This window comes from Spinacia oleracea, chromosome 5, assembly GCF_020520425.1.
Source record: "Spinacia oleracea cultivar Varoflay chromosome 5, BTI_SOV_V1, whole genome shotgun sequence".
Lineage (NCBI taxonomy): Eukaryota > Viridiplantae > Streptophyta > Magnoliopsida > Caryophyllales > Amaranthaceae > Spinacia > Spinacia oleracea.
Genome location: NC_079491.1, coordinates 3,332,426 through 3,404,514, shown reverse-complemented (window position 1 = coordinate 3,404,514; position 72,089 = coordinate 3,332,426). Strand labels below are relative to the sequence as shown.

Here is a 72,089-nt window from a genome sequence, read left to right as displayed (position 1 = left end):
TTGTTTACTATGTAGTAGAAAATTTCTGCACTATCATTACCATTAGATGATCCTTTTTGCCATTTCGGTTACACTTGTTGCAGAGAAAGCTGATACTCACGGTTGCCTCTATTGTTGTTCTCGCGATATTCACCATCCTGCTGACATCTGTAGCTTCCGAAGTGGCGGGGAACCTCATTTTGATACCTTGTGTTCCAAACTCAAGGAGTTCAATAAGTACTTGGAGAAGGGTATACTGAGGTGGTTGTTTTCTTTATTGTTAACCAATTCTTTGGTATTACTGTACTAATTATCTTGCATTTTTTTTACTGATCTTCCTTACTAGCTTCATATAGCTCTATCATTTGTGTTCTGAATGTTATATTATGGTTGTCCATAATCTGACTTGATTTAGTCAAACAGTTAGATACGGATAGGATTATCTTAGTTGAAATTCACTACTCAACTAGTCTACAAGGAAGTGGATATAAACTATTTTTAAGCTAATTATTTTGTGAAATGTTATTGGCATGAATATGTCCTGATTGAATGTCGTTTTTTCAATTGCTAAAAAGAAAACGCAAAGACAAAGAAGACCTCTCTCTTAGGTTCCCGGATCTCGGACTCGAGTACAGGGGCAACAACACTTGTACGGACATGATAGCTAGAAATGCATCTGTAGCCTTGCGCTTGTTCAATGGAGAGAAGGTGTGGTTTTCTTCTCCTGAAAATAGTTCAGTTCCCATTTGTTGTATTGCCTTGTTTTTTCGTGGGTCCACGTAATTATATTATTATATTATTAATATATACCTGGCTTATGAATGAACTTTTCAGGGTTCAAACTTTGAGCTTGTGAAGATTGGCCGGTTTGAAATAGTAGTGTTGGGGTTTGGGTTCCTCCAGCATATGAACTTTGAGGCAAAGAACAAAGACGATCCTGATGCTGAGGTGATGACTTTTTTTGCGGAAGTGATCAGAAGGGCCAGATATTTCTTCGTTGACTTTTGCCAATGCTTGGGCCCATCTTTTCTCCTACCAGGTATATATATATATATATACTTGAGTGGATGGTTATGTCATTAATATCTCGACTGTAATCTTATAGTACATGATTGATTATCTTTCAGATGAAGCTGAACTTAAAGGTTGCTGTTACTGTAAATGTATTCATCATCCTCCTGGTCCCGGGTACCTCATTGGCCGGGAATTAGACTGATGAAACATTAGCTGGGTGTTGTAGGTCACAATGGAGACTGAAACGAGATCAAGATAGATGTGTGAATCTATCTAATTATGTCAGTGAAGATGAAACATTAGCTGGGTTTTGTGTATGTGGTTGACTTGTGAGCTATGAGTATTGTGTCTGTTTGCCGTTTCTTTAATATTGTTTTGATGACAGAGTTAATGTTTACGTAAGATGGTAAAGGTAATACTATCACTTGATTATTTATGCTCTTCTAGTCTTCTTTGTCCCATATTGTGAGATCCAACCTCATTGTAACTTTGTGTAGTTATCTTTATACTTGGTAATACAGGAACATTCACTGCAGTTTCCTTGTTGCTTGCTTTGAAGGTTTACAGCAACTGTCAACCTTTGTGTTGTTCATAATATACTCCCTGTAAATATGGCGATGATGGTAACACATCATGCTTCATTGAAGGTGAAGGTTCTTGATAATTTCCTGAATCGTTCATTATTCTTCTGATTTTCACCTGCTGATTTAATTATAATTTATTTCGCCGTTTTTTTAGTTATTAATTAAGCAGTTTAATGTTGTTATAGTTTGATCATGTTGAGTATATTTGACTATGTCAGGAATAAAATAGTGGTATCATACAACTGCAGGTGGAGAAGTGATGGTTTCCCGCTTCTGGAAGAAAAAGAAAACATTTCCAGTACTTCAATATATCTTCTACTTGGATAGATGTTTTATTTATTTTATTTTCGGATTTATTTTATTTTATTTTATTTTAGTTTATGTTTTATTTTATGTTTTATTTTGTTGTTCCTGGTGAGAAAGGTGATTCAAAATATTGTGTAAAGAGCTGTTACCGCGTTTAAAGTTGGCAAATGGAACTGATTATGAAGGAGTTGTTCCTTAAGAGAAATGTTTTGCATTGGATTGTAACTTGCATGACAATTGACAAGTGGAAAACGAAAAATGATAGGTTAATGTCCTACTTATTGTACTTCATAAAATAACTTACTTCCTATTGGGCTTGGTCTCGTTTTTTTTGAAAAAACACGACAAGAAACGGAACCACCTGACTCAGTACGACGAAGCACGTTAATTGGCTAAATTAAGCTTAGGCACAAAAGCCCAGCCCGATACAAGGGCGCGTGGCCTTGGGTCGTGTCTGAGCCTTCTTCCTTAAATTATTGGCCCGGACAGGCATGAATGAACTGAGCTTGGCACCACCCGGTCTGACACGACAAAGCATGTTAAATTGACTAAAATTTGGCTTATGCACAAAGGTCTAGCCCGGCACGAGAGCACGTGGACTTGAACTGTGTTTGGACCTCCGTTTGAAAATTTTGGCATGAATCAAGCGAGGTTGGCCTGGGTCGGGCCCGTACAAACCGAATTTTTTTTTTCTTTTTCTAAAAAGGAAAAGTAAATAGAAATTAGGATAATCTTCTCTCAAAACTGTATCCTAATTTGGGGTGTCGCCTATATTAACCAGGCTCTGGTTGTATTAGGATCGGATTTTTTTATTTTTTTAATTTATTTTATGTAGATATACCTTTAAACTTTTTTTTTATTATTATTCTGCTACGACGGGTGGACTAATCTCCCGTGTGAGTTTGTATGGGTAGCTCGATGGGCAGTATCTCTCCTATTTGAGGTTTTTTCCATTCTCAAGGCTCAAACCCGAGATCTTGGTTAAAGAGGAAGAGAGCCTTAACTTATTTTAACTAGTGTGCTTTCGATGCAATATTTTAACTAGTGTATGGCCGTGCATTAGCACGGGATATATAAAATAAAGATTGTTACTCCGTAATTAACTTAATCTTATGAGAAAGGGATGGATTAATAAGAACAATTTGCTTCTATTAAAAGTAATTATGTTTAATCTATGAAGTACTTTTTGCTAGTAGTCTTGATGATCAGCTTTTTTTTTTAACTTACTAACTCTTCATGTAACAAAAAAAAATGTGTCTTTATCGGAGAATGGTGTTTAGAATACTCCCTCCGTATTTATTTAAGAGATACACTTGGTCGGACACGGGTATTAAGAAAAAGAATTGAATGAAATAAAGTAATAAAACAAGTGGGGTTGGGTAGATATTTTAATAAGTAAAACAAGTGGGACCATGTCATTTTAGGGGATGGGGGGTGGGGATGGGGTGTAAATAGATTATTTAATTAGATGGTGGGGTTGATAAATTACTAAAAATTTCAAGTGTATCTTTTAAATAAATACGGCCGGAAAAGACAAGTGTATCCCTTAAATAAATACAGAGGGAGTACTTGTAATAGGTGTACAAATCCCCTATCAATTTATCATTGTTGGAATCTACAAATTCTTAAAAGTGAGAAAAAGTTACAAAGATGAATATAGATGAGAGCCTTGTCATATCATTGAGAGTCATATCCTAGTACAATAGTTTTAATCAAAATAATGGTATGCATTAATATTAAATAAATAATCGAAGAAAAGCCCTGATACAAAATGCCACAAAAATGTGTCAAAATAAACTCTACAATGGGTATATATTAGATATTCGCACGTACAATATCCAATGGCACCAATAAAATTACTTTTTAGTAGTTGGTGTGAGCATTTGTGTCTTCACAAATTAAGTAGCAAATGTCAAATCTTCATACCCTTAAACATTTAACTGCAACCCTAAATCAATGAAAAAGGCCATATAAGATAAACATAAGCAATTTGATAAATGTTTTATACTTCAAGTTGAGTACTTAAATTTTCATAAGTCAAGCGCGCAATTACCGCCTAAGTTGAGCTATTGTTAAAAATCAGAACACACAATAGAGAAAGAGTGAATAAACATGAAAATGATAACCCAACTCAAGAATAACTTAACTGTCTCCTTTGATATATATACCTAAGCATATTTCATCGAGTGACTAAACATGATATAATAAAAGATCAAATAAACACTTTTAAGGTAAAGGTATACTCCCTCCGTCCCGGAATACTCGCATTGTTTTGACTTTTTTACTATTCACATAATTTATTTTGACCATATTTTATTTCTAGTATATGAAAATTAAACAAATGTTAGTATATAATATATTGTTGGCTTCATCTTAATTAATGTTTTCAAAATATTAATATTTCATAAGATTATATAATATGTAGTTCAAGATATTGGTGGTCAAAGTTGTTCATTAACAAGCGTGTCCAGTTAAAATGGCGCAAGTATTCCGGGACGGAGGGAAGATAAATCATGTTCTCCATAATAATTAGATATCATGGCCAAATCCTTATGTTTTCAAGTTGAATATAAGCATCTCATGACAATCCTCTCAATAATGGCAACCTTTCCATTTCATATGTCTAGTATGCAAGAGGCACACAATAACCATGCAATATTGAAGGAAAACTACCCCCGAAAACTGACGCCCAACTTTTTTTCATGTGGGTCATCACGTAGTAAAGTTTTTATCAGATAATAGTAGTCCATATTAAAGAATCTGAAAGATTGAATCAAGATTAAGAAGTACATAGTATGATTCTTAAATAATGTGAAGAAAATAAAGAAACATAGAAAATAATACAATTAGATTTCATATACAACATAAACATATAAACATAAACAAAAGAAATAAACATTTGATCTCTTGTTGTTTGCTTATATTGAAGACGTGAAGCACTCCCTTCTACAGGGTCCTAATTCAAATAAAAAAAATAGACATAGAGCACACCAAACATATAAACATAAACAAAAGAAATAAACATTCGATCTCATTTTCCCAATATCAGAATTTTGATAAAAGTGAAAACATTATAAATAAACGTAATTTGCCTGATTTTAAAAAAAAATAGAGGAATTTCAATGTACATTAATTAGTCGTTAAAACGCATGCAAAATACCAAACGTAAAGAACAAAAAGAGACGGAGATAATATATTGAGGAAGGATTTGAGAGAAGAGTAGAACCACTTGTGCGCTTGTATGGAAGATGGAAGGCAACCATCAACTAAATACAACCAAACCTTGAAACAAAACCAACAAATATAACTTATTAAGCAAATAACTTTTTTTTGAAAAAATAAAAAAGTAAAAAAGTAAAAAAATAAAAATAAAAAAGTTAGATAAAAGTAAAACAATAGACAAAAATGCAATGTTGAGGTTGTGCTTGAATGAAAGTGATTGGCTATTTCAAGTGATAAGACCAAGGCGGTGGTCGGAAATGAGTGCATGTCATGGGCTCATGGCATTCAATGTTTCTAGGTATGACAGAGAAGTTGGTTTTCCAATTTTGGTATGAGAGAGCAAGAGAAAACAGTTTTTTGTTTTGTTTCTTTGAGCGATTTCCTTCAATATTGTTTAAAGAACGTCAAATTCCCAAAATGCGCAACTTTTTAACTTAATTCCCACCATATCGTCCAGGTCAGCATTAAAACCGGTCTCTTTTTTTTTAACGAATCGACACTAAACCGCTATCTCAGATAGCTGTTGACTTAAGTCAACCGCTATCTGAGATAGCGGTTTATAATCACGTAGGTAGTACTATTTATAAATGGTTAAAAAAAAAACTGCATCAGCTAGGGGTCGAACCCACGAACTTTTTGGTTAGGAAATAAACACTCTATCCGCTGAGCTACAGACACTAATGTTGATAAGTTAAATTTAGAAATGTTTATAATTAATATTAATAAATGGTTAAAAAGAAATAAACACATCAGGTAGGATTTGAACCCACGACCTCCTGCGTTGAAACAACACACTCTATCCACTGAGGTACAGACACAATTGATGTCATAAGAGGTTACTTCTAAATTATATTTCTATTTAAACTGTAATTCATGTTAAAAATAATTTACAATTAAGTAAACCGCCATCTGAGATAGCGGTTTTGTTTTAATACAAACCGCTATCTGAGATAGCGGTTTATAACATTGAACCGCCATCTGAGATGGCGGTTTGCTTTAAAACGAAACCGCTATCTCATATAGCGGTTCAATGCTGAACCGGAAAAAAAAATTACTTCTCTTTCTCCCTTGCTTACGTGGACGGTATGGTGGGAAATAACTTAAAAAGTAACGTATTTAGGGAATTGTTGGATCTTTATGCAATATTGAAGGAAATCGCTCTGTTTCTTTACATGGAAATTGATCGTGTTATATGGAGTAGTTCAATGATCAATTATAATAAAAGTGTTTTGAATTTGAAATCTAGGGTGTAAATGGGTTTTTTGGAGGGAGTGAATGAGAATACTTAGATGAGGATTTGGAGGCCTCTCATTTAAATTGATATTCTTATTACGAAGTATTATATAAGAATAGTTGGTAGATAAACATTGTAAAGGATTACATAATTAATTTTATACATTATTAGAAAATTTGAAGAAATAATATTTATTAAAATGAAATTTTTTATCACTAAAGAATAGATAACTTTTACATATAGAAAGGTAACTTTTAAACATTTTGAGTTAACTTTTACTCTGGTATACAATATTTATTGTACACCACTTGTAAATAAGAATTTGTGATGTTACATTATGGTTGTCCATAATCTGACTTGACGTAGTCAAACAGTTAGATACGGAGTAGGATTATCTTAGTTGAAATGCACTACTCAACTAGTCTACGTCTACACAGGGCCGGTCCTGACATTTTAGGGGCCCATGGCGAATCACGATAAGGGGGTCTCAAGGGGGCCCTTATATATGGTGTGAGGTCTTAAAATATTCACTGTATGTACATATTACATATGGCATTTCGAGTATATTTATTTCTCCTTTAAATATTTGAACCATATTTAACAACACATATGAATATACAATGCCATATTTTACGTATTTCTTAATGACACAATGTTTAAAAATTTGCACGTACTACGTATTTCTTAATGACACAATATTTTATAAAATTTGCACATAAATATTTTGTTTATAGAACCCATAAAAATAAGTCCATTTAAAGAAGAAGAGGATTAATATCAAAATAAACAGAGAAAATCAAAACCTCCAAAAAATGTTAACAAAATTTCAGCTATTGGGTTTCGTACCCCTGTTGTTTGAGAGATATTTAATAGGATTCAACCAACTAGCCACTAGCATTCTATGATTAATATTTGTGTTTATAATTTATTTAACGTATAATACAGTTGTATATTTTGGGGCCCTTTGTCCTCGGGGGCCCTGGGCGGCCGCCCCTCAATTCAACCCCCACGGACGGGCCTGAGTCTACAAGGAAGTAGATATAAACTATTTTTAAGCTAATTATTTTGTGAAGTGTTATTGGCATGCATATGTCCTGATTGATTTTCGTTTTTTCAATTGTTAAAAAGAAAACGCAAAGAGAAAGAAGACCCCTCGTTTTTTCAATTACTAATATCTCGATGTAATCTTATACTACATGATTGATTATCTTTCAGATGATCATGAAGTTGAAGCTGAACTTCAAGGCTACTGTTATTGTAAATGTATTCATCATCCTCCTAGTCCAGGGTACCTCATTGGACGGGAATTAGACTGATGAAACATTAGCTATGAGTCCTTGTTCTTTTGAACGTAATTGCAGTTCTATTTAGTTCAGTTCAGCTCCATTTAGTTCAGCCAAATAAAGCCCAGAATACAATTAATATTTATATTAATTGTAAATATTAGAGTTTAAAAATCATTTTATTTATTATATATATGTAGTTATACTCGTCACATTATGCTATCAAGGGAATTAATTAATAGTTTGAATTATGTGATGTTTTCATGTCATGTTATATTGGAAATGCCGATATAAAGTACGTACCAAAATCATGTTAAATCAATTTTGATGTCTTTTCTTCTATTTTGTACAATACATGTATATAGTAGATATAATTTTTGTAAGTATATATATTTTACGTACATTTGTTTATATACTTTAGTGGGTTTTTCACAAACTTACAAATCTTGAAGAAAAAAATCTAGTATCGAATCATTTCTTTAATACTGATAAGGAACTGATCTTTCGATCTCATCTCAAGATCATTCCTGCAACTTACGACTTGAATCGTCAACTAGTTAATCCACTATTTGACGCTACCTTGATATTTCTCCTCATAACAAGAATGTTTTGTGGAGCTACTATTCTACCCGTCATTTTAATTGTATAACAAATGTCAAATCGCCGTTGGTAATGTACTCATGTGTTTTTTTTTATTTGCGCATTACATACATAAAACCCTACATTAGAAATATGTGATGATATACTCAATTAAAGTTAACAAAATATGTGATTGACCCATAACGGACCTACATCTTGGCCGTCTGACCTAAGGCAAAGGGTAATGGTGTTGGTTGGGGCCTGGAGGGGTTAATTAGAGGGTCATTTAGTGTAATTATTTGGATTGATTAGGGATTTAATTAGGTTAGTTATGGTTAAATGGCTAAAGGTGTTAGACTTTGGATAGTAGTACTCTAATGAAGGTATTATGTTGTATTTGTGAAAAAATCGGGGCATTTGTTGAATTTTCAAACTTTAAAAGACGTTTCATGTATACATTGAAAATTATCTGTTATATTTTATACTATGTATTCTAACCTAGACTAAAATGTATATGATAAATATAACAATAAAGATGAATTATGTGGAATCTAACATACAACACGAGTTTTAACATATACTCAAATTATATTTTAGTACAACATATGTTCTAAGCTATATTCCGTATCAATGTATCTTACATTCTTACTCGAACTCTAATTTAAAATTTCTAAAATAAAAAGAGTCAAAGTTTAATAAAAAAATTACTTCTATTTTAACCGCTACCAATTTAGAGAAATCAAGTAACACTTACTTTTAAAAAAAATTGATTTATTTTTCTTAAATATAAATTCTCTTCAATTTTTCCTCAAAGTAAATGAAAATAAGGTTTGAATTTGTCCTTTACATAAGCAATATAGCACCATACTTAATTGACCGACTTTTTCAAAATTTTACTCATCGTTATTTTTAATTTGTACCTCATGTTTTCTCAAACACACGTAACATATCCAAATAAATTTTATTTCATTAAAAATATTTCTTATTTGTAAATTATTATTTACTAATAATTAATAATGCTCCGTAAACAAATTTCATTTCTATTCTACATTGCATGAGCCCCTAAGCTATGCCTAACGCAATACATTTTTTATATTCGTTGCATAGTCATGACAACAAAGACGTTGCTTCAATTTCAGATTAACTTAATGGCAGACAAAGCTGAAATTGAAGTACCGGAATTATCTTTGGAGTTTATGATATGAGTTTTCACCGACTTATCCAACTCAAGACTGTAGTTGCATTCCTGAGTTGGATAAAAGTCAATAGTGTCGTGCCGGTTCAACACTACGATGCTGACGAGAAATATGTTACTGAGGTATGTATATAAACAAGAAAATTTAATTATTACGTATTTAATTTTATTTATTTTTATTTACAAACTGTAATATTTTTTATGTTTATTATAATAATATAAAACAGGGTGCGTAACGGATTTACTTAGACCGAGAGTACGGGTTTGATCACACCATCGACGAATTTGGGTGGTTGTACTTCGCTACGAAGGTGTTCTGTGCGAGCTGAAGTTTACGAACGAATTTTTTGAAAACTCGGGAAAGCTAGTTTACGAGGCTTTAGGTTCATCAGAGCACTATGGAAAGCTCGTGGTTGCTCACTGCGTCCCTATTTTCGGTTGGTCAACAAATAAGAAAAACGTAGGGATAGTTTGAATTTCTTAATTCTCATGGCCCATAATATGGAATTTACATAGGGAACACTTAAAGGGTTTTGGGAAAACAGTAACGGAAACAATGTTAAATGTTTTTGTCCCTCAAGTTCGAAAATGGTGGTGAGATGATAGATTAGAGTATAGTTAGTGATTTGATTGTAAATGACTTATTGTTTGTAATTAATGTTTGTAAACACTCATTTTGTTTGTATCAGTTTCGATTTTGATATTATTAGTAAGCTGGTTTTGGAATTCCACATAATATTTGTCATTTTCAATTGTTTTCTCTTTGTGGTTTTAAATTTCTTATACAAAATATAAATTGTGCTTTAATCAAACTATGTGCCAAATAGACGATGATTTTATAGTGCCTCGATTATGTTTTGTGGATTGTAAAACGTTAGAATCAAAATTTATCATTTACGTAAACAATATAACACCATACTTAATTGGCTAACCTTTTCAAAATTTTACTACATCGTTATTTTTAATTTGTACTTGATGTTTTCTCAAACAAACATATAACATACCGAAATAAATTTTATTTCATTAAAAATATTTTTTATTTGTAAATTATTATTGCGAGTAATTAATAATGCTCCGTAAACAAATTTCATTTCTTATCTACGTTGCATGGACCTTAAGCTAAATGTCTAACACAATATATTTTTTTATTCGTTGCATAGTCATGGCAACAAAGACGTTGCTTCAATTTCAGATTAATTTAATGGCAGAAACAACTGAAATCGAAGCACTTGCATTCTATAAATTTTATGATATGGGTTTTCAACAAGGGGATACATAGCACTTACATTCAAAAACTTAACTTATTTTTTTAAAATATAATTTCTCTTCATGTTTTCCCCAAAGTAAATTGAAAATAACAAGGTTTAAATTTGTCACACTGACCAACTTTTTCAAAATTTTACCACGTCGTTGTTTTTAGGATGGTGATACGGTTAGAGAGTACTAGCTTATGACTAATGCAACGCATGATGAAATTAAATTTTTTAAGGAATATTATTAATTACTCGTAAATAACAATATACAAATATGAAATATTTTCAATGAAATAAAATTTATTTGTATTTGTTATGTGTGTTTGAGAAAACATGAGATACAAATTAAAAATAACGACGTAATAAAATTTTGAATTTGTGTAAAACATAATTAGTTCAAAACTTCCAATTAAGCACGGTGTTATAATGCGTACGTAAAACACAAATTTAAACATTGTTATTTTCAACTTATTTTTCAACTTTTTCGGGGAAATATTGAAAATATATTACATTTAAGAAAATTAAGTTACTTTACTTGATTTCTCAAAACTTTTAGGGTTAATATTAACACTGTATTTCAGTTAGGTGACGGTGTGATTGTATGTTTGACAACATTAATACGGAGTAATAGATGATTGAAAACTTGATAATGTTATTTCAAAATAGAGAAATATATTAGTCATGGAAACAAAGACGTTGCTTCAATTTCAGATTAATGTAATGGCAGAAAAAGCTGAAATTGTAGCACCGAAATTATCTCTCGATTTTATGATGTGAGTTTTCACCAAAGTGATACAACCAAAGACTCTGGCTGCATTCTTGAGTTGGATAAAACTCAATTGTGTCGTGCCGGTTCAACATTATAATCCTAAAAGAAAATCTGTTATTGAGGTATACAAACAAGAAATTGAATTATTACATGTTTAATTTTATTTACTTTTATTTTCAAACTGTAATATTTTTTATGTTTATTATAATAACATAAAGCAGGGTGCGCAACAGATTTACTTAGATTGAGAATGATGTACTTCATTACGGAAGTATTCTATGCGAGCTGGAGTTAACCGGTGACTTTTTGCAAAAATCAGGAAAGCGGGTTTATGAAGCTTTAAATTTATCATAACTCCATGAGAGGCTCGTGGTCACCCACCACTTCTCAATTTTCTGTTGGTCAAACAACAACAAGAAATGTAGAGATGAATTTGAGTTCATTAACTCTCATGACCCAAAATATGGAATTAAGATAGGGACAATAAACGGTTATGGAAAAATAGTAACTCAAGCAATGTTAAATATTTATGTCCTTCAAGTTTAAAAATGGTGGTGAGATGATAAATTAAAGTATAATTTATTTGTAGTTTAATTGTAAATGACTTATTTTTGGTAACTCGTGTTTGTAAACACCCATCTTGTTAGTATCAACTTTTATGTTTCCATTTTGTTATTAGTGGGCTGGTTTTGGAATTCCACAAGTCATTTTCAATTGCCAACTTAAACGAAGTAAGATTTTTCAATTGTTTTCTTCTTGTCATTTTAAATTTCTCATACATAATAGAAAATATGCTTAATTAAACAACTATAAGGCCAACTACGTGTCAAATAGACGATGATCTTATAGTGTCTCGATCACAATTTGTTATGTAACCGCTTATAATTTTGTGTTGTGGATTGTAAAACTTTATAAACAAAATTTACAACTACAGGGTATGTATTAAAAGTTACACTTACATTATGATGTCAATGTATCAAACACCCTCCAAAGTTTGAAAATTCTAATTCGTTAAAATTAATTTTAGTTAAATAGAAAAGTTTAGTTTCTTGTGGGGCCTCTTTAAGACAACGGGGTAATGATTTAGATGATTTAGAATTAGAAAAGTTTAGTAAGAAAATATTTACGGAAAATAATTTCTTAATGAGCCATTTTTCAAGTTATGCATGAAACACCCTCAAAAGTTTGAAAAATCACCAAATTTCTCCGAGATTTTCAAAAATATAACATAGTTTCAAGAAACTAGTTGAGGATTCAAATCATAAATTTCAGGAATGATCATGAAATGAGATCGAAAGATCAATTACTTTTCAATTTTTTATTTAATATACTATTTGATACTAGATCTTTTTTTCACAATTTGTAGGTTTGTGAAAAACTCACGAAAGCAATGAAACATGTCATTTTAACAAGAACTAATTCCCTTTCATAATAAGAACATGCAACTTTTCATAGTTATCCTCAAATTTTAATTCTTATCTTCTAGATTTTTGACAAAGGGACACTAACTAATCCTTAAACTCCTTCCATTCTTTCCATCAATTAGCTATTTTAAATCTCCAAACTAATCATAAATAATACAACGAAAAAAAATCATTGGCCCAATTTCTCGATTCTTCCAAGCACTAAATTAGACTGGATAACATGAAGAACATAAACCGACCTACCAAACTAAATAGAAATGACAAAAAAAAGCCAATTAAACAAGATTGATGAAAACTTGACCATGTTAATGATATACCATTCACTTACAAATCTCATAAACCATTCTATCTTCAACACTGCTACCAGCTTCGGGCTCTCTATCAATTAGGTTGAATTCTGTCTCTTAATAGCTCAGACCCTCTGACATTAGTGATTTCATAGCTCAAATTCAACTCAAGGAGCAACCCTAATTAATTACAAAGCAACATTTCAAACCTAGAATTCCTATTCGAAAGACCCAGGAAATTATCCGACCCACCTCCTTCCTTCTCAACTTTCCCTCTCTACAGGCAATCCGGGCAGACCCAAATGGGCGCAAACACTTCTCCTTGGAAAATTCCCAACATTTCTCCTCCGACCCTTGAAGGCAAGAAGACATTTCTCTTTCAAAACTTGATTTTCCCGAAAGGGTCTTCCACCATAGAGGTTTACAGTTGTTTGATGCGGTTATCGAGCAACCGATTCGTACCCCGGATTCGCACTGTTCCAGAAGCTTCGACTCGCAAACTTTGAGGGAAGAGAAGAAGGATTGTAGGTATGGGAATGCTAGAACGTACGAGTTGAGGTTCAGATTGTCGGTTGGGCCGACGGGAATTGAGCGGCAGAGGAGTGGGATTGGCGCTCAAAGTGCATGAAGGTTGTTGAGGCTGAGTAATCTTCTTCGTTGGTGGTGGGATTTGGTGATAGCATTCGCCATTAATTTTGGAGATGAGAAACGGAGTTTTTTTATGCAAGTTTGGAACGATATATTAAAAGTTCAAAAGTTTAAAAACATACAAGATTATATGTGGAGGTATATCCTCCAATAATACATTCGCAATACCAATTGCCTGTTGGTTCAGTGGTGATTGAGGCTGAATTTGGTAGGGAGAACCCCGTGTTCGATCCCCCACGACAACAATTGGGAGGGGACTGGAACCTATCCACTCAGAACTCGCCCCGAATCCGGATTAGCCCTAAGGGTGGACCGGGTGGTACACCAAAAAAAAAAAAAAAAAAATACATTCGCAATAACTCCCGAAGGGAGATCGAAAGTAAGAAATTCATAGCTATCTATTACATTAGCTCTACACAATTTAGCTAATTTGTCAGCTACATGATTAGTGCTCTGAGATCCATATTCCAGCTTAACCCCACTCTTCCCCATTAAGAGGTCTTTGTAATCAGTTGTAATCACAAGATTAACATCAGAAACATTTCCTTCGATGACATGTACAACCTGCTTTGCATCCATGTTAATAATGGCATGCTGCCATCCTTTTTGTTCAATGATCCGCAAACCCGTTCTTATGGCAAGAAGCTCATAATGACCGACTGAACCTTGCACTTTTGAGTAAAACCATATATCCAATCCCCTGTATGGTTACGAAATACTCCAGCTATACTAGCATCATCACCCAATTTCACAAAAGAGGAATCACAATTTAATTTCAAAGTATGATGGGGTGACCAAGAAACATAAGGCAAAAGGGATGAAGGGGTGGATAAGTTGCAACTTCTTGAAGAGTGGAATACCCAGAATACACTTTTTTTATAGTAGTTTGGAATTGATTGAAGATAAGGTTATTAGGTATCTTCCAAATGGACCAAAGGAGAGAAGGAATAAAGTCTTCCAAGAGAGGGAGATTTGTTGTTGGCTCGGCAGAATGTGGGTCAAATTGGCATGAAGCCATTGTTGTAATGGAACAGAAAAGAAAGGTGTGGTCACACACTTCTTTAGCACGAGGGCAGTCCCTCAACACATGAATGGTGGTTTCCGAGGCACCTAGCTTGAAAGCTAATACAAACATCGGAAGAAGCCATGCATATTTCTCACAAAAAGAGTGATTTTGCGGGGGGGAGTATATCTTGGAAAGCTAGCCAAATAAAAAATCTAATTTTCAGAATTGAATCACATTTCCAAATCCAACTCCAAGAGATGGGTTGTGGAGGATCATTTTTCTTGTATATTTTCAAAACCTTTTAATAATCAAATCTCCCATTTAAAGTAAGGTTAGAAAACATTAAATCTTCGAAGTGAACCAGTTGGCTAGACAAAGGGACAACATAACACTTGTTGACAACAACCCGAGGAAGCTCAAAAGAAATGGAAGAGAAATCCCGGTCAACTTCCATTGTTCAACACATTCCCAACAAGAAGATTATCCTCCCCAACAGTTAACGGGCCAATAATAAGATCCCTAGGAGAATATACGCTCTATTTAAGGATTTAAGACAACGAATTCCCAAACCCCCTTCTTCTTTGGTACTAGAAATGACATCTCAACTAAGAAGATGGATGCCCCTTTGATCCGACCCTTTCCCCCACAAAAACTTGGTCACACTACTATTAATACTTCTAAAAGATGATTCGGGAAGAAAAAGACATTGGAGATAGTAGCTATGCATTGTATTGAGGACCTAGGAAATTAGACAAAGCCTACCCAACTATCAAATCTCTCCCTGCCAGTAAGTCATATAAAACTCTCTCCATAAAAGAAGAACACGAAGAATTCAAATCGACGTGTCGTTCCATTCTAGAAGATCAATATTGGACGAGATCAAGCCCGGAGGCCCTTACTCAAGAAGATCAAATCCGTTCGTGAGTAACACCAAATCGACATCAAACCATCCCGATGGAAGAAGAACAACAAGCATACAAAACTGACGTGCCGATCTATTTTACATCAACATCCTTGAACGAGATCAAGCCCGAAGACCCTCATTCAAGAACCAAATCAAATTAGTCCTCGAACCACATTAAACAAGTCCGTGAACCAACTCAAATTAAAATTTGAGATCGAATCATAGGAGAAAATGTTAGAGATTGTACCCAAAATTACACAAATTAATAAAATATATTTTGTTCACATTATTTTGAGTTTATTATTTTTGCAGATTTGAAATTTGTGTTACAAACATACTCACATAAATGTGGTTAATATACATTTACACAATAAAACTAGAACTTATTAGCATTTTAAACATACAAATTTGTTCAAATTAGGATGAGTTTGGTGGGTTGGGTTCGTGTGTTGGGTGGGTTCGGTTCGTATGTTTGGTTGGGTTGGGTGGGTCGAAATGGGTTGTGTTGAAAAAATCCGACCCACAACACATAAAAAAAATGCCCGTGTCGCACTAGTGGAAAAAGGGTCATTTGCATCGCACTTTTAAGCACATTTGCGTCGCACATCGTGCGTGGCAAAAGCTCTCGACGCAAATGACTAAAAGTCATTTGCGTCGCACATTTGTGCGACGCAAATGAACCTTATTTGCGTCGCACATTTAGCTAATGTGCGACGCAAATAACTTTTCAGGCATGGTGCTGAAAAGTCATTTGCAACGCACATTAGCTAAATGTGCGACGCAAATAAGGTTCATTTGCAACGCACATTTAGCTAATGTGCGTTGCAAATGACTTTTCAGCACCATGCCTGAAAAGTTATTTGCGTCGCACATTAGCTAAATGTGCGACGCAAATAGCTTTTTAGGCATGGTGCTGAAAAGTCATTTGCAACGCACATTAGCTAAATGTGCGTTGCAAATGACAATTTTAGCGCCAAAAAATTAAGTCATTTGCCTCGCACATTGAGCTAACGTGCGTTGCAAATGACTTATTTTTTTTAAAAAAATATTCGTTTTTTAATATTTTAGTTGGAAATTCCGACATGATCGTCTTTGAAATTAGACGCTTCATTCCCAATACCGGGAATACATTTATAATTAATACCTGTCACTAAAGTTTACAACGTAATTAACGTTCCCAATAAAAGGCAATTAAATTCGTCATAGATCGATCAACCAACATGTTACAACAAACATAAAATTATTACAACAAAGGTACGTAGCTAGCTAGAGATCAAGTTCATATTACAAATTAAGCTAAAAATTCGACATTGTTCATGAAGTAATCTGCCCAAAAATCTTTCACCTCATTAATCTCCTCCGGTGAATAGGGCAATGTTCTTGAAAAATCCTAAAAAAGTGTAAATAATTCAATTTATCAACGATTGATCAATATAATAGTTTTGTGTACTTCAATTTATTATATAAAGTACGTAGTTTATGAGAACATACCTTAGTAAGATCTTGACTATTACCATGATTCATTATTATGTCGTACATAAAACGCATGACGTAGTAGCCACAATCTAGTGATCCCGGTTGTTGAGCACACTAAATGCATTAAAATAAATAACACAAGTAAAATTTCTATCACATTGTATGTTATAATTTTGAAAAACTTATTTCTTAGGTAAATAATAAACTAATTATATATATATATACCTGTGCTGGAATCCATGTTAATTTAGTTCCCTTAGATTGTCCACCTAGTCTCTTGTAACTCCGAAAAGCACTACACATTCGATAAAATATGCAATTATATATACTTTGTTTACACATGTAAATGCAAAGAATATTTTACATGTAAGTGCAATTATATACTTTATTTACACATGTAAATACAATTATATACGTAGTAGTCACATTTAAGGCTAATTGGGTCGTTCTAGGTCATTTTTAGGCAAAAATGATGTTTTCGAACCCAACTTTGAACCAAAGAACCTAAGGAATGTTTTCAAACTTATTACACGTCTCATATGCATAGTTATAACTTTCTAAGGCCCTTTACAATCTATTATTTCACATTTAAGGCTATTTGGGTCGTCCTAGGTCATTTTTAGGCAAAAATGATGTTTTCGAACCCAACTTTGAACCAAAGAACCTAAGGAATGTTTTCAAACTTATTACACGTCTCATATGCATAGTTATAACTTTCTAAGTCCCTTTACAATCTATTATTTCACATTTAAGGCTAATTGGGTCGTCCTAGGTCATTTTTAGGCAAAAATGATGTTTTCGAACCCAACTTTGAACCAAAGAACCTAAGGAATGTTTTCAAACTTATTACACGTCTCATATGCATAGTTATAACTTTCTAAGGCCCTTTACAATCTATTATTTCACATTTAAGGCTATTTGGGTCGTCCTAGGTCATTTTTAGGCAAAAATGATGTTTTCGAACCCAACTTTGAACCAAAGAACCTAAGGAATGTTTTCAAACTTATTACACGTCTCATATGCATAGTTATAACTTTCTAAGTCCCTTTACAATCTATTATTTCACATTTAAGGCTATTTGGGTCGTCCTAGGTCATTTTTAGGCAAAAATGATGTTTTCGAACCCAACTTTGAACCAAAGAACCTAAGGAATGTTTTCAAACTTATTACACGTCTCATATGCATAGTTATAACTTTCTAAGTCCCTTTACAATCTATTATTTCACATTTAAGGCTATTTGGGTCGTCCTAGGTCATTTTTAGGCAAAAATGATGTTTTCGAACCCAACTTTGAACTAAAGAACCTAAGGCAAAAATTTTGGCAAAAATGGCATTTTCATATGCATACTTTACTTACTTGTTTAGTGGCTCCTTAATCATCAAATTTCTCTTCTTCTGTTGAGAATCAAATATGTAGACCTCACGTTTAGACAAGCAAAGAACTAAAAGCATCCAGTGACTCCTACATACAAACAATAAACGTATGTAGTTAGAAAAAAAAAAGTTAAATTTATAACAATCAATTAAAAACGAAGTTCAAAGTAATTTTCATACTTTTCGTAGTATGGACATAAGATGAATGTCTTAGAACTAAGTGCACTCATGGACCTCGTGATGTACAATAGAATTCGATCTGCATCGGACTTTAACATGGTGGCCGAGATCATCTCCGGGCACATGAATCCAATACTATTGGGGTGACAATCATCGTGAAAACACAACTCACTCAAAGCCCTATAATATAGAGTGTAAGAACGTTAAGACAATCATAAAAATCAAATTTAGGGGCAAAATATGAATTTAGGTAACTCACGTAGCAAAAACTTGTATTATTGATATATTGAGCCATGCTCCCGAGAGAAGTTGATCGGTGTCTTCAACGGTGACACTAATTTCAAAGTCCTTTTCCATATTGAATGTCCTTTTAGTGCAATGTACCTTAACGTGCTCCCCTTCTTTTAATCCCAACATCATAGTTTTCATCACATTGCACTTACCACTCAAATTTTGCACTTTATAATTTTCAAGGAAATAGGTTTTTGATTTAGTGTTGGACGCTTTTGTTCCACTTCCCCCAACCACTATCTCTTTCCCTTTGTTCCCTTTCCCTTTAGGCTCTTTACTTGTAGGCTTGTTTACCTGAGGTATGATTTTCAAATAACGATATACATATTAGTGAGCATACATGGTATAATAGTTCTACTTCAAATTATCATGCATATGTTAGTTACCTCCTCATTCGTAAGCGACACCAAATGTTTTGGCCACTGAGTGAAGGTACCATGAGCTTGAGCAAGTTTCTTAATATATTGAGAAGGCACGGGGACGGGAGCTTCTTTGTACGCGGGCTCAAAATCATCAACGCTCACTTTCACGTTATCGGACGTGACGTCGTTGTGGTGATCAAGGAGCAACTCTGGACATATGGTACCATAGGCAACAAAGACTTTCTCCGAGCCTATGTTCAGGTATAGATGGCACGGGACAGGTTCCTTATTATTTATTTTGAACAATAACGCAAATACAATGTAACATGTTAGAAAAGTTCAATAGAATTAACTAGAAACAAAGTACTTGAAAAACACAAATTATCATACCGTAATGTCGGCAAATGGATCTAAACCCCCGGAACGACAACTACTATGAACATTTGCGTCTATCCTCATATGGCTTGGTATTTGGACACCAAGTTCTTTAGCAAATGTGATAAATTTCTCCATGACCATGGCATCCATCTTGGAGTTCATCTCTTGTATTGTCTCATCTTTGACCCTTTTGGTCACTCTTGCTTCCATTTCCTCCATCTCCGCATCTCCATACCGTCGAAAGCTACGCCGCTCTCCGGTCCCCCACACAGCTTTGATGCCTACTCCACCACCAAATGTTAGTGGTCTCCCTTCTTTAGTCTTACCAAGTGCACGAGATAAGACATCATCTCGTGCACTTTTGGGAACAAATTCCCCTTCATCTTGTTTCCTTTTCCATTCATCCTACATGAAATCAAATGGTTTTGAGAAAAGTTCAACACTTGGTTTCATATTTAAGAACATATATGAAATTAGAGGAATCACAACATTACGCAAAATTGTTAAATGAACTTACAATATTTTCTTTGACCTTTTGTGTGCCCTCATCCGGCAAGTAAGGATTTCCTTTCTCATCTGGTTTCGATCTTGCAAGAAGCCATAAACATGTCCTACTCGGCAAACTTGAAGAAATTGTAGACGCAGAGGAACCTTCAGATGACGAAGAAACTGAGGGAATGTACCCTTTTCTCTGCCATTCACTTGTCATTTCAGCATATGATTTCTGTCCCATATGATGAGGATATATGTTGAAAGATTGACTTTGTCTTGCTTTCTCACTTATTTCCTAATTTTAGGGGGGTAAAAGAAATTATTACAACAAAATAAAACTTAGATTATAACAAGACTTTAAATAAGAATAATTTTTATACCTCAGCTTCTTCGGAGGTACGTATCTTCACAAATTCCTTCCATATATCCTTAGTTATATAACTATACAAATCATATGGCATCTTTTCATCTTTTGGCCTTTTCCTTGTACCCCGAATCCAACCAGTCGCCAATCTTGATTTGAATTCCCTCCAACGCTTATCACAACTCTTTAAGACAACTTCTTTCTTAGTTTCATCTGTGATATGAAATTCTCTCTAAATGAAAGAAAAAGAAAAGGAACAAGAAAGTCTTTTAGCACATGAAAAAGACACGTAGATATGTACAACTGAATTTCCAAAATAAAACCGGTTACCTTGACGTCTTCCCACAAAGTGTCTTTTATTCCTTGTGAAACATCTTCCCAGGTTCTGATCAATATTGAAACCTTTGCGCGACTTATCTCGCCAATGTGATTCTTGTAATCCGTTGCCCATTTCCCTGTGGGTCGGTCCAAGTGATCCCATTCAATTTTTCTTGGAACCCCGGGCATGGATTTTATTCCTTTTGTAGGGCCTCTTGGCTTCTTTTTTTGCTTTTGGGGCACTTGATTTGGTGATTTGTTAGAAGGACCTGAATTTGCGTGTTGATCTTCATCCATGCCTGACGCTACTGCATTGGAAAATCATTAAAATTACATACCTTCAAAAGCAGGATTTTAAAATAAAAATAAAGTTCTGATCAGTTCTGTGCACTGATCTGCACAGCTCAGATCAGAACTGTGCAGATCAGTGCACAGAACTGGTCAGAACTGATCAGTTCTGTGCACTGATCTGCACAGCTCAGATCAGAACTGTGCAGATCAGTGCACAGAACTGATCAGAGCTGACCAGTTCTGTGCACTGATCTGCACAGCTCAGATCAGAACTGTGCAGATCAGTGCACAGAACTGATCAGAGCTGACCAGTTCTGTGCACTGATCTGCACAGCTCAGATCAGAACTGTGCAGATCAGTGCACAGAACTGATCAGAGCTGATCAGTTCTGTGCACTGATCTGCACAGCTCAGATCAGAACTGTGCAGATCAGTGCACAGAACTGGTCAGTTCTGATCAGTTCTGTGCACTGATCTGCACAGTTCTGATCTGAGCTGTGCAGATCAGTGCACAGAACTGATCAGAGCTGACCAGTTCTGTGCACTGATCTGCACAGCTCAGATCAGAACTATGCAGATCAGTGCACAGAACTGATCAGTTCTGACCAGTTCTGTGCACTGATCTGCACAGTTCTGATCTGAGCTGTGCAGATCAGTGCATAGAACTGGTCAGTTCTGATCAGTTCTGTACAAATGCTGGGGAATGAATTTGAATATGCAAAATTTTGGTCCACAAACCCACCCAAAAACAGACTGTTCTTTAAAGATTAAGCAACAAAGAAAGCACAACCAAGCTCCTGAAATGACGTTTTCGAACCCAACTTTGAACCAAAGAACCTAAGGAATGTTTTCAAACTTATTACATGTCTCATATGCATAGTTATAACTTTCTAAGCCTCGTAATAATCTATTATTCCACATTTAAGGGTAATTGGGTCGTTATAGTACATATTTAGGCAAAAATGACATTTTCGAACCCAACTTTGAACCAAAGAACCTAAGGAATGTTTTCAAACTTATTACATGTCTCATATGCATAGTTATAACTTTCTAAGCCTCGTACTAATCTATTATTCCACATTTAAGGGTAATTGGGTCGTTATAGTACATATTTAGGCAAAAATGACATTTTCGAACCCAACTTTGAACCAAAGAACCTAAGGAATGTTTTCAAACTTATTACATGTCTCATATGCATAGTTATAACTTTCTAAGCCTCGTACTAATCTATTATTCCACATTTAAGGGTAATTGGGTCGTTATAGTACATATTTAGGCAAAAATGACATTTTCGAACCCAACTTTTAACCAAAGAACCTAAGGAATGTTTTCAAACTTATTACATGTCTCATATGCATAGTTATAACTTTCTAAGCCTCGTAATAATCTATTATTCCACATTTAAGGGTAATTGGGTCGTTATAGTACATATTTAGGCAAAAATGACGTTTTCGAACCCAACTTTGAACCAAAGAACCTAAGGAATGTTTTCAAACTTATTACATGTCTCATATGCATAGTTATAACTTTCTAAGCCTCGTAATAATCTATTATTCCACATTTAAGGGTAATTGGGTCGTTATAGTACATATTTAGGCAAAAATGACATTTTCGAACCCAACTTTGAACCAAAGAACCTAAGGAATGTTTTCAAACTTATTACATGTCTCATATGCATAGTTATAACTTTCTAAGCCTCGTACTAATCTATTATTCCACATTTAAGGGTAATTGGGTCGTTATAGTACATATTTAGGCAAAAATGACATTTTCGAACCCAACTTTTAACCAAAGAACCTAAGGAATGTTTTCAAACTTATTACATGTCTCATATGCATAGTTATAACTTTCTAAGCCTCGTAATAATCTATTATTCCACATTTAAGGGTAATTGGGTCGTTATAGTACATATTTAGGCAAAAATGACGTTTTCGAACCCAACTTTGAACCAAAGAACCTAAGGAATGTTTTCAAACTTATTACATGTCTCATATGCATAGTTATAACTTTCTAAGCCTCGTAATAATCTATTATTCCACATTTAAGGGTAATTGGGTCGTTATAGTACATATTTAGGCAAAAATGACATTTTCGAACCCAACTTTGAACCAAAGAACCTAAGGAATGTTTTCAAACTTATTACATGTCTCATATGCATAGTTATAACTTTCTAAGCCTCGTACTAATCTATTATTCCACATTTAAGGGTAATTGGGTCGTTATAGTACATATTTAGGCAAAAATGACATTTTCGAACCCAACTTTGAACCAAAGAACCTAAGGAATGTTTTCAAACTTATTACATGTCTCATATGCATAGTTATAACTTTCTAAGCCTCGTAATAATCTATTATTCCACATTTAAGGGTAATTGGGTCGTTATAGTACATATTTAGGCAAAAATGACATTTTCGAACCCAACTTTGAACCAAAGAACCTAAGGAATGTTTTCAAACTTATTACATGTCTCATATGCATAGTTATAACTTTCTAAGCCTCGTAATAATCTATTATTCCACATTTAAGGGTAATTGGGTCGTTATAGTACATATTTAGGCAAAAATGACATTTTCGAACCCAACTTTTAACTAATCTACAAATTAACTTGGTGAAAAAATAGTTGCCAAAATAGTACCTATCTCACTATTTCTCTTTTTCAACATAAAATCCTTCATCATGATCTCGGCGTGTATAACTCATGTCAACATCGTCAATCATTTGAGGGATATGCCAGGAGGAAGGTGGAATCTCATTAAACTGCTCATCATACTCTTCTTCATCATCTACATCCTCAACGCCAAGTATTCTTCTTTTGCCTTCCAGAACAACTGACCAACTACGATCGGCAGGGTCAACCATGTAAAAGATTTGTTTTGCCTGTGATGCTAATATGAAAGGATCTGCAAGATGCCCAACTCGACTAAAGTTTACAAGTGTCAGGTACCCATGTTCATCCTTTTTGACACCGCGACTAATATCAACCCACTTGCACCGGAATAGAGGAATCTTAAAATACTTATATTCCAACTCTAATATTTCTTCAATGACTCCATAGTAAGAGTTCGTCTTATCTACAAGTGTTCTATCTTTTACACTAGCATACTCTGAAGACAAACATATTGCCGTAACACCACTATTTTGCATCGTCGTTTTGTCATCTTGTCGCTTCGTGTAAAAAGAATAGCCATTGATGTCGTACCCCTCATAAGATATGACTTGACATTTAGGACCATATGCCAACCATCTCACCATGTCAGATACCTCATTAGGCGTGTCGGAAAATTGATCCATCACTCGACGCTTGAACCATGTGAGGAATGAACGATTATGCTCTTTTATCAGTTGAGGACCATTTTTTGAAGGATATTGCTCTCTAAGAAAGTTCATGTGCTCAGCCACGTATGGATGGACTTCACTAAGACTTTGCACCACAAACAGCTCAACCTTACACATCATTTCAGAACTGATTGATATCCTTTTCTTGCCAATTGTACCTTGACCCCCAAGTCTCCCATCATGTCTAGACTTTGGTACTCCGACTTCTTTCAAACGTGCCATATATTGAGAAACCCATGCAGCAACTTCCTCCGCGACGGTTCGTTGGACAATACTAGCTTCAGGTTTGGCCGGATTCATCACTCTATTTTTCAAGGTACCCATTTCCCGTTCAAAGGGATACATGTACCTCATACAAACTGGCCCACAAAGCTTAATTTCACGAACAAGATGAATAATCAAATGAGGCATCATGTCAAAGAATGATGGCGGAAAATACTTTTCAAACCGACACATGGTCTCAAGTACATCAGCCTGCAAATCATCCAGTATTGTTGGATTGATCACCTTGCTACAAATTGTGTTGAAAAAGAAACACAATCTTGTAATGGTATACCTCACTTGTGGCGGCAATATCCCTCGAATTGCAACCGGCAGCAATTGTTGCATCAACACGTGACAATCATGAGATTTCATTCCAACTAATTTCAAGTCAGACATGGACACAAGTCTACGAAAATTTGAAGAGTAACCGGCAGGGACCTTTAAGCCATGCAAAGACTCACAAAAGCTAACTTTCTCCTTTTTAGACAAGGTGAAACAAGCTGGGGGAAGGTACCAGCGTTTTCCCCTTTCTTGAGGTGCCAACTCGGAGCGACCCATAGCAGCCATATCTTGTCTAACTTTAGGCCCATCCTTCGTTTTCCCTTGCATATTCAACAATGTCCCAACAATGGCATCACAAACATTTTTCTCAATATGCATTACATCCAAACAATGCCTAACTTCCAAATCTCTCCAATATGGGAGATCCCAAAAGATAGACCTCTTCTTGTAACCACCACTTGGCTGACCTTTATAAGGCTTACCAAACTCTGTCTCAATGTCTTTAACCCGTTCATAAACCTCACACGCACATAAGGGGGCAGGAGCTTCTCTCATCTCCAATTCTCCATTAAAAGCTTCCTTCTCTTTTCGAAATGGATGATCTTCAGGAAGATACATCCGGTAATCCATGTACACATCTTTCCCACAAAATTTTAGGCGCCTCGAGACCAAATCATCATGACAAACTGGACATGCCTTCTTTCCCTTTACAGAATACCCTGACAAATTTCCATAAGCCGGGAAATCATTTATCGTACAAAAAATCATGGCACGTAAAGTGAAATTGGTTTTGGTGTATGCATCAAACATCAACACCCCTTCATCCCACAACAATTTCAAATCTTCAATGAGTGGCTCTAGATACACATCTATGTCATTTCCGGGTTGTTTAGGCCCAGAGATTAAGAGCGACAACATGATGTATCTACGCTTCATGCATAACCAAGGAGGCAAATTGTATATGGTGAGAAGAACCGGCCAAGTGCTATATTGGGTACTAAGTGTCCCAAATGGGTTCATTCCATCCGTGCAAAGACCAAGCCTGAGATTCCGAACTTCTTCCCTAAAGACCTTGTACTTTCGATCAATGTTCCTCCATTGTGGAGAATCAGCAGGATGCCTCATTAACCCATCTTTCTTCCTCCCCTCGGCATGCCACCTCAAGAGTTTTGCAGTTTTCTCTTCTGAGAAAAGGCGCTTAAATCTTGGTATAATTGGAAGATACCAAAGCACCTTAGCCGGAGAAGGTTTCTTCTTAGTTGATGTTGCATCATTCTCCACGATCTTGTAACGGGACAATCCGCATCTTGGACACTCATGCAGATTTGCATACTGCTTTCGATACAACACGCAATCATTTGGACACGCGTGTATCTTCTCATAATCCATACCCAAAGGACACATAAGCTTCTGGGCCTCATAGTTAGACCTTGGAAGTTTGTTTCCTTCAGGAAGATTACCAGACGTGGCCTCCAAAAACTGTGAAAAACTCTTGTTGGTCCAACCGTTTTCCACCTTTAAGTTGAAATATTCGATGACGGCACCAAGTACAGTTTGTGTAGAACCAGGATATAATGGTGTTGCGGAAGCTTTGATTATACTATCATACATATGGGGACGCTCAACGAAATGATGGTCTTCCACATCATGCATCATATCATCTATCCTATCTTTCTCCTCTTCTTCCTCACTTTCAACACCAATATCATCCTCAATTTCATTATCATCACCATTATCACAATGATTATGCTGACTCGAGCTCGGCATACTAGAACTTGCCCCATGATCTATGCTCTCACCATGCCATGTCCACGTCGTGTAGTTACCCTTAAAACCGCGACGAACTATGTGATCAACAATATCATCAATATCCCGATACCCCCTTGAATTATTGCAATCACAACAAGGACACAGAATTAAACTTGATTCATGTTCTGATTGATGTTTCAAGGCAACCTTAATGAACTCTTGAATCCCTTGTAAGAACCTTGTAGAAAATCGTTTACTACCATACATCCAACTCCGATCCATTTTCAACCACTAAAGATAAAACAATATGACCAAATTTTGTCAAAGGTTAGAATATAAACTAGGCTATTCATATCATTATAAATCCATGGCTTCCAACAAAACCTACCATAACTAATAACAAGTTCCCATAGTACAATTCATTTCACATCACAAATTCACAAACCCGAATTTTGTAGCAAACCCAAAACATCATTTCATAACCTACACAAACCATCTCATAAACCTAAACAAACCCAAAAATTCATTTCATAACCTTAATTCAACAAAACCTAATTGTAATAAACAAATAATTTCAACAAAACCAACTATTACAATTCACCAAAAACTACAATTAAAATTCAACAAAACCTAAATCTTAAATGTGCACAATTAAAATTCAATTAAATAATATCCACAATTAAAATTCAATCTTAAAATTCAACTAAAATGTACCATTAAAATTCAAACATAATATCCACAATTATAATTAAAATGCACAATTAAAATTCAATTAAATAATATCCACAAAATAAAATTTAAATGTACCTAATTAATCGATGGAGCAATTGAAGAGAGGAGGGCCAGCGGCGTGGCAGCCGACGGCGTTAGCAAGCAGCGGCGACAGTGACCTGTGAAGAGGCCGGGGGTTGAACGACGATCAGGGGGCGGCGACGAGCAGGAAGTTGGAGGACAATGAGCTGTGCGAAGAGGAGGTTGACGCGGCAGGAAGACGAACAGCAGGTCGAGGAAGACGGAGGTTGACGGCGGAGGACGAGGTTGACGGCGGAGGACGAGGAAGGCCGAGGAAGTTGGAGGAAGGAATTGAAGCAGTGAGGGGTGAAGCTTTTGCAATTGGGTTTCAATTTAGGTCGCGCGCTGTGGAATATCGCATTTTAGAAAAAATACAAAACATCATTTGCGTCGCAGAATTACTAAACTGCGACGCAAATGACTCTAGGATGCCCCCCAGAGTCATTTGCGTCGCAGATTAGTAAATCTGCGACGCACTTGATTGAGTTAATTGCGTCGCAGTTTTACTAATCTGCGACGCAAATGACTCTGGGGGGCATCCTAGAGTCATTTGCGTCGCAGTTTAACAAAGCTGCGACGCAAATGACTAAATTTTATGCTAAAAATTGTCATTTGCGTCACATGTTTAGAATGGCGTGGCAAATGCGGGGATGCAAATAAGCCTTTTTCCACTAGTGTCGGGCGGGTTATATCATGGGTCATAAGTGGGTCCGACCCATGTGATCCAATATGGGTTGTGTCAGGGTGGGTTTGGTCAAACCTGACCCATTAGCCATCTCTAGTTGCAACATATAGAATTTTGAATTGTTTATATATTTATCTTTAACCGACTCTGATGATTATATATAAATTAAGGGGTCGTTTGGTTCATAAAGGGGAAAAAGGAAGGGGAAAATGGAAAGGGAAACAAGGGGAAAGGAAAGAAAACCCTTTGTTAAAAAATGGTTTTTGGTTTCCCCATTCTTCTCCCCTCTCTCAAATAACTTTAACTGAACTGAATAAATAATAAATAATCTGTAATAAATAATAAATAATAAATAATAAATAATAAATAATAAATAATAAATAATAAATAATAAATAATAAATAATAAATAATAAATAATAAATAATAAATAATAAATAATAAATAATAAATAATAAATAATAAATAATAAATAATAAATAATAAATAATAAATAATAAATAATAAATAATAAATAATAAATAATAAATAATAAATAATAAATAAAAGGATGGTCAAGAAAAAGAGAATGGAAAATCCGGTGGGGGTAGAGTATTATTGTAGAGGGATTTGGGGTAAAGAGAATGACAAAAACCACCAAACAAACAACAACAAATGGAATGAAAACTCATAATTTTCTTTCCTTTTCTTGAAGATACCCTACCAACGCCCCCTAAAACATACGCATGTGCGATCTTATTAGATTAATTTGGATTTAGATTTTCACAATACCAACTTTTAACAACTTTCATAATTAGAGATACAAGCGTAAAATTCAAAACGTTGCAACTAGAAAAGAAATGAGAAAATAAAAATACTCCGTACTCCATAATCGATAAAGTCGGGTATCGATGGTTTTCGCCTAACGGTTAAAAACTCCATGCCCTCACAAAGAGTACATTTCCTAAAGAATATATACCTAGTATCTAAAAAAAGATAACCATACATGATTAGATGACGCATGTCATCTCCTTCTTTCATCCATGAATTTTTTTTGTTAGATGACACGTGTTACCTCCTTCTTTCATCCATGGATTTTTAATTTTTTAATTTTTTTAATTTTTTTTTCCAATTTTTCATGTTGTTATTTGTTATACGAAGCATTTCACAACTTCAACACATCTTCTGCTTCATCTTCCTCATCCATCATCAATTCACCATTGAATTCATATTCAACCTCTACTATTTCATCTCCTTCTATAACACTTAATATTAATTCACCATATAATTTATTTATTTTTTCAACTTAGAAATTTGATCACCTCTATATAAATCATATACTCTAACTAAAATCACAATCCTCGATAAAATTAACACTTTTAAAAACGGCTTAACAATGTTACGCAGATCTTTTTCTAACTTGAATTGGGAGTTACGCATAATTGAGAATAATATATAAATAGAAAAATGAAAGAACTCCCATGTCAAAACAAAACAAAAAAAAAAAACAAAAAACAAAAAAAAACAAACTTGGGAGTTAAGCAGAATTGAGTATAAATAGAAAAATGAAAGAAATTAGGAATTCAGTGGAGCTCTTACTGTTTGCAATTCTGTGTTGATGTTTTTCGACACTTTCAACGCATTTCCTCATCTTCCCTGAAATCGTGAAACACTCCTTCTCTCCGATCAAAGGTAACCCTTCTACCCCTTACTCTAAAATCAATTCTTTGTTATTTATTCCTTTTATGCTATTTTAAGCTTATAATTTGCATGAATTATTGAAGATTTTGTTCGTCTGTTTCCGTTTGGCAAACAATGCTAAATTCGGGGTTGAAACTCATGCTTTAACTTCTTTTTGAATTTGATTTTCAAACTCAATTTTTCCTTGCTGGGGTTTGGGGTTTTAAGGGTTTAGGGTTTTCTCCACCAATGGCTCTGAAATTGCGGATTATTGCTGTTGTTTGTTGATATGTATAGCTTGGATAGTTATATCTTTCAGACATTGCTCCCTTTTTGATAATTGCCTCAAATTAAGCTAGCTCTTCCTCGTTACTTATAAGCTTAGTTCTTTGTTTTTATAGTTTCTTAACAATCATATGTGGGGTTTAAATAGAATTAATCTAGAATAGAGAGGAAATAAAAGGGTTCTTTTTTTGAGTTGCATCTTAGTGGGTGTTTGTTCATTGAGTTTCAGTCTTGTTATTTGTTGAGAGTTTGTAGAAGTGATTGTTTGAACCTGGTTGATATAGATCAAATTTGTTATACTTACTGTCGCGGTCCGTGATTCTTTCTTAATCCGCAAGGAGACCGATTTTTTTTCTGGGAAATTCAGCTAGCCTTTGGTTGAAATATATGGTGGCATTCACTTTGTAATTTAAAGTGACTGCCAAGTTGGGTCAACATTTCAATGCCATCCATTTTCCATGGCATGACATGAACTTTTAGGAGATGTGTTGCCCTCTTTATTAAGAGCTGTTTGAATGATAGTTACTCTAGATTGTGATTTTGACAGAGGTCAATCACTATTCACTAATTCAGCTGTGGCTTTTGTTCCTCTTTGTGCACGATGGAACAGAAACGATCTTGATTACTTTACCATGTTGGTATAAGCCTGAGTTGTAAGTCTTGTAACTTTGATGTAGCTGGTTTTGCGTCAATTGATTCTAGCGATGCTTAGTAAAATCTGGACTATCTTGCAAGTCCAGAGTGATGCTTCTGGGTAGAAAATGAATTTGTGATGCTTGTTTCTAACTTTTAATTGGTTTGACCAAGCCCTATTCTGTTCATTGGACATTTATGTAGAAGGATATGACATGCTACCAGTGCTTATATACCATTGCTGACTCCAGTGAATATGACATGCTTCCAGTGCTTATGTACCATTGCTGACTCCAGTTCATATAGGGAGCACTATCTGACTAAGCAAAACGACTAATTGCTGAGGCTGAAGATTATCATCTTGATGGGTACATGTCAATCTTCACTCTTTTTCCTCAAACTTTATGATGATTGTGGCCATATGTGATGTGCTGGAAGCCTGGAAATGATGGATGTTTGACCTATCATATGGCAGGAAGCATGTTGTCTTTGGAAAGGTTGTGGAAGAAATGAAGGTTGTGAAGAAAATGGAACAGTTTGGAACTTCAGAGGGACGACCTACTGAACAAGTCAAAATAGTTGATTGTGGTGAAGTTTCTTCTGGTAAAAATGAATCTGCTGTTATGCCAGAGAAAGGTGAGATTAGAAATATGTGAATACGGGATCCATTTGTTATTCTGCTGCTTATTTTATCTACTTTAGCTTGACTTGGCACTGTTTATGAATATCTCTTTTAGGGAAAGTAAAAAAGTTGAAAAAACTTCCAAGTTCTGACGATAACTCAGATGGCAAAGGTAGAGGACGGCGTAAGAGATCTCCCAAAGACAGGAGGAGAAAGAAGAGGAAGAGAAGTCAACGTAATAGTAGCTCGTCATCAGATCAATCTGATTCAGAATCCGATTCTTCTGGTTCAGAGTCAAATGCCTCCTTATCTGACTTCAGTTCTTCCAGTGATGGAAGGCGAGTACGAAAAAGAAGCAAGAGAAGTCGACGTAATAGGAAGAAATCTGGGCACAATTCTGAAAGGTGTGTATATGATAAGCCGTCTTTCGTCATGTTTTCTATTAGTTATCTTGTATAATGATGCTCTACTTTCCATTACTGTTTCCAGGAGTCCTGAAAGCTTACGTGCCAGTGACAGTGAAACGACAAGCAGCAAAAGTGGGTCTGAAGAAGAAAAGTCTAGACATCGTACTTCTTCAAGTAAGATCTATCATAATCCATATGCTGCTTAGATATAGCTCCAGTTTTTGCATTTCTGTTGTCATGTATATGATTTGAAGTTTTGCATTTTTCTTTTTATGTTAGAGGAACTCCTGTATGTATAATAAGTGAAAAATAGTCTTTCATTTTTCCACTTATATTGTGTGTTGATGTTCCAGAATTGAAGAAGAAATCATCTATACCTACTGAGGAGCAGCAACAGAAGGCTCATGTGCAGAAAGTGGTGATCAACCCACCAGAGGTGGAGGATGAATTTTCTCGGTTGACTGAACGTCTGAACGTAATTCAAATGGCGCAAATGGCAGGGGAACAAATTCTGAGAAAGTGAAGGAGTCATCTTCTGATAAAGGCATAGAGAAACTTAGGTTTGTATCTGCAACAAAGTTGATTTTACATCCATATCTTGCAAATTTAATTGTCGATTTACTGTTAATAGATTTATATTCTTCAATTCAGACCATGCAATTGGTCGCCCATTGTTTTCTTCAACATATGGTATCATGGGAAGTTCATACTTCATCCCAAAAAGGGTTACGAACAAGGGTTATCGGAGATGCTTCTGATAGACAGGGAACGTTTAAGCTTTATACATCTCAAGAAGGTGATTCATATGGTGGGTTGCCGTAAGAAATACACGATCTGGTTTGTTGCCGACATTGAAAAATTGCATGAGGAAGGTCTTGCAATACAAGATATAGCTGATTTTTACGACCTCGTTGAACTGACTAAATCAAACACAGTTGTCCACATTGTTCAACACTTTGACATCGAAGAAGAATCAAAGGGGGCTGTAAAACGGACGGTTCAACCACCACCCTCAACGAAAAAACCTAGGGTACGTTTTCTTTAATTAAAGATGCAACTAAAATTTGGATAATAAATGTTTTTAATAGACATATTAATTCACATAATAATATATTAATGTTAGTTTCTATTTACAGAGCACCGGGTCATGTAAAGTCAAAGGTGGAAATACTAGTATGCACAGTTGGGGAAGTGTAGAACCTGCTCCTTGTGTCCGGAAGGTATAATTATGTTTTTTCTACTAATTTGAACATCAAATGAATTAAACAAATCTCGTACACTAAAGCAATATAACACAATCATGAGCATGAGCATGAGCATGAGCATGAGCATGAGCATGTTTGGTACATTAATGTGCAGTTTGTGAATGAAATTAGTTAGTATAGTCGCAATAAGCCCATTTTCTTCTTTTCAGATTCCTGGAATGGGATGTGCTGTTAGACAATTTGCAACTCTGCTTTCGAACTTAACCGTAAAACAAAAGATGTGGGTTGTTGATATGGGTTTTGAGGAACTTTTATTCATGAGGATTGGGAATATCGATGCACGATTTGGGTATGGGATTACTTGTAGGTTTGATCCCAACACCTTAGAACTTGAAATAAGAGATAACTACAAAGTGAAAATAGATGAGGAGTTGGTTGGTTTGGTCTTAGGGTTACGGTCCGGTCACCATCTATTGTTCCCAAGTTACTCGAACAAGAGTACCGCTCTTAACAACAAGAAGTTGTACAAGCAGAATACCATGTATGGAGCTATTACAGAGTCAGAGGTTTATGGGAAAATCGTTTCCGAGCCTCAAGATAAAGAGACATTTCAAAAGCACTTCTTATTATATGCACTTGGCACCATTTTACGTCCAACGCAGAAACGTGGTTGGATAAGCCCGTTGCATGCAAGCGTCTTATATTTAGCTAGTGAATCAGCTGATTATAATTGGGCACGATATGTGTTGGACTGGCTTGTGAAATATGGAAAAAAATTCAACTCGTCGAAGGAGGGTTACGGGGGTTGTACTCTTCTGTTGCTCGTAAGTACATTGTTGTTTATGGCATTAGTTGTTTTTCTCATTTTTTGTTTGTTTGTAATTCATTGACAGATAACCTTTGTCCTCAACAGATTATCTATATAGACAGACTTACTTCTACAAGGGTAAACCTAAACATAATACCAAATTCATGCCGCCTTCGTGTTTTGGACCAAGAAAGCGTTGATCGGGTATTGAAATCTGACCAAGGACCAAATGGTGATTATGGTTATGGTGAAGTTGTTGAAGATTATGTTTATGGAGACATGTAAAAAGTTCATTTCTGTAACGTTTTTTTTTTTTTTTTTTTGAGGTCATTTTGTTTGTTTACAGTCTACTGCATAATGCATTCCCTTAAACTCTATAATATCCACTAACAGGCTGTCTCCATTTTGTCTTCATTTCTAACTCTTAGGTTCATCCTGAGAATTAGGATAAATCTTCGATGAGTGTTAAACTCATATGAATCAAACAATGTTCATGTATAACACACATTTACATCTCAAATACCTTCCTTTGGCATCTCCATTTGATGGAAGCCTTTTTTTCTTCTAATTTTTATTAACTAGTTGTTGCATCGTACGCTCCCCCAAGGTATTGAAAAAACTTATTTTGTAAAAATATTACGTAAAAGATTAGCATTCACAATTTTATGGTAAATGCTAGAAAAACAATTGTTATTACGCTATTGTATGTATAGTAACAATTGGATTGTCAGTTTTGTTTTCTCTTCATTATATCACTTGTGGGATTGTACTATGACACATTGTTTTCTTAAGTGCTGTCTAATTTGTTCATTGTGATAGTTTTCCTTAATCTTTTTTAAAAAAAACCATTATTGATGTAGGAAAGGTTTAACAAATGATACTTGTACACCAAAAACTTTATACTCTGTCAACTTTTTAGTTTCGTGATGGATTGATGGAAATAACTATAATTTGTCAAGTGTATATGTTGTTTTTTTTTTACAAGTGGTTGTTTTCCATTACAACCGATTCTCCAAAAGCAACAACTAATCGTACTATATACAATAGATGACTGTCTCATACATATATACAAATTACAAAATGCGGCAAATTGTTGCTTATGTATTGCTCCACAACATTTTACAACGTGGTACATAAATAACAAACATATATAGCCTAAACAACCATCAACATTTTAAAGGCCTCGAATATTTAGTTGCTTATGTTGTGTTGCTCTCGAATATTTCAGCATATATGCATCGTGGATCTGCAGTTTTATTGATACATCCATGTTGAAATACAATAATCAAAACAAAAACGTTTGGATAGAGAAATAGTACTCACTGTGAACTCTGTTAAAAAGGATAGAGAAATAGAGTCATAAAAAGGATGAACCTACGATAAGACTCCTTAGGATAAAACATAACGACCAGAGTACCAAAGCATGGGCATCAAAGATCTTTGAGCCGTATTGGCACCGAGGAGAAAGTACGCTATTACTTCTGGCTTTAAACTCTGTTTTACTCTATTTTACTTCTTTTTAACTCATCTAATGGCAAAAACATAGTTTCGGTCAAGAAATTTAGAAAGGCAGGGAGATTGACATGCATACCTCAGTTCCAAGTCTCTTATTTAAAGCCTCGTTCCACATATTTGCTGCATATGCTTGCTGTAATCTAGTCCACGTAGACATGACAGAAATGACCTGAAGCATTATAGACAGAGCCACACCTATAGTTAAGTAGATCATATGACAATAAAATTCAAATCCGGGACTAAATACTTTCATTTCACTAACGCCAACTTCAAACATGTTTTGTTGCTAGACATAAATATGAAAATTAGAAAGGAATTAAAAGAAGCAAAATAAAAAAACTTCTTATTCAAACATAGCAAAAAGGATGAAACAGCTTATATCACAGACAAGAGGTATACCAAATGAGCATCATGAGGAGGTGGGAAGTTGTCGCCTATGGTATCAATCCAACTAAATATCATGTTATGGAAAGCAAAATAAAAAAAACTTCTTATTCAAAGATAGCAAAAAAGATGAAACAGCTTATATCACAGACAAGAGGTATACCAAATGAGCATCAAGAGGAGGTGGAAAGTTGTCGCCTATGGTATCAATCCAACTAAATATCATGTTATGGTTTGCCTGACATGCTTTCGTGCAAATTCCCAAGCAGCAGTAGAGTTAAATTTGGCACGCACATCGGGATGCAAGGGCAGCAAAGCTATCTGTGGGTTGGAATTGTCCTTCAACGCAAGTCTCCACCATTCATCCCGTGGAATGATCGCAATAACTTCTTCACCCTGCAATAGCAAATGAAATGATTGAATGAGTAAACCCAAACATTGGATATAAGGAACAAAACTAGCATTACTTTCAAGATTCTTCTCTAAATATTCACAAGTAGTTTAGATACCTTTTCATTCTCATGCCCTGATTCACCAACCCAAAGAGTACCCTGTTCATCATTTAGGCAAACAGCCGTGTGACCGGCAAATGCCCCGGTGACCCATTTCTCTAGTGTCTCAAATCCACCCCCAACGACCACGGATCTTTGAAACAGCAATAAAGTCACCAGAATGGACATCCTCAGGATTAATGATCGTCCGCCAAGATTGAGGACGCTTCTTAAATGTTGCACCCATGTGCATGCTGACCCAAACAGAATCAGAAAATAGAGGCAAAACGGCCAACAAAGAAAGGAAGTCCCCCAGATGGCATTGGGAACACAGAAATCCAGTGTTGTTTTACCTGCTCCATGGCCAGTCAGAAAGTTAATTGTTTGTCCCAACATTAGATACAGACATTAAACAAAACAGGCTAGAACTAAACCATACATATTCCAGCTAAGCAGCTTCCTCCCAAGAATCTATCTTGAGCGTATGCTCACTTGAGGCAAAGTAATAATCCCAAGTAACCCTGTAGGGAGTTGCAAAAACATAAAGATCCATACAGGTATGACTGTGGGCTGAAGATGTCTGTAAAAAAACAAGGTAAAGGAGGTCAACATAGGAATATAGTCGCGAAACTTAGCCGATAACTTATCATAAAAACAGCAGAATATTGATGCATATCAATATCATTTCTTCTACAAAACAAATAAATAAGAATCAACATACTCATGGATAATAGTGCAAGATTCTTCATCCAACAAACAACATGGAAATTTTATCACTAATTGTGAATCCAATACGAACCCGGACTTCTGAATGTTGGAATAAATGCTTTAAATTAGTGGTTAGTTAGTTCCTAACTTCCTATTATTTATGAGCATGTGTTAGTTGCTCAGGCTTTTTGTGTTAGTGTAGTTAGTGTGTTGTCCACTAAATATGATCATGGATTCATGGGAATGTTTTTCCTATTTTATAATAAGTAGTTATTTGCCTTGTTATATATAGCTTCTTCCTATGTACATTCTGCTATTTGCTATTCTATTTCCTCTCTTATTAGTTCAACGCCGAACTGTTCATGATTGATTATCAGTTTTTGTATGATGTAAGCTAACTGCAGAGTACAGAGACTGCTTTGGTTCATGATCAAGCAAAAAGATGAAAGATTTCCCAAAACACCATTTTATACTCCCTCCGTCCCATAATTATCTTCCTGTTTGACCAAAAACACAGATTTTAAGAAAAGTGGAATATAGTACATGAAAAAGTGGAATAAAGTATAAATGATGATTGAGTTGTATGGAAAAGTGGAATAAAGTACATGTAAAAGAGAATATAGTACATGGGGAAAGTGGAATATAGTACATGGGTGGGGTTTTCAATTCAATTTTAATTAATATAGTACATGAGAAAGTGGGGACCTTAGTAGCCAAAATTAGAAACAGGAAGATAATTATGGGACGCTCGTTTAGGAAAGCAGGAAGATAATTTTGGGACGGAGGGAGTATTATACTTCAATATGAACACAATAATGTCAGAAAACTGAACTGTATAACAACCAATCTAAAAATTTGACCCAAATTATACAATCAAACAGCTTATATACAAAAATCAGACCCACCCAATAACAAATTGTGATCAAGAAACACAATAAGAAATTCAATCATCAAATAGAAACTAAGTATTAATAACACTGATTAACACGTGATTTTTCCATGAAATAATACCGTGAGGTGAAGAAGACCACCACCCAAACCCTTATCGCCGGAATCAGTGAACTCAAGGCGAGCAGTATTCTCATAAAAGCAAGCCCCTTTCAATTGAATTGACTCATTATTTTGTGACGAATCGAACCCACAAAAGAAGGCATCAAATCAACCGCACTGTGAAGATTATTGAGTACGGGCCATGAAATTTGGCGTGGTGAAACTGGGAGAACATTGTTAACCCTAAAGGGAACCTTTAATGCATCGCCCAAATTCAAATTAAACCCTAACCCTAGAAAAATTATGAACAGCATAGCTAATTGGGGTTTTTTTAGTTTGAATCATACTGTAAATTAGGGTTTTTCCGAAGTAAATGATTGGGAATTTGAGCTAAGAGAGATTTTGAGAGTCAAAATTGGGGATGTTATCTATCCATCTTTGGAATTGGAGGAGAGAGAGAGAGAAGACGTGTGTGGATGATTTCGGTGGGTATTATTCAACTGATTACCCCTTTCTTATTTTTTTGCTCGATTTGTGATAAGAAACAGGACAGAGATAGCAGTAATACCTTTCGTGTACTTGGTTTTTTTCCCCTCTCTCCCCTTCCTGAAACTTTCTCTCCCAGCTTCTCCATTATGCTTCTGATCTGATGCAAGGGATTCTCTTCTGTTGGCATCACAGGCCGCCTTTGCAGCTGCCTCGGCTACTCATGGAGGGAAACCGGTTGTCCTTGAAAGGCCATAATTCATCTCATTGCCAGTACTGTAATGGACTTGCGTAGTAGTCTTAATCCCCAAGCTACCAAGATTAACCGGCATCCCAAAATCCATCCATCCATTCTCCGCTCCCGAGTCAGCCTGCCTTAATGAGTCGATTCAGAAGCTAATTTGGAGTTGGGCCTGTTTAACTAAGCTTGGACCATAGTTCATGTCTGCAACTTGAAAATCGTGTGCTTCAGCAAGAAAGAAAGAGAGCATGCAGTGCTCAGGTCATTGAAGCAACTTAATTGTGAAATTCGGTTCTTTTAAGGTAGACATATTTGCTAACATCTTATACAGTCAATTAGTAGTCATACTATTAAACCAAGCTGCTCATAAATTTAACAGGTGCATCGACAAGACTACATGATCACCTAAAGAAGCATTAGTGTTAGAACATGAAACCCCAATAAGAAGCCTGCTAAATCGACGGAGGCAGGACCATCATCAGAAACACCAGGTAGCAAGAATACAACAGAGCATTGAACAAGTTTCTCAGAAGCCCACTATGATGAAGTTCCAGCTTATTGCACAATGTTAATCCCCACCCCTCTTATCCAGTACATAGGAAGAACTGTAGGCGATTTCATCAATAGACAATACAAAATCTTGAAGCTCGTGCAAGACAGATGGAAATGACGATATTCTGTTATCATAATAAACACAACCTTTAATTCTAACACTCACATGATTTCCACAAACTACGAGCCTTGTAAAAACAATTCTTCAATAAAATTACTCCATTTTGACAGAACAATTAAGTTCCATAACCTGAGAAGATCATCTGGTCACCAGGGAGGAGGGGACAGCAGCAGCTAGACCCCCTCCTGCGATCACACCACATTCTCTCATTCTACTATCCACCATAGTAACATTGCAACCTCTAATCTCACCATACACTTTTATAGACCTAATCTGGTTTGGGTTCCCAGCAGCAGCAAGTCGAACCACTTGCTAATCCCAACAGACAAAGTTCATAAAAGGAGAGGTATGCCCAGAGACCACAGCTATTATATCCATATTACATTTTTTTTCTCTACTCATCTCTCAGATACGTACTATTGGTTCCTCTCTTTAGCTCTCTCTAGAATCTTTTATCTAACACTGCAATATCTAACGTTCTTAAACATAGTTAGGTTGTTGTTGGTTTTCTTCAATTACAAAATTATGGAAGGTCCAGACCATTGAGTTGCAGTCTTTCAGACTTCAGTGCAATGACAGTGATTTCCACTTGTTGGACGAATCCTGTATCATGGATTGCATCATTATGTTCCTCTGGTAGTTCATATTTCTATAACGAACACACTTTAAATAAGACTTCAACAATTCATAGAACTGGTAAAACTACGCCGCCAGAATTAACTTTCAGCCTCTGAAATTGGCTATTCAAGTCATTGTTGGGCCCATCTACCTGGGTTACAGAAATCGAGGAGATGGAAATTGCTATAATTTTGGAAAATATACTCTCTCTTATCTTTTTCCTATCTGTGATTTCAAAGTCCCAATATTACAGTCCATAGGGGAACGCAGGTAAGAGGTTAAGAATGGATGTGTTTTTTATGTCATACCTTATAGAGATATTCACAAAGACGGTAGGGTTTACTTTCCCTCAATTCATATCAGGTAGAATGCACTATCAACTAACAATCAAATGCTAAAAACTAGCCTAAAAAGAAAAATCAAGAACAAAACCAGCGAAAACGGACCAAGTAGGCTGAATTAGCATGATCAAATCAGATAAACGAAAGTGTAAATTTTTGTGATTATGTCCACAGTTCCATACTCGGGCTCCTTCTCATAATCCTCGAATTTGATCCTTCGATCGCCATAAACCGACATAATCTTGAAGAAGAACATAGATTGATGAGAATTGATCTGAAAAGAGAAAATGGTGAAGGGGGCGGAGGAGAATAGAAGTATGAGTTTTGATGAAAATTGATCTGAAAGAGAAAACGGTGAAGGGGGCGGAGGAGAATGGAAGTATGAGAGTAGGGTTTGTTGAAAATGGAAGGGGGAGAAACAGCCCCAGAGAAAGCAAAGATCAGGGAAAGGCGAGAGAGGAAAAAGAACGCACGAGGCAGGCAGGCAGCAAATGGCAGTGGGTAGAATCGTCCACACACTATTGATAAGAATAAGCCAAAAAAAAATCAGGCATGAAATGGAGGCAAAATGGGGAGAGCACTATTGGGTGAATAGTAACGAAAGTTCAAGGCTTTATAAGTGTTAGGATTAAAGAAACAAGGAAAAAAAGAAAGAAGAGACATAAAAACCAACTTCAAGTAATGGGCTTGAAAGGTATTGCAAAAAAAAGATATGCCAATTCAAGAGGTGCAAAACTGTCTGATGGAAGAGGTTTTACACTTGCACTTTTGCAAGAAACAACAATTTCCTAAGAGATTTAATTCCTAGGAAGTGTCAAAACTTGCTTGGCTGACTGCATGAAATTCTACAGGTCAAATCCCATTGAACTTTGAAGTTTCCACTTGCCTGAGGAAGTAAGGAGGATTAGATAAACAACTTCCACCACTTTTCGAGTGTAGAAGCCGTAGAACTTCCCCTGAAAATGCAGAATGTGTGGATGCAACCAAAGCATTCATGGGATCTACCAACAAGTTGACCTGGTTATTGGGTGGGTCGGATCAGGGTCGGTGCGGGTCAAAAGCGTTGGGTAATGAAAGGGTTAATTTTAGCGGGTCAAACCGAGTCACAGATTAATAGCAGGCCGGTAGTGGGCGGGTCACTAACCGAGCAAGGGAAAAGAAAAAAAAAAAGTCGTATGAATACAAGTGAATACGAAGCTATCCATATAATATTTTATATCATAACTATTTTAGTTTTCAAAATCATTGTGTTATAAGTTCGGCCCTATATTGACCTTGTCCAATAAAGGCCTTGTCCAATAAGAATCCTATCAAATAAGAACCCTATTAACATGACCCAACCCTTATACCCATTGAGCTACCATGCCCAATAATCAGGTCTACTGACAAGCCACATACAGGGGACAAAATCTTCCTAGTTTAAGTGCTAGGCACTAAATTGTACTCCGTAAAGAGGAATCTCAAATCTCTGGGTTGTCCAGTCATAAGAAGTAAAATAATAATGTTCTACGAGGAGGAAGGTATGAGTAACAATTAGCATGTTCATAAAAGTTTAGAGATTCATAACAGAAAGGCCAAAAAAGGTGAGCAAGTGTGTCTAAATAGTAAATACTCACTACGACTGACACTGAATGTATACATATTGTGAATTATTTGTGATGCATGCATCGTGTATACTTCATTGCTTGCAACATTCTTCAACGATACCATAGATAAAACCAAAGAACGAACAAATCATGAGTTCATGCAAACTTCCTCAATGCAATAAATACAAAGAAAGCACAAGTGAAGTCACGACGAAGGCAAACCCAGTAGAGCAATAAAACAACTAACAAGAATACTCCTTGGTTTCAGTATACCATGCTTTCTCTTTTCTTTGGGAAAGGGCAGAACATGTTCAAGTAATGAAACATGTCATTATAACAATAAGTCGAGAACTAATCCTCTTTCATAACAGAAACTTGTAACTTTTCATAGTTTATAATCCTCACATTTTAATTCTTATCTTCTCTAGATTTTTTAACAGAAGTACACTAACTAATCCTTAAACTCCTTGCATTCTTCAGTGTCTCTAATCTTTCCATCAATTAGCTCTTTTAATCTCCACAACAATCACAAATGACAAAAACTTGCCAAATAAACAAGATTGATGAAAAGTTGACAATGTAATCAACACGGGGTATAAACCCCCAATAACATTCATCAAGATCCATTCACACAAACAAATCAATTAAATAAATACCATCATGGGGCCTTGTTACTTGTTGGCCATCAAATTACTAAGATTCAAAAGTTACAATAATCTGCACACATCATGCCCATGGATAACATGAAGAACATAAAACAACTAACAAAAATACTCCCTGGTTCCAGTATACCATGCTTTCTATTTTCTTTGGGAAAGGGCAGAACATGTTCAAAGTAATGAAACATGTTATTTTAACAAGAACTAATCCCTTCCATAATAAAAACATGCAACTTTTCATAGTTTATAATCCTCAAATTTTAATTCTTATCTTCTACAGATTTTTGGACAAAAGGACACTAACTAATCCTTAAAATTCTTGCATTCTTCAGTCTCTTTAGTGTTTCCATCAATTAGCTCTTTTAATCTCCACACTAATCAGAAATACAAAGAACCAAAAATCCTTTGCCCAATTTCTCGAATTTCTTCCAAGCACTAAACTTCTAATAAAAAAAAGTCTTAGGTATATTTAATACAACCAAGAGACTGTATAGAGGTAATCAACTCATTAAGCAGAGCACATACAAGGTACGATCGACATTCCGAGTTGTGAGGAATCAACACAAGGTATAAACCCCCAACAACATTCATCAAGAATCATTCACACAAACAAATCAATTAAATAAATACCATTATGGGGCCTTGTTACTTGTTAGCCATCAAATTACTAAGATTCAAAAGTTACAATAATCTGCACACATGGATAACATGAAGAACATAAACCAGCTACCAAACTAAATAATCAAATGTAGAAATGACAAAAAATAGCCAAATAAACAAAATTGATGAAAATTTGACAATGTTAAGAAAACACCATATGATTATGTTGTCACTTACAAACCTTATAAATCACTCTATCTTCAACACTGCTACCATGTAAGCCAACTTCCTTTATCTAGCATCATCAATTAGGTTGATTTCTATCTCTTAATAGCTCAGACCCTCTAAAATAAGTGATTTCATAGCTCAAATTCAACTCAGGAAGCAACCCCAATTGATTACTAACCAACATTTCAAACCCAGAATTCCTATTTGCAAGACCCAAACCCGAGACCCAAGAAATCAACCGACCCACCTCCTTCCTTCTCAACTTTCCCTCTCTACAGGCAATCCGGGCAGACCCAAACGGGCCCAAACACTTCTCCTTGGAAAATTCCCAACATTTCTCCTTCGACCCTTGAAGACAAGCAGCCATTTCTCTCTCCTCGCACTCGTTTCTCTCTCTAAAATCGATTTTCCCGAAAAGGGTCTTCCACCATGGAGGTTTACAGTTGTTTGATGCGGTTATTGAGCATCCGATTCGTACCCCGGCTTCGCACTGTTCCAGAAGCTTCGACTCGGAAATTTTAAGGGAAGAGAAGAAGGATTGTGGGTTTGGGAATGCAAGGACGTACGGGCCGAGGTTCGGGTTGTCGGTTGGGCCGGCGGTGATGGGGCGGCGGAGGAGTGGGAGTGGGCGGTCGAAGTGGGTGAGGGTTGCTGAGGCTGAGTAATCTTCTTCGTTGGTGGTGGAATTTGGTGATGCGTTCGCCATTAATTTTGGAGATGAGAAACTGAGTTAACTAATGAACTAATGAGGGATTAATGGTCGTACTCTGTAGTTTAATTGAAATGGTTTAGACGTGGATCCTTTTAGGTAGGCCCGATCATCATGAGCCCTGCCTGCTGATCCGACCTGGTTCAGAAATATGGGTTTGGGTAGAACTTTTATGTTTGTTTTGTGCCCGAACTGGTCCAAGCCGATTATAAAAAAAATTGATGGGGTTTGGTCAACTCAAATTTAAAATTTTAGTTTTATAAATTGATCCGATTTTGAAATTATCCGAATGCTATTTTTTGCCCGAAATAACGAGTTTCGGATAGAAAATTCGGCCTGAAGTTTAGCTCGGCCCGACCGGACCTAATGAGCTAAATTTTAGTCGATGTCCGGATTGAATCCGACCTAACTCGACATGTCTTTTGATCTGGTCTACTATGAGGCAAAAGCAAAACCGCAAAACTATTCATGTATAAATTTAGCTAAACATCAAAAATATTTGAAATACAAATGAAAAATTTGGGGTCATCCCACTTAAGTAAAAATTTGATGGAATATTTAGACGAATAAATTGTAGGTATATAGTACGAGTAGAATAAAATTATTGTCATTTAGCTTTAATATTGTAGGTATGTAGTACGAGTAGAATAAAATGCAAACTACAACAGAATAGTTAAGGCACACGAGGTGATATGGGTAATATCTTCCAGTCTTTAGAGATCTCCTGAGCTTTTTATGGCTTGATATAACATGACTTGGACATGACTCGGAACTTAAAATGTCCCAATCCGAGTAATCAAATCGGCAACTTTAATTCTCCCCATTTGTAGTTTGCATTTCAAAATCGGAAACCTTGATATTAATTTAGAACCGAAAGACATAATCCTTCGAATCACTTTACTATTCATAGGTCAAGTGCAAAAAAAGTTAGACCGGTTATTACATACTAGAAAAAAATTCATCATGCGATTCTTGTTAATTCAAACGAGTATTGATTCATTGCAACTCACCGTTTTAGAATCTTGTAGATAAAAATTGTACAAAGATGTTTCTTACTCGACTAAGTTGATAATATTGATACGCTATACTTCCTAGCTACTTCCTTCACTCTCTTTTAGTACGTTGCAACGTATTGACTTTTGAACTATTCATTTATTTTTCTTTAACCGACTTTGACGATTATACATAAACTAAAATATATAGGCATGTAGGATCTTGTAAGATTCATCTTGATTTACATTTTCACAATATCAACTTTTTACAACTTTTACAATTAGATATATTAATTACGGAGTATCAAATATTTGTATTGACAAACGTAAAAATCAAAACATTGAAACTAAAGAGAAAACGAAGAAAATAAAACGTCAAAAAAAAATAAAAAAGTAAAATAAAAATACTCCAAAATATATAATATCGAATTATTAGTGATCTTAGCCTAAGGGTTAAAATCTATGCCCTAACAAAAAGTAAATTTGCAAAAGAATTGAGTAAAAATATAAAAATGCCCTAACAAAGAGAAAATTTGCAAAAGAATTTAGTAGAAATAGAAAAATGAAAGAAATTACGAGTACTACGCAAATCTTTCTCTAAATTCAGTGGAGCTCGGCAGCCTCTCTCTTCCTCTTCCTCTTCCTCAGTCTCTCACTATCTGCAATTATGTGTTGATGTTTTCCGACACTTTCAACGCATTTCCTCATCTTCCCTGAAATCGTCGAAACACTCTTTCTCCGATCAAAGGTAACCCCTTTCCCGCCTACTCTAAAATCAATTATTTGTTCTTTATTCCTTTTGTGTTGTTTTAAGCTTATAATTTGCGTGAATTGTTGAAGATTTTGTTCGTCTGTTTCCGTTTGGTAAACAATGCTGATTTTGGGGGTGAAATTCATGCTTTTATCTACCGATTCTATAACTTCTTCTTGAATTTGTTTTTGAAACTCAATTTTTGCTTGGTGGGGTTTAGGGTTTTAGGGATTTAGGGTTTTCTCAGGCAATGACTCTGAAATTGCGGATTATTGCTGTTGTTTGTTGATGGGTATAGCTTATATAGTTATATCTTTCAAACATTTCTACCTTTTTGATAATTGCCTCAAATTTAGCTAACTCTTCCTCATTACTTATAGCCTAGTTATTTGTTTATATAGTTTTGTTAACAATCATAATGTGGGGGATTAATAGAATTAACTAGAATAGAGAGCAAAAAAAAGGGTTCTTTTTTTGAGGTGCATCTTAGTGGGTGTTGAATTATTCATTGAGTTTCAGTCTTGTTATTTGTTGAGAGTTTGTAGAAGGGATTGTTTTAACCTGGTTGATAAAGTCATATTTGTTATTCTTACTGTCGCGGGTCCGTGATTCTTTCTTAATCCGCAAGTATATCGGTTTTTACCTGCAAAATTCAGCTAGCCTTTGGTTGAAATATATGGTGGCATTCACTTTGTAATTTTGGGTCAACATTTCGATGCCATCTTTGATATGATATGAACTTGTAGCTTTTCCATGGCATGGCATGAACTTTTGGGAGATGTGTTGTCCTCTTTATTAAGACCTGTTTGACTGGTAGTTAATCTAGATTGTGATTTTTGTCGAAGGTCAATCGCTATTCAGTAATTCAGCTGTGGCTTTTGTTCCTCTTTGTGCACGATGGAACAGAAACGATCTTGGTTACTTTACCATGTTGGTATAGGACTGAGTTGTAAGTCTTGCAACTTTGATGTAATCGTATGCTCCTGGTTTTGCGTCAATTGATGCTAGCGATGCTTAGTATAATCTGACTTATCTCGCAAGTCCAGAGTTATGGCTTTTGTGGATTTTTGAAACACGGTATAAACAAATTGTATATGGTAGAAAATGAATGTGTGATGCTTGTTTCTAGAAACCTTAGTTGGTTTGACCAAGCCCTATTCTGTCCATTGGACATTTATGTAGAAGGATATGACATGCTACCACTGCTTAAATGCCATTGCTGACTGCAGTGCATATAGGGAGCACTATCTAACTAAGCAAGCAACTAATTGCTGAGGCTGAAGATTATTAGCTGTTAATGTAGGTAGTTAGAAATGTCCTGTATTAGCTACTAGCTTTATTTTGTTGAAATGTATGCTTCATTGCTTTTAATAGCTTCAAACTCTTAAAGTTACTACAAATGACCACAGAAATTGATTATACTTTTTCTTCTTTGGATGAAGCTTTTCTTATCTTGAAAAAGTTGGAGATTGCTGATGACTAGCATAGTAGCATCTGACCTAGTTGGAATTGAGTCTATTTCTAAATGAACTTCCTTTTCAGGTTCTACAGTTTGAGGGGATATGGCCAAGAAAAAAAACCCTCATGTGTTTTTAGATGTATCAATCGGTGGGAATCCTGTCCAAAAAATTATCATAGAGGTAATTCGGATTCAACTATATTGTTTATTTTCATTGCACTTTTCTACTTTCTAGTGCTATAGGCATTCTCTTTTTCTACATGAAGATATTCTTATATGTCAGTTTGTTAACAATTGGCTTTGACCATGCAGCTTTTTGCAGATGTTGTTCCTAAAACTGCAGAAAACTTCCGGGTACTCTGCACAGGTCTATTTCTTTTTAAAACCTTTATCATAGATTCATAGGTGCTTGTATTTTTTTTTTCTATCTCTTCTCTTGAATGAAACACAATCTTCAAGTAAAGCAATTTAGACTGTTCCCTTAAGAGTATAAGATAGAAGAACCGTGACTGAGCCTTGTCTATGAGCGTCCATTCTGTCTTCTATTTTTATTCAACGATAACAGACCTCAGCATGTTTTTTATTGTCTCAGGTGAAAAAGGTGTGGGAGCTACTACAGGGAAACCGTTACACTTCAAGGGATCAAATTTCCACCGCATAATTCAAGGATTTATGGCCCAAGTACTTTCGTACTCTCTTTATTTTTTTGCAATTTTCCTTTGTGTTTTCCTTCAATATGTCCGTTGGGAAGGGGAGGCTGTGGTGTTGCTGATCTTATTTGAATATTGCACTTTCGAAGAGTTTATCTGCATAAGAGAGAGTTATCTTTCGTTTTGCAATTTTTATCTATGTTTCTATCTGGAATTCATACTTTTAAACTACTCCGAAGCTTCATGTCTTTGTAGCTGTTTGATGTTGCCTTCCTCTTCATGAAATCTGTTGAATTGTCTCGGAAATTTAACTTCAGTTCTGGTTTCTGTTTTTTTACTAATTGTGACGGTGTGATTTGTTGATTCTCTCTTGAGAATAGTAGATACATTAATTGGATATTGGAGCTGGGATTTTTGAAATGGCTGGTTTTTCCACTGCTTATGCTCTCAATAAATACAAATGGTTATGATAGTGCTTAAGAATTCCATTCCATGAGCTGTCTGGTACTTGCAAGATATTAAGTTCTTTGTTTCGGTAGGATGATTTCCACTGTGTTATCCTTGTCAACTCTGAACAAGGCATGTATATTCTTGTTTACGATCCTAATTCTGCCCTCCTTTTTTCTTGTTTGGTAAGTGTATATTCTCCGAGTTAAGGGATGAGAACAGAGGATTTAAAATTCTTCCTTTAATCTGGACTTTTGAAATTTTTTCATCAGTGGGGAATGTTGCTTTAATAGTTACTGCATAAGGCCTGTTTATTTTAATGTTTCACATCCATTCCTGTAATTTATATCCGAGTTGTTGTCTTTCCCCTTTCATATTGTTGGTTGCTAATTGTTTCTGCATTATACTTGAAATAACATATACCAATGGCACTCTGACCATTTTGCTTATTGAACAGGGGGGTGATTTTTCCAAGGGAGATGGTATTGTTTATTCCTTATTGATCCCTTTTCTTTGGTATTAGATTGATTCAGATTTCTGTTTAACTTATACGTTTATGCCCAGATGTAAGGAACAAAATTTTACTGCTTTGCAGGCACTGGTGGAGAAAGTATCTACGGCGGCAAGTTTGCAGGTACGATTCAATCATACAGTTGCCTGATATTGGTGGTTTCCTTTGGTGTTGGTTGTATGAATTTTTTTTTGTCTTCTCTTTTGTACAGATGAGAATTTTAAATTGGAGCATAAAGAAGCTGGACTTCTCTCTATGGCAAATTGTGGTCGTGATACCAATGGATCCCAGTTTTTTATAATCTTCAAGCGTACACCTCATCTTGATGGGTACATGTCAATCTTTACTCTTTTTCCTCAAACTTTATGATGATTGTGGTCATATGTCATGTGATGTGTGCACCTACACTGGAAATGATGGATGTTTGACCTATCATATGGCAGGAAGCATGTTGTCTTTGGAAAGGTTGTGGAAGGAATGGAGGTTGTGAAGAAAATGGAACAGTTTGGAACTTCAGAGGGACGACCTACTGAACAAGTTAAAATAGTTGATTGTGGCGAAGTTTCTTCTGGTAATAATGAATCTGCCGTAAAGCTAGAGAAAGGTGAGATTAGAAATATGTTAATACGGGATCCATTTGTTATGCTGCTGCTTATTTTATCTACTTTTGCTTGACTTGGCACTGCTTATGAACATCTCTTTTAGGGAAAGTAAAAAAATTGAAAAAACTTCCAAGTTCTGACGATAGCTCAGATGGCAAAGCTAGAGGACGGCGTAAGAGATCTCCCAAAGATAGGAGGAGAAAGAAGAGGAAGTATTCTTCATCTGACTCATATAGTAGCTCATCAGATCAATCTGATTCAGATTCTGATTCCTACAGTTCAGACTCTGATTCTTCTGGTTCAGAGTCAGATGCCTCCTTATCTGACTCCAGTTCTTCCAGTGATGGAAGGCGTCGGAAGAGAAAGAGATCAACTAAAATACCTAAGCGAGTACGGAAAAGGAGTAGGGGGAGTAGCAAGAGAATTCGACGTAATAGGAAGAAATCTGGGCACAAGTCTAAAAGGTGTGTATATAAGCCGTCTTTCGTCATGTTTTTTGTTACTCCCTCCGTCCCAGTTTAATCTTTACGCTTTCCGTTTCTAGTGTCCCATTTTAATCTTTACACTTAGAATCTTTCCTTTTATATTGTAGCATAAAAGTCCCTAATATTCTGCATAAAATCGTGTCAAATGATTATTTCAACCAATCAAATTCATTGGGTCATTTTAACCATTAAATCTCTCACACTTCCCCATTGGAACATTAAATCTTTCTCATTTTTCCAATGCCAAATTTTTGATAAAAGTGAAAATATTATTCATAAACGTAATTTGCATTATTTAAGTTAAACAAAAACAGAATCTTTATCCACGTTAATTATTTGTTGAATCGCGTGCATGATACCAAATGTAAAGAATAAAAAGGGGACGGAGGGAGTAGTTATCTACTTATCTTGCATAATGATGCTCTACTTTCCGTTTCTGTTTCCAGGAGTCCTGAAAGCTCAAGTGCCAGTGACAGTGAAACAACAAGCAGCAAAAGTGGCTCTGAGGAAGAAAAGTCTAGACATCGTACTTCTTCAAGTAAGATTTTTCATAATCCATATGCTGCTTAGATATAGCTCCACTTTTTGCATTTCTGTTTCTTGTCATTGGTCATGTTATGTATATGATTTGAAGTTTTGCATTTTTCTTTTTATGTTAAGAGGAAGGTAGATCATACTCCTGTATGTAAGTGAAATAATAATATTTTATTCTTTCACTTATATGGTGTGTTGATGTTCCAGAGTCGAAGAAGAAATCATCTGTACCTACTGAGGAGCAGCAACCGAAGGCTTGTGTGCAGATAGTTGTGATCAACCGACCAGAGGTGGAGGGTGAATTGTCGCGATTGACTGAACGTAATTCAAATGGTGCAAATGGCAGGGAAACAAAGTCTGAGAAAGTTAAGGAGTCATTTTCTGACAAAGGCAGAGAGAAACTTAGGTATGTCTCTGAATAACCTACTTGTTGGATAGCTTTCCTTTCTTTGGAAAATTGTTGTAGGGTTATCCTTAGGGTAATAGCAATAAGAGGTTTTTCATGAGGTTTGTTTCATGTTTTTGAGGTTTGTATACAAACCTTACTATTGCTAGCCTAAGCTTTTTCAAGAGAGGTTACTAAAAACAAACCTCATTGCATCTAATAAAGTAAAAATTTTCAAATATTTTATATTTATGTGAGTTGAAGGGATAGGCCCATACATAAATTTTTAAATAGGTTTGTCTATTGTTAGCACAAGGTTTGTTGAAAATGGGGTTTGTAAAATGATGATTTGGCATAGAAATGAACCATGATGAGGTTTGCACTATTGCTATTGCCCTTAGATATACATGAATAGTCAAACGGGGATTAAGATTCCAATTTTTTTATGAAATGGTTTATAATTAATAAGTAATTGGATTTCTTTTTCCAGGGGCCGGTCTCCTAGTCCAAAGAAAAGTCGAGAAACTAGCCCAAGGAGAGACACTAGTTTAAGCCCCGTTAAAGAGCATGAGGGGAGTCCCAAACCACATCATGAGGATACAGTTCCTGCTGAGGAGCTTGTTCTGCCTCCTCCTCCTGCTCGGGATCAAGAAATGTCTAAAACTACCTCTCAAAATGGTGAACCTACGCGTGTTAGAAAGGGACGAGGATTCACTGAGAAATTCGCCTTTGCACGCCGATACAGGACCCCTTCTCCAGAACGCTCACCTCAGAGGCCATTCAACTACGGTGGTGGTGGTAGGAATTATTATGACAGGAATCGTGATAGGTAAGTATGTTGGTATTTTGCTTTTAACTTAAAAGGAGAGTAAGACTTCCTCATAATTAACTTTTCTTTGTCTGAACAGGTCCAACAGGAATTTGGGCTACAGAGGCTATTCAGATCGGTCACCTCGCCGCCGATATAGAAGCCCTCCAAGGAGAAGATCCCCTAGGTTCTCTTTCTCGCCAATTCTCAATTTAGGCTCCGTTCTATTCAACTTATTTTGTCTGAACTTATATTAACTTATCCGAACTTATTTTATCTGAAAAAACTTATTTGTGTGTTAAAATGTTTGGAAAATAATTATATTATCTGAACTTAAATGAGCTTATCTAAACTTATCTGAACTTATTTTGTCTGAAATAAGTCAAAATAAGTCGAACACACAGAGCCTTCTTTTGGTCAGTAGGATGGTTACATATGTTCTTCGGACTGTTCGTTTTACCTCAAATATTGGTGTCAGATGCTCGATATTTGCATCTTCAAGCACCCAAGTCCGAGTAACATAGCTTTAAATGAATCCAAATGACGAAAACTAGGGCTTGTTTCTGTTTTTAGTTAGACTTTGTCTGTTTTTTTTATGTCTTGAAGACTGATTTGGGCAATGTTGATAATGGCATTTTGATTCAGGAGGAGCCGAAGTCTCTCCCACAGTCCAAGTGATAGACGTGGACCCAGGCGTGGTCGCAGCCGAAGTCCAGTTCGTGGTTCCAGTCCAAGGCGGGATCGGGATCAGAGCCGGAGTCCAGTTCGTGGTTCCAGTCCAAGGCGGGATCGGGATCAGAGCCGGAGTCCAGTTCGTGGGTCTAGTCCAAGAAGGGAGACACGCCCAGAAATCAGTGATAAGCTACGGTCCCGTCTTGGCCCCCGTGCACGTTCTCCAGCAAAAGCAAGATCAAGGTCAAGGTCAAGGTCAAGGTCAAGGAGACGCGGCTCATCTCGGTCAAGCTCGCCCGAAGCTGGTTCACTTAAACACCGAAAGAGAGGCTCGACATCTCCTATTAAGTCAACTTCAAGCTCACCTGTTGTCGGGCAGAAAGGTCTGGTGGCCTATGGAGATGCTAGCCCTGAATCCTGATGCTGCATCAAGGTAGTTTTTTTTGCTGCAGAAGTTAAACATTATGTCCATGTTCATTTGTGAGTTGACTCAGCACATTTGACTTTTGATAGTCTACTTTGGTTCAAAATGTTTAGCATGTTTTTTTAGGTGGATTTTAAAGTCTGTTGAGAAGTAGAACATCTTTTAGGTCATTGGATATGTCAAGTATCATTGGTAAGCATTAGTTCTTTGAACTTTAATGGCTTTGAACTTAAAAGCGGATATTTGGTAATGAACCAGAGAGATCCTAGTTAACCTCTGGATCGATGAGTTGTGTTTTTACTTACATGAGGATCCTTCTCTTTTGCCATTAGAATGCACAATTTGGATTATACATCAGGTGCACAGTGATCACTAATTAACATTTATTGAGCACCTAATGAAAATGGAGAGTGGAATATTTTAATATATGTTCTTTGGATTTTAACTATATGTTCATTTACAATATGTTCTTTGGGTATAAACAATATGTTTTATTTTTGAACTAATTGTTCATTTTAAAACAGGGTGTACAGTGAGCATTGTGGTGATTAGATGTTATACAAATATTTGATTTAATAACGGTGGTTAAAGATAACTTGTACCCATTATCGCCATTTTTTTATGTTCGAAAATTATTGGCGGAAAAGAGTCTTTTGTTCCTTGTAAAGCAAACTTTTTTCTCCATCACTTTACCCTAAACTTTCATCAATGTCCTTGTAATGGAGAACTGTTTTCCTCTTCCTATTCATTTTATTAACACGAACAAAGCGATTATTAGGAAAGGAGATAGATGACATAAACTTCGAGAGTTAAAAGAAGAGTTCGATGTAATAAAAATATTATTATTCCTAAGCAGTTTTCCCAAGATCGTTAAGAATCTAAATGAGAATTGAGAATGCACAAGTTTTGGGATAAGTGAGAAAACCCTATTGTATTAAGGTCTTGATCTATTGGTTAAAACTGAAAGCATGTACAATAGGTTTCAGGTTCGAATCCTCGCCCCTATTTGCCATTTGTAAATTGTGACAGTAAATTTCGGTCAACTACAAAACAAGGTGGCACAAGTTTAATATTGGCAAATATGAAGGACCATCGCAGGCTAAAAATGGTTGTGGGGGCGAGCCCATGGGCCATGGACCTGACTTAAACAGGTATGACCCATACCAAGCCCATTTTGCATAGTATCGGGCCAAAAAATTCAAATAGGGCTAAGGCTCGACCCATCGTATCTAAGCCTAATTTTACTAAATTTAGCATGCTTTGTTGAGCCATGCCGTGCCTTGTCGTGATTTTTTCAAAAAATGCAGCTCATGACTTCGTGCTCGTGTCATACCATGCTTTTTTTGTGCTCGTGTCGGGCCGTGCTTTTTCGTGCCCGGACAGCCCGACCCAGCCTACATCCATCTTTATGACGTAGGCCAAGCCGTTTGTCATTTGTGACCTTCTGTTTCAGGAAACAAAAAACCTTTCCATTGCCAAGCCATGGCCATGAAAGTTTGTGTTCCTCTTTACTGTCGGTACAAATGCAAACTTGAACTGCTGCTCTAATACTAGACAGAAGAACTGAAACAACAGTTGTAACATGAATTAAGTGCATAGTCTTTCAAGCTAACTATTCCGAAATGTGATGAGACTTCTCAAATGGTTTTAAAATCCTCTAATTACATAACTACAAAGTACCAACCCAGGTTCTACATAATTATTACAATCAACCTTGTAGATGTGAAAATCAACCTCGTCCACGAACAACTCTTCATGTTTGAGCCCTTGCTTTCATACCTTACAATGGCATTCCCTTTGGAAAAATTTTGTCTTTGATCCACATGTAAATTGGAACCAGTACGTAGTATGTCGACGCCAGAGCCCCTAGGAGGAAACGGTAGAGAAACACAAGTGGGTGCACCGGTTTTTGGACATCCTCGACCTTTGGACCAAGCTGCATTCACATAAATGTCAAATCAGAATCAAGACATTGAAACTTTGCAATCATCGTATGTAGAACCAGAATCAACACATTGAAACTTTGCAATCATCATGTGTAGAGTGATTGCATAATAGTACTCTAATGGAAAGGCATGCACCAAACTTGAATATAAGTACTTAATTTTTGCTAGAAAAACACTCTTTCGCGGTGGCATAAAAGTGGGTCGTGGCGGTATATATGGTGGTGACCAAGTTTATACCACCAGGAAGAGAGTTGGCTTTCTTTTATGGCTAAAAAAAAATGTTTATGCTCCCTCCCAGATAGATGCCTAACATTCCTCCTATTCGCATATGATCAAATGGGTTAACATCAGAAACACAAAATATTTTCCGTACTAGAAAACTCTAGTCTACGAGTGAATTTCCCCTTAAATTATGACTTGGAAATTTAAGGCTCCGTTTGGTAGGGAGTAAAGCGTTTTCATGGAAAACGATTTTACCATTTTCAATCATTTTACGTTGCTTGGTTTGGCAAAGAATGGAAAACAATTTTCCATAACTCAATGAAAGTTGGAAAAAAAATTGCATTTGAAAGGGAGGGAAATCACATTTTCCACCTTACCTCCCTCTCCCTTCTTCCCCTCAATCTTCCACCATTTTCTCTTGTTTTCTTTTAAGGAACTAAACGAAGAAAAACTAGTTTGGACTTGTATTAACCCTTGGAAAATCAGTTTGCACTGAAAAAGTTTTACATCAAACCAAACGAAGCCTAAAGGTAAAAATCACATGGAAATAGACCAATGGGTTCATCGTCTTGCCAACATCAAATCGCACAAGTATACCTCCGTGAACATTCATCATACACTTATGACTTATTAAGCAATGTCATAGTCTGATTCTATGAAGAGAGTAGCTGCATATCTTTGCACAAACAATCTATGACAGGAAACTAAATGGACATTTCTTATAGTCAAAAGTCTAACAGATGATAAATAGGGAAAAAAGAGACAAACCAAAGTTCAAAACAAAAATTGAAAGAGACGAGCATCCTTTTACTCCAGCTCAATCTATATCATATATGAAGTACGAAGTAAATGAATAGAAAGACAAGTTACCTGCAAGGGAGAATCTCCAGAGGCAGGTTTGACACCTGTTACAGAACACCCCATAATGAGTCCATGGCGCCTAACTCCACGGTACCACTTAGGGCCAATCCTTTTTAGTTGAACATCCTTAAAACCTGCTTTCTGAAACCATTCGATATACTCTTCCTCCTTTGGGAAGAGCATCCACACATCCGCAAAGAAGCGAGACAGCCAAAATGTTGGATAAACAGGTCCGATCAAGCATGCTTTCCCTCCCAATTTTAGCACCCTGTATGCTTCCCTTATGCCTCTTTGCGGATCAGGCCAGTACTCAATACTGAGATCAATCAAACATCATCATCATTCAAATTAGGATTTTTTATCAAAAAGGAACTTTTAAAGTCCAAAAATTGTGACAAAGGACCTTATAAAAAAACTTGTTGTGAGATGGGACATAAAATTGATTTTTTGTTGTGAATTGGGACCTTTACCCAATGTTTGGACTTTAAAAGGTCCTTCAAATTAACTAATGTTAAACAGACCCATCTCAACAAACCCACCTCATATGTTCCTTGGACAGCAAATGTGATATGCAAAAGTGACAATGAAGGCATACAACCTCTTGAGCAAAACATGTATTGCCAATGCATAATTCTAATGGAAACTTCCTACCCGCTCATAAAGACATATTTTAAACCCACCTTATATGTGCGTACCTTAGAGATTCATAGTTAAAACAAACAAAAGATGATTTCCAAAAGCAAAATACATGCACAAAGCCTTTTAAGCGCCTCCACATCCTTAATTTCTGCATATCATGTCACTGCACTTTTCTTATGGAAAATTTGTAATGCATCCAAATTATACAAGACTGTGTGTATCACTATCATACACAATTCATGGTTAAAAACAGAAATGAAATTACACTTGTAACAACTAACAAGTTCAGGATAACTGAAAGTTCATTTTCAAACTTATGCACTCATGATCTGATCTGCAGGAATATACTGGCTCAGCACCTCTGCAAAAATTTATTCAGGGTATCGACTCAAAACTACTCAATGGTGAAATTTCTATCTCTTTGATTGCTTCTTTTTACAGGTTCAAGTAAGATTACCATTTACGAGGCTTAAATCAGTCATCTTCACAACAATGAGCAAGCTTTCTAGGTCACAATGTCACATGAAAATTAATTTATATAGAACATAATATCATCATACCACACATGGATAAAAATAACACTACAACCAACAATAAACTAACCCAACTACCAATCAAAAGACAATTCAATTCCACAACCAAACTACACAAACAACAAAACTCAGAACCAAATCATAAATCACAATAAACTCAGAAAAATTCAAGCTAACATATACCTTCCAGCAGAAACATATCTATCAGCATAATCAGTAGGAAAAGGGAGATCCTCAGCATCCCCCTCAATAATCCTACACTCCTTCAAAGGCTTTTTCGCTTTCGCCTTTGCCAACTGATGGGGTGATTGATCCAAAATAGTGACATTTTTAGGATCAACATGCTTAATAATACCCAATGTAGTAAACCCAGTTCCACCCCCAACATCAACCACAAGCATGTTCCTGTTATTCAAATCTGCAGGTTCCAATGCATCATCTCTCATATCCTCAGTCCAATGACCTGGGTTAATGATGTTATCATACACAATTGACAAGAACCTGTAAAACCAAAATGCCTCCTGTTTGTTTTGGATGAATCTGGGTTGTGAAGCAGGCCTTTCAGATGCTGAGAGAGTGCATTTTGTTACGGTGGTTAGGGTTTTAGCCCTTAAATTCCTGGAATTTGGGGGTAAATTCAATCTGGGTAGTTTGTAACTCCCAGTGAAATCTGACCCAGAAAACCTCAACCTATTTGGGGTTTTCCCACTGATTAAGGCGAGTTTATCAACACCATTCAGCATTGAACAAGCCATTGAATTCAATTCCCTACACAAACACACAAAAATTGAAAAACCCAGAAACAAAATTGAGTATAATTAATAAATTAAACAACACCCAACTAAAGAAATGTATGAATAAGAGTGTTGTGGTGGGAGAAAAGCTTACCGGAGAAGACGCGGAGGAGAGAGACAGAGGAGAGAGAAAGGTGCAATTAAATGAGCACCATAGATACAGTTATATGGACTGAAATGATGCAGAGTGATCTCTCGTTCTATCACTTCATCGTTGTACTTGTGATAGACAATGTTTTACTCGAGTAATCCGCCCAATTACTGTTCTTTTTTGAGAGGATGATTAGTGTAAAACTGTAAATTGCTCCCTTAATTATCTCTACAATGTTCTTTTTCGGACCATTTCAAAATACATAATTGCGACAATTTTTATTACACAATCGGTTGTTAGATTGGTGTGCGTGTATAATTAGAATTATTTTTTTATTCAATTTCTTCTTTATATCTTATTCGTAGCATTATTATAATTACACTCGGTTGAGATACAAGGTGTGAATTTATTATTAAGATTTATTGTACGTTGGAATTACTTATGCAATGACGGATGAATTGCCGAATTAGGCATGTAACAGACGGGTTAGTATTGATTAATTGATTGTTCTTTAATCGTTTTAGGAAGTAGATGAACATAAATTTAACCTTTGATACAACCTATGTGTATAAATTATAGGTATTTTATAGTTTAGTGAGTTTGTTTTGTGTAATTAGTCTCATGGGTAAGTGTTAGTATTTCTAGAATGGAAATCAACTAATTTATATGATAATTTGAAACATGAAGTGTAGCGTTAAGCCGTTAACTAAGGGATATTTTGTTCCATTTAAAGATGTGTTGACGTCAAAAAATAATTTCTATGATAATATATGTCCCATGTTTTATGGATGGCTACATAAATGTCATGATTCTAGAGCATGTTTTTGAGAATATTCACCATATGATGATTCGAAGAAGAAATTTGTTTCAATACCTTATATTTGTTCTTGTAAAGGGAAGATTTTGTTTGTATTTGTTGTATGACTTCACTCTAATGAAATATATTGTTTCACGTCTTTAAAATTTGGTGGAAGGTAGCCGCAAGTACCTGAGCTCTCGAATCAAGTTACGCTTGTCTCTAACTAGTTAGGGTCTTGTTGAATAATATTTTTTGTGTAGGGTTATTGTACCCGAATGTTAATAATGTGTACAGAAATGCAAGGTCACTTCGTTTTTTGTCGGATTGGGGCAATTCGGGTCATCTTTTACTGTTCTTATTTACTCGGAAAGCCCACAGCAATGGAAGGTAGCCCAGAAACATATATATGTTGGGAAAGTCATTTGTATCAATATCACTATCATTATCCATCCATTACCCACTCCTAAATGGCCCAACTAAACAAATGTCTAAAGAGGTGGATAATCAATCGAACCTATCATCTTTTGTGGGCTAAGCCTACCACAAATATTGATGTGAATCAATGAGGCCTAACCAATTTCTTGGACAAGTTGGACCTATACCATTTCCATTTCATTAAGCAATTACATTGTTTTTTTGTTTTTGTGTTTTCTTTTGGTGTGAAGCAAGTACTTCCTCCATTTTTTTTAATTGCACTATCTTAGATTTTACGCTTTTCAATGCACTATTTTAACCATTAATATCTCTTATTATATATTTGAAAAAATTATAAAAATTTGATAATTTGAAAGTATATTTCGAGACGAATCTAACAAGATCCCACATGAATATACTTTTCTTTACATATAAATCACAAAAAATAACTATACAAGAATATGTGAATAGTGCTAAAACCTAAGGGCCTGTTCGGTACCATTTTTTGTTTTCAGTTTTCTGTTTTTTACAAAACTAAAAACCGAAATATGAAAACCACAAAAAGTAGTTTCCAATTTTATGTAGTCAGTTTTCAAAATCAACTTAATTACTATAGGTATGACTATTTTTTGGTTAATGATTCAATCTAAATCATACGACTTTCAAAACCAAAAAACTGGAAACTGCTAGTGATACCGAACGAGCCCTAAGATGGTGCAATTAAAAAAAATGGAGGAAGTATATCGTTGGATGAACATATGTATCACCATAGTAGATAGATCAAAACATTTGGTGAAGATGTTCAGGGCGCAAAGTTCTTTTTTGATGTGAATGAGCCATGAGGAAAATATAAATAACAAACCGGACAAACTAATTTGAACCTGAGACCTAAAGTCGAGACGTTATTGGTAATCTAAAGCACATAGTAAGTTGTCTAGAGGCTCGTCTTAAAAGCAACTTTTAATATACAACTGATTGTAACTTACGAAGTACAAGTTATAATTTTTGTACCATACAAGGCCCATCCGAGAGAGGTTATTGCAGCACTTCTATTGGGTTAGCTTATGTACTCAAGATAAGTGGCCCAGGCCCATCTCTTGTAAGAGAGGACTATATTAAGACCAAATTCGAATATCAAATAAGGGCATATGGCCCATATGCATTGCTCATCACGGTCTATTTTATAGTACGTCATTTTTTTTATTTTTTTTTACAATCATACTCGAATTGAAATACCATAATAGGGTTTAGGAATGCTGAAGTAAATAACAAGGCCATGCAATTTAAGCGTTTGTGAATACTTTTTACTAACTCGGAAAATCGTTGGGTCCAATTGGTAAAGAAAAGTACCTCAAACATGTTTGTTTTATTGAATATGTTCCTTTTCTTTGCAATGGCTCAATTTAATGAAGCTACAATCAATGTTTAAGGAATTCGTTGGCTAGTAGGGGTGGTAAGAGCATAGACTTCTGGAAAAAGCAATTGGGCTTTCTCATCTCCAATAGCAGATTTGGTGAACAACCTTTCGCCTATTCTTAGCCAAAAAGTGACAGATTTCATCAACTTTAATAAACAATGGGATGAGGCTAAGCTTGGGAAGGTTTTACATAGTTGTTTAGTTGCCAAAATATTATCAATCCTGATTCGTAGAAACGAGATCCCAGATAAATCATTTTGGGGTACTGATTCCAAGTGACACTTTCACCGCTAAATCAGCAGCCTGCTTAATTCAAGGGTTTTCTTTAGCCCTGGATGACAAGGTCTGCTTTAGTTGGATTTGGAAGTTAAATGTCATTCCAAAAATAAAATAAAAAACTATATGGAAAATTTGCAATGATGCTCTTCCTTCCAAGGAAAGATTGTTTAGAAGTCATGTAGGAGTCCCCTCCAATGTCAATTTCGTTCTCACCACACCGAAGATGACTCCCATCTTTTTCTCCATTGCCCTTATGGTGTAGATCGCTTGAAAAGCTCCAGCACTTCCAAGGTGGGTCTGGTTTCTCGCCAATGCCCGACTCTTCTATACTAGATAATTCCACGTCTTTATGTGATTTTCGATTAATATGCTAATAATAAAGGGTTTCTTTGGTACAAAAAAGGGGCAATTCCCCACCTAAAATAAAATTACACAATTAAACTAGGTGTAGCAACACCTACAAAAACCTCATGAGGAGGGACATGGAAGAACATAAATGAAATATTTGACAAGAGGAAAAAACCTTTTAATTTTTGGCAGCTCTCAAATTTGTTAAATAACCAAACATTTACTCTCTGACAACTAGGGAAAAAACTGGTTTGCCCTTTTTGCTAGGTAGAATGAATAATTTATTTATTTTAAAAAATAAAATAAAAATTAGTATAGTACAGAAAATAAAATAAAAGCATGAACTGACACAAATGTTTTACAAGGGACCTAAGATTAATAAATTGTGATAATGTGGTTAATTTAATCTACAAAATACCTCACAATGACGTCATAAAACAACAAATATTTATAGTCCCCCCCAGCAAGCAAGGACTGATGCATACTGAATTACTGATCAATTAAATTATATTGTAATCCTATATATTTATAGTACTATAAAATTTATTTTATTTTTAAAAATAAAATAAAATTTGACAATTAAAAATTAAAAATTGGGCCTTAAATATTGTACTAATACAACAAGTTGGGAGTAGAGTTCAAGTTAATTGCTTCCTTAATTGAAGTGCATGACATCATCATACATCACTAATTAGGGAGTCGTAAACTATTTTTAAATTGTATTCTATAAATAGTAATATTATATTGTGTAGTGTAGTTTACATGTACTTAAGGATTATGTGTGTGTGTTAGAGTGAGTGAGGCATGTGAAGAAGGGAAGTTCCCAAGTTGATTGCCAGCCTTGAAGACCATTATATGACTTTGATTCTAACATCAATCTCACATTCTCATACTCTTGACTCAATTCATAAGTCCACTTGGTATAAAAAAAAAACTCCTTGATTTGATACAAATATCTAGCTAAAACCCTTAATTTCGATTATTGAAACTCTGTTCTGTTCACCTTATTCTTATTCTTATTCTTATTGTTTATTATTTATTCTTCTTAAAATCAAAAGAGAGAAGAAAAAATCAGACCAAATTAAACGGAGAAAAAGATAAAAATACTCACTGAAAACATTCAGACCATGGTTATTAAACCGCTATTCAAATCGTATAATCTTAAATGTCTTACGATTTGATTACGATTCTACTATTTTTTTCTCGACTAGCGAAAACCTCGTAAATTTGAATCATGCCGAGAAAGTAATTAATAGAAAAATATTGTTAATGATTACTTATTTAACTATTAAACAACTAAATATTTCAATTATTAAGTTTCTCCCTATAATATAAGCACTTTAAATGAAATTTATGAATCAACTCTTGATTATATTTGTTCGTAGAATCGTAACGATTCGATTCTAAGAGTTCCTTCCGATTCAAAGTAGAATCACAATTTTGATAACATTGATTCAGAACAGACCAAACCAGACCCAACAAGAGAACAAAGCCTCCATTCAATCATCTTTATAGTTGACAACTTGACATCAATTATGTATGTACTAGAATGGTAAGTAATACAACTATACAAGTGTTCATTACGGAGTATAATTTATCACAAAGTATTCATAGTATATACTCATAATCGTGATTATATTATTTATTACGGAGTAGTTACTACTCTATGGTCTATAAATCTATAATCTAGCATTAATTAAATTCGAGAATGACGTCAAGTGTATGCTAGCTACTATACTAGGTAAACCACATTGAGTAAATTGGACTCTTTATCTAGCTCTAAAAACCACTAATTAAGAGTTTTTAAGGCAATAATTAAGAGTTTTTAAGGCAATTGTTACTCCTTGGATTTCAACAAGTTGACGCATTTAACTCGCAAAAGTTATATAGAAATAGCAATTTGCATTTTATAGGGAGGACAAAATTGCGGCACTATGCCACTAACCCATTAACTAAGATACAATTATATCAACTTGTATCATATAGTTGCATGTATCAATTAATTAGCCACTTATTTTGGCTTTCTTTGATTTTTTTTTGGCTTGGGAGAGTGTAATTTTAGAAATTACTCCATCAAACATGACCACAACAACTTGTTTGAAAAATATGGCACAATTTATTTGGGAAATAGAGCCATAAAGGATATTATGCTTACGCGATATGATGCAGGGTCGACATCTATTTTTGCCGCAATTTTATTTTATTTTTTTAGGAAAAATATTTTTTAAAGTAATGTCAATTTTTAATATTTTATACCCTTGTAAAGCACAAAAAATTATCTTATTTTCAAGCACACCTTAGAGTTACATGTACCAAATCAAAGGTAAAATTATAAGCAATATAAGTTCAATTACTTGTTTATTTATTTATTTTGAAGATAAGACGAAGTGTCCTATAGGATCTGAATCCAGCATGGATTAACCTGATCCGAGTTAGCAAGTTAGACAGTTTGAAAGTGATGAAGTAATAATTGGGATTGAACTTTCAACCTTTTTGGTTGAAATGTGGAATCTTTTCCATTACCCAGGACATTGTTTGGTAATATAAGTGCATGTGTGTAGTGAAAACAATATGTTCATATATAATGGTTTCTTCCTAATTCTTATCATGCATTCATTAGTTGTAAACGAAGTAGGAAACTAATCATTATGGTCCTATACAACTACTCGACTAATCATTTTTCCTTAAAATGGGCTAAAACCTAGCGAGTCCTTTTTTGGGTGGTACTGTCCAATGATATACTTCCTCCGTTTCTGAAAGTTCTTTACGCTTAGGAATATGTGTCCAAAATATGAAAACTTTGACCGTAAATTCTCACTATTATATACATCAAAACTTTACATGTAATATCTTGTTAGATTGGTCTCATTATGTATTTTCAGAATATCAACTTTTTATATTTTTTTCACATAGAAAATTGGATATAATAGTAGTTAAATATTGCATTGGAGTCCGTGCAAATAGTAACTGTAAAGAACTTTCTGAAACGGAGGTAGTACATTAGACCGGCTCAACCACGTTATGAGCCTATGAATTGATCTTTTTCTTGAAGTCTTTGTAATTGAAGGCCCAATGTTCATCTGTACTTTATTTTAATTGTTGTGTGCAAGAATACCGTAGCTCATCTTGTGACACGATGGGATTTGTAGTACTCCGTAATTTGATTTACAACAATTTTCACATATCAAGTCAACAACTAGGGGGTCAACGGAGAAGATCTGGCTATCTATTAAGCGTTAAGTAGTTTGTTTTTAGTGTGTTATGTAAGCTCGTTGTTGTATTTGTGAACCGTTTTTATTTATACAATATTAAGCGTATGTCCAAAATAAAAAATAAAAAACAAATAATTCACGCATAACGTTTCCTTTAAAAAAATATCTTATATGTTTTCGACCCGGCCAGTTGAAGCGGAAATGGATTGTGGATTTCATTCCTTTCCAATGTATTATGGTTGGTCATTTTAACAACGAAATCTCATATCAAGACGTTTTTAACTCCATTCTAACTCTTACTCACCTCTTAAAAAACTATTAGTCATATTTTGACTTTTTAATCCGTTTCATGTTAGCCGATCCCAAATCATATCGGGACTAAGACTTTGTTATTGTTGTTGTTGTTGTAACCCGTTTCAACTCAATATTTAAATATTTATATTAAGAAAATATAAAGAGTTGAAATTGTTAAATTACATATTGAGATGAACGAACAAGATCTCACATGAATATGTTTTAAATGACGTTTTGAATCCATAACTCCTTAAAATAAATGTTATACCATAATTCCATTTCAATTTATCCCTCTTAAGTGATATGTAAAGCCATTATTATTTTATGAGTCAATTCATAAACTGATCGACAGTCAAATTAAACATAATTAACATGAACAGATAATATATATATATATATATATATATATATATATATATATATATATATTATATATATATATATATATATATATATATATAATATATATATATATATAGAGAGAGAGAGTTTAATTTATGAAATTATTCACGTGGATGTAATATTCCCTCCCCTGACTTTGGATCAAAGAAATCTTATTTCTGCATGATCATGTGCACAACTTCTGCAAGATTAGCTAACTATAATTCATTAATTAGTTTCTAATCTTTAGATTAACTGACATGATTGGTTCTTGTTAATAACTAATTTATCTGATCCTCTTAAAATTATCAATTTTAATTATATATTATTAAAAATATAGATGATACCTTTCACCATTACTGGACAAACATGCCAACTCTGCTGCTACTCATGAATCATTGTTCATTATTTCGGAGTGTTTGGTTTGGTGTAAAATGATTTCATCAAAAATAATTTTTCATTGTCAATGTTATTTAGTCTGGCTTTTAAGTAATTTGGTTTGGCAAGGATAGAAAACAATTTCCCATAATTTACTCAAAGATGAAAAAACTTTTTAATTTCATTTAAAAGGAAGGGAAACCATTTTTCCTCCTTATCAGACAAAGAAAAACTAGTTTGGAATTTGGGTATGTCTAAGGAAATTTAGGAGAAATAATATCAACCCTAAATTATTGAGATAGCCATAGGTATTTAGGAACCGATAGAGTAAAAACTAACTACTTCGTAAACTATCTTCGTTCCTTTTTATTTGTCGCTTTTGAAAAAACACAATAATTTAGAAAGTGCATATCCCCCTTCTTTTTTTTTTGGCTTTTAAGTGAATATCCCCTTGTCTAAAGAAATATTTAACTGAAATCATTAGTTAGGATTCTCTTAAAAACATTATTTCTTATAAATTCCTCTTGAAAATATTATTTCTGTGCACATTTGTATAATTTCGACCACGTAAAAGTTATATCTATAATTCAAAAGCGACAATTAAAAAGGAATAGAGAAAGTTAGTTAAAGCGACAATTAAAAAGAAACGGATAAAGTAACACTACAAGAAACTGTATCATTAACGACGGGAAATTCCGTCGCTAAAGACCAATAATCATTGATTAACGACGTGATTTCCTGTCGCGAACCCGTCATAAAATCTCGTCGTCGTTAATGGAAAATCTCGTCGTTAACCCGTCGTAAAAGACATTTGCGATGATTGTTCACGTCTTTGTTTGATTGTTATCCACGTCGCAAAAGTATTTTACGACAAGATTTTTTATATATCAATCGTTATTATATAGGTTGTCATTAAAAATACAAATTTTTGTAGTGTAAATTGATAATCCAAAATTTTACTGAACAGTGCGATTTCCTAAGCATTTACATATAGGAACATAGAGCAGTAGTGCCGTGCGTTGGTCACAGCAAATAGGATTGGGTTTGCCCTAAAAGATGAAAATTCCATTAATCACAGAAAGTGGACACTTTTAATTTCCTAAAATTAATTCTCACAAAATAAATAAATGGAATTAAAGAACAGTCTTCAAGACGGTCCAAGTGGTAAAACCCAGAAATGGAGAAGAATCAGAATCCCATATAAGTTCATGATTGATGCACCATTCCCAAATCCACTTCTCTCCAATCAACTTATTTCTTGCTAATTAACATTCTAATTTTAATTATAACAATAACCTTATAAATATAATGCTTTAGTCTATAGGCATATACTTGATTAATGTATGCACTAGGCGTACAGTAAATGTATTATTCAACGGGATAACTTTTATCCATTTTTGTTAATTTTTAACCTATTTTGAATAACTTTTATATTATCAACTTTTTTTTTTTGATAAATAAACATTTTTAAAGGGTTACTTATACATAATTAGTTAAAGAGTTAATTTTTATTAAAGTGGAAAAAAATCACTAAAAATAGATAACTTTTACAATATATCAGGGTAACTTTTAACTTTTACACAGATGTATAATATTTATTGTACACTACATTTAAATAAAAATTTGTGAAAAGAATAAACTTCGTCCGATTTTTATTTATTTGCTTCATTTGGACTTCAAAGAATGTTTATACAAAGTACGTACATGTACATGTGTAAGTGTAATTCTGCAGTATAAATATGTGTACGTGTTGATTGATCCAGCCATGTAATAGTCATCAGTTATCTCAATTGTACAATGCGGTGACTAAGATAGAGTCCCCTCTCGTGTCTAGGATTTCCTAAGTTATTTATCTTACCCTTTTTTTTAAAATGTAAGTAATATCCGGTGAACTAGTAAATCAAGGGCCAACATAAAAACTAAGCTTTGGTAAAGCATACAATTATACAAAGATTAACACTACAAGAAATTGTACTATTAACGACGGGAAATCCCGTCGCGAAAGGCCAATAATTGTTGATTAACGACGGGATTTCCTGTCGCGAACCCGTCATAAAAGGGGGCCGTCGTTAATAGAAAATCCCGTCGTAAATCCGCCGTAAAAGACATTTGCGACGGTTATTCCCGTCATTGTTTGGTTGTTAGCCCCGTCGTAAAAGGCTTTTACGACGGGATTTTTGACCCGTCGTAATTAAGTTGTCGTTAAAGATACAAATTCTTGTAGTGTAATCATATGATTTGAAATGAGACTAGGCCGGCCACAAATTAAAGTCGCATTATTATTATGATAGAGTACTTATTAACATGACATATTTTGTCTTATTTAGTTTGAAGGCTAGGGTTGTAGGAATAATAGTGGAAATAATTAGGTTAAAGGCTATGGGAAGGTAGGTTAATTATATAGCAAAGTTTTGTTCTTTTAAAGATACAATTCGAAATTAGAGTATCAATCATTATACTCTATGTCATTGTTGTTCTCATCACGTAATTATCATTTATAGCTCTCTAGGCTACATAAGCTAATAACAACTAAACTCAATTATTAATTTATTATTAGTATATATTCTTGCTAATTAACTAGCTTAATTAATTAGCTACCTAATTTGTACGGAATGTTGTGATTGCTTATTAATTTAATTAAAAAAAGAAGTAATTGGCCGTAAAAGTTGATGCAAGTGTGTTTGGTGAAGGAATGTGTGCAGAAGAAAAGGGTCGGTGAAATTGAAGTTGGGAAACTGTGAACAAGGTTAGTTAATTTAATTTTATCTTCTTCATGTCAAAAAAAAATAAAAATAAAAATAAAAAAATTTATCTTTTTACACCATTCATGCAATTACCACACTCCACAACATGGGATTATGGGAACTTGAGAGAGACTTGTGGACCATCTTCTCTATTCTTTTGTGAGCCTATAATTTAATATCATAGAATTTGTACTTTTTTTACCTTAATAAAAAGGTTAAATTGTTAAACTTTATGAATTTTACCTTATTGATCAATTGTACGAAGTATAACGGATGAGTATAATGGATTAATAGTGGTTTAATTGTCATGAGAATTGAGATGATGAAAATAACAAAAAATGCATGTGTACTAAACTACTAACAAGGCGCATGAATATCCCTAATTAACCTAGCTAATTGCTAAACTATAGGGAATACATAATTTTATTGTCTCATATTATTCGTAGACATATATATTCTTCTATTTATATTACAAACTAGGTTTCTTTAGTTTTATGGGCTTCTATCTATCTCACATCATACACTACAACATAACTATATCTCATATGATATATCTACCAGAATACCTACGTTATCCTCAACACTAGTGGACCGGAGTAGTCCATAACAAATTACGTTTTCAAAATCATTGGATTGGGATTGTCGAGGCTCCCTCTCATACCGTACACCCCCTAATTCGGCTCCACCCCTAATAAGGGCCGGTAAAACCAGACAACGATTTCCAAGTAGAGAATAAAATTTTAATCCCTTCGTTCGTAATAAGTGGCACACTTTCAATTCTTTTTCCAATCGGTTCAAATAATGGACGTACACAACTACTATAAACGGTAAAGGACCAATATTATCATTATTTAATTTCCTCCATCACGATCCACTAACTTTTCTCACCTACACATTCTCCTATTCTAACAATATCAAATGGATCCACTAACTTTATTTTACATTAAACAACTCATCTTACGGTCTTCTTCTACTATTTATTCTGAAACTACGTACTCCGTATTTGTTCAAGGGAGCGTGTCAGTTATTGCGAAATAGACAGAGTATAATTATTTTTTTATGTTTGGTTATATATGATGACAAGAGGTTATGATATGCACAATTGCATGTGATCATGCACAGTGAGATCGAATGAAGGGGATGGAAATCAGATCGAAAAAAAAAAAAAAAAAAAGAAAAGAAAAGAAAAGAAAAGAAAAGAGAGATGGATTTAGCATATGAAAGTGGAAATGATAGAATCGTAGATTAGACAAGACATCCTTGTAAAAAGATGTAAGAAAGTTAGTACCTACCATAATGAAAAAGTGGAGCAATACTTAGGAAATGAGGATCATATAAATATATGATATGTAAGTGTACGTAACGCAAGGTTCATGTATTGCCATTAACCCCCACATGCAGAGATCAGAAACCCTAAGGATGGGTCTGATCATGACTCATGATCGAGTGTCCTTCATTTTTGTATCTTGATCTTTTTGTGCAGCTCAATTTTGGCCTACCATTCTGAAATCCAGATCAGTACGTAGACCCATTTTACCTAGTGTTATGCCCATTATTGGTTCCCAAATTTTGAGGAATATTATTCAAACTTCAATACTCCTACATACTACCTCCGTTTCAGAAAGTTTTTTACGCTTTGGAAAATGTGTCCAAAGTATAAAAGCTTTGACCGTAAATTCTCACCATTATATACATCAAAATGTTACATGTAAGATTTTGTTAGATTGGTCTCGAGATGTATTTTCAGAATATCAAATATCTATTTTTTTACATGCGAAATTGGATATATTAGTAGTTAAATATTGAATTGGAGTCCGTGCAAATAGTAACTTTAAAGATTTTTTTGAAACGGAGGTAGTATATAATTGGATTACAAATTAATTATTATTGTTGTTAGACACACACTCAACAAATTAAATCCAAGAATTCAAGATTGTATAATTCGACTTATAGTTCATGAGCAATTTTACTTAAAGCTCGGTATAATTTAACGAGAACAACTTTAACGACAAAAAAAAAAAAAAAACGAGAACAATTGTGTCCATATATCATTGATTTAACGAGAACAATTATGACTATGATAATGACAAATCCAATGCTCGATATTGGTATTTTTTAATATTATTATACCATAAGGTTGTTCAAGTATGCACACAAATTAAAATTACTTCAATAAATAAATTTGTATTATTTTAACGCATTTCAATTCCACTAAATTAACATTATCATACCACATTTGAAGTAGAGTCTATACCTCAGCTAAGACATTCAATTCAATCCCGGAGATAGTCAATATCAAATACCATGTTAAACTACAAGAAATTTTACTATTAACGACGGGAAATTCCGTCGCGAAAGACCAGTAATCGACTAATCGTTGATTAACGACGGGATTTTCTGTCGCGAACCCGTCATAAAAAGGGGCCGTCGTTAATAGAAAATCCAGTCGTTAACCTGTTGTAAAAGACATTTGCGACGTTTATTTCCGTCTTTGTTTTATTGTTAGCCCCGTCGAAAAAGGCTTTTGCGACGAGATTTTTGACCCGTCGTAATTAGGTTGTCGTTAAAGATACAAATTCTTGTAGTGGAATTACTCCCTCCGTCCCGGAATACTCGACCCGGTTTGACCGGCACAGAGTTTAAGGGACTTGAATTGACTTATTTAATTTAATAGGTAGTAGTTGATAGTGGGGTATTTTTTTAATGTAGTTAGTGGGAAATGTGTAAAGGGGTGGGGTTGGGGGAGAGTAGGGGTTGAATTTTTAATTATTTTTTGTATGGAGTAGGGGGTAGGTGGGTTAATAGGGGTGGAGTGAGAAATAATATAATATTGTTAGAATATTTCCATTTTTAGAAACAGGTCAAGTATTAAGGGACGGCCCGATAAGGAAAACAGGTCAAGTATTCCGGGACGGAGGGAGTATCTTCAATTACATCAATAAAGACTAAATTGTTTGTATATAATTAAACATATATACACGAACACCCATGGCTTGTTAATTGGTTCAGTGGTGATTGAAGCTGAACTTGGTAGGGAGAATCCGTGTTCGATTCCCCACTACAACAATTGCGAGGGGAATGGCCGGAACTAACCACCAGAGCTCGCCCCAAATCCGAATTAGCCCTAAGGGTGAAACGGGTGCTAAAATACACACACAAAAAACATATATACACGAAGCACTACATTTATGTTTCCTAACAATAAATAAATTTATAATATTAAATGCATGGCTTACCATTTGTACAAATTCAAATTACCCTCTTTTGCAAATCCAACACGATTTACTCCAAATTTTTGTGAAAGAATTGTCTGATTTTAATTGCTGATGCATGCAATTTAATTGTGCATAATTTATTTATTTATTTTAATAATTTGCGCACAGTTGTAAGCCCTTTATGCACAGTAAATCACCAATAATTAACCTGAGCAATATATGCACATCTAAGCACTATATACTGCAAAAATCTGCAATCAATGACATGCTTTCATTTTTACTGCAGTTAATTCGTAATTAATCTGGACCCAATTTTGATTCCAAACTATTTACATTTCAGTCAATTGACCATAATTTTGTACAAAAGGAGAAAATTCCATGTGAATTGCTGAGTAAAATAATTAAAGAACAAATTAATATTGGCATCAAATAAAACGGGCAGCTATACGCACAAAGTATCAGCTGTCTACTAATTGAGGTTGGCATGAGTGGTTAAGGGCTTCTTGCTCCTTAACCAAGGTCTCGGGTTCGAGCCTTGAGAATGGAAAAAATCTCAACTGGGAGGGATGCTGCCCATCGAGGTATCCATGCAAACTCCCACGGGAAATTACCTCGCCGAAGGCGGTGGGAACTCC

At 35.0% G+C, this 72,089-nt stretch overlaps 5 protein-coding genes, 1 long non-coding RNA gene and 1 pseudogene across 16 annotated transcripts in view; 4 read left to right on the top strand and 3 right to left on the bottom strand.

Annotated features, from left to right (window-relative positions):
- Window positions 1-2,088, top strand: part of LOC110777067 (uncharacterized) — a 3,891-nt gene extending 1,803 nt beyond the window's left edge. For 2 of the 7 annotated variants that reach the window (XM_056828575.1, XM_056828574.1), the window contains 5 exons: window positions 1-240; window positions 555-687; window positions 814-1,018; window positions 1,107-1,640; window positions 1,796-2,088. The exon at window positions 1-240 is cut by the window's left edge and continues 352 nt beyond it. In XM_056828575.1, the coding sequence (XP_056684553.1) occupies window positions 47-240; window positions 555-687; window positions 814-1,018; window positions 1,107-1,195 (621 nt within the window). In that variant the 5' untranslated portion in view covers window positions 1-46 and the 3' untranslated portion in view covers window positions 1,196-1,640; window positions 1,796-2,088. Of the gene's footprint in view, window positions 241-554; window positions 688-813; window positions 1,019-1,106; window positions 1,642-1,795 lie in introns of those variants that run through there. The other 5 variants (XM_021981676.2, XM_056828576.1, XM_021981675.2 and 2 more) reach the window with 5 other exon arrangements.
- Window positions 2,089-16,847: 14,759 nt separating this feature from the next.
- LOC130460867 (ubiquitin-like-specific protease 1) lies at window positions 16,848-19,297 on the bottom strand. Its single transcript, XM_056828556.1, has 6 exons — window positions 18,977-19,297; window positions 18,718-18,897; window positions 18,521-18,625; window positions 17,389-17,458; window positions 17,179-17,277; window positions 16,848-17,077 (listed from the first exon to the last, which is right to left on the bottom strand). The coding sequence occupies exons 1-6, from the start codon at window positions 19,144-19,146 to the stop codon at window positions 16,979-16,981; spliced, it is 723 nt and encodes a 240-aa protein (XP_056684534.1). The 5' UTR covers window positions 19,147-19,297; the 3' UTR covers window positions 16,848-16,978.
- A 10,430-nt stretch (window positions 19,298-29,727) lies between these two features.
- On the top strand, window positions 29,728-34,668 carry LOC110783600 (peptidyl-prolyl cis-trans isomerase CYP63-like). Of its 5 annotated transcripts, none has more exons than XM_021987955.2 (7): window positions 29,728-29,990; window positions 31,203-31,264; window positions 31,372-31,532; window positions 31,634-31,922; window positions 32,008-32,099; window positions 32,279-32,485; window positions 32,577-32,714. In XM_021987955.2, the coding sequence occupies exons 3-6, from the start codon at window positions 31,406-31,408 to the stop codon at window positions 32,446-32,448; spliced, it is 678 nt and encodes a 225-aa protein (XP_021843647.1). In that variant the 5' UTR covers window positions 29,728-29,990; window positions 31,203-31,264; window positions 31,372-31,405; the 3' UTR covers window positions 32,449-32,485; window positions 32,577-32,714. The 5 variants fall into 5 exon arrangements, with proteins under 5 accessions (XP_021843647.1, XP_056684226.1, XP_021843643.1 ...); XM_056828248.1 differs by having other exon boundaries at window positions 31,194-31,264; XM_021987951.2 differs by having other exon boundaries at window positions 31,168-31,264.
- Window positions 34,669-34,946: 278 nt separating this feature from the next.
- On the bottom strand, window positions 34,947-43,612 carry LOC110783610 (uncharacterized; annotated as a pseudogene).
- On the top strand, window positions 38,917-39,466 carry LOC130460740 (uncharacterized). Its single transcript, XR_008920833.1, has 2 exons — window positions 38,917-39,055; window positions 39,133-39,466. It is a non-coding gene; the product is annotated as an uncharacterized lncRNA (long non-coding RNA).
- Window positions 43,613-45,714: 2,102 nt separating the features above from the next.
- Window positions 45,715-53,191, top strand: LOC110777064 (peptidyl-prolyl cis-trans isomerase CYP63). Its single transcript, XM_021981671.2, has 14 exons — window positions 45,715-45,907; window positions 47,453-47,550; window positions 47,682-47,736; window positions 47,962-48,050; window positions 48,924-48,948; window positions 49,062-49,100; window positions 49,189-49,306; window positions 49,421-49,581; window positions 49,683-50,043; window positions 50,511-50,602; window positions 50,806-51,004; window positions 51,474-51,812; window positions 51,892-51,978; window positions 52,437-53,191. The coding sequence occupies exons 2-14, from the start codon at window positions 47,473-47,475 to the stop codon at window positions 52,882-52,884; spliced, it is 2,091 nt and encodes a 696-aa protein (XP_021837363.2). The 5' UTR covers window positions 45,715-45,907; window positions 47,453-47,472; the 3' UTR covers window positions 52,885-53,191.
- Window positions 53,192-54,480: 1,289 nt separating this feature from the next.
- Window positions 54,481-58,276, bottom strand: LOC110783632 (2-methyl-6-phytyl-1,4-hydroquinone methyltransferase, chloroplastic). The gene is made up of 4 exons (NM_001428355.1): window positions 57,977-58,276; window positions 57,272-57,856; window positions 55,926-56,232; window positions 54,481-54,823 (listed from the first exon to the last, which is right to left on the bottom strand). Exons 2-4 carry the CDS (start codon window positions 57,841-57,843, stop codon window positions 54,668-54,670), a joined length of 1,035 nt encoding a protein of 344 aa, NP_001415284.1. The 5' UTR covers window positions 57,844-57,856; window positions 57,977-58,276; the 3' UTR covers window positions 54,481-54,667.
- Between the last annotated feature and the right edge of the window lie 13,813 nt (window positions 58,277-72,089).

Bases quoted from the DNA above. Each gene is read 5' to 3' on its own strand.
- LOC110783632 (NM_001428355.1), bottom strand. From the start codon at position 57,843: ATGGCTTGTTCAATGCTGAATGGTGTTGATAAACTCGCCTTAATCAGT. The intron at 56,233-57,271 runs GTATATGTTAGC...GATTGATCTCAG, and splicing joins AGATATGTTTCTGCTGGAAG to TATTGAGTACTGGCCTGATC. The intron at 54,824-55,925 runs GTAACTTGTCTT...ATGTGAATGCAG, and splicing joins CTGGAGATTCTCCCTTGCAG to CTTGGTCCAAAGGTCGAGGA.
- LOC110777064 (XM_021981671.2), top strand. From the start codon at position 47,473: ATGGCCAAGAAAAAAAACCCTCATGTGTTTTTAGATGTATCAATCGGT. The intron at 47,551-47,681 runs GTAATTCGGATT...TTGACCATGCAG, and splicing joins TCCAAAAAATTATCATAGAG to CTTTTTGCAGATGTTGTTCC. The intron at 51,005-51,473 runs GTATGTCTCTGA...TTCTTTTTCCAG, and splicing joins AAAGGCAGAGAGAAACTTAG to GGGCCGGTCTCCTAGTCCAA.
- LOC110783600 (XM_056828245.1), top strand. From the start codon at position 32,674: ATGCTTCTGATAGACAGGGAACGTTTAAGCTTTATACATCTCAAGAAG. The intron at 33,146-33,339 runs GTATAATTATGT...TCTTCTTTTCAG, and splicing joins CTGCTCCTTGTGTCCGGAAG to ATTCCTGGAATGGGATGTGC. The intron at 33,955-34,043 runs GTAAGTACATTG...TGTCCTCAACAG, and splicing joins GTTGTACTCTTCTGTTGCTC to ATTATCTATATAGACAGACT.
- LOC130460867 (XM_056828556.1), bottom strand. From the start codon at position 19,146: ATGAAAACTATGATGTTGGGATTAAAAGAAGGGGAGCACGTTAAGGTA. The intron at 18,626-18,717 runs GTATGAAAATTA...GTTTGTATGTAG, and splicing joins TTATGTCCATACTACGAAAA to GAGTCACTGGATGCTTTTAG. The intron at 17,078-17,178 runs GTATGTTCTCAT...ACACTTTTTTAG, and splicing joins ATAGTCAAGATCTTACTAAG to GATTTTTCAAGAACATTGCC.